Below are 72,089 nucleotides of genomic sequence, written 5' to 3' on the forward strand. Positions count from 1 at the left end.
TCAATTACACCACTAATGAGTTGTAATAAGTAACTGTTAATCTATTCGAATATAGTCACTCCTCTCCCTTAATTTTCCTTATCAATGGGATAATTGAGTTTTATTTTTTTAATTTGAGTTTTTCTTCAATTTTTTTTATTTTTTTTCTATTTATCATAACTTTGAAGAAATAATATTTTCATATTTTATTTTTCAAAAAACAAACATTACTTTGGTGGAGCTATTAAATTTTAGAGTTGTATTTTGGGTTTTAAGAAATTTAGGAACTTAAAATTTGATTTGATGAGATATAGTTGACATCAAGAGAGGTTGCCTCTTTGTGTCGGAGCACAGCACTCCTAGCAAGTCGGATATAAGTGTTAGAATATAAATAATTTGTTATTGGAGATATACAGGGTATTAGTTGAATTTAAATACTCGAACTAAATTCAACTTACAGTTTAGATAATCTGAGCTGATAATCTCAGGCTACCAGCAGAAATTAGTTTCTGCAAAGTGATGAAAGCAGTTTGCACGATGTTGAACGATCGGGCTGATTGGCCGAGCAGCAAGAGCGGGCACAGCAGATCAAAAAGGCCAACCGGGTAGAAAGGCTGACCGAGCGGGTAGACAGGCTTGATGAGAGGCAGGTCGGGCGATCTGGTGTCGAGCGGACAGACAGGTCTGGCGAAAGACTGACCGACCTAGTAGACAGGTCTGGACAGGCAGGCCGGGTGAAGCAGATCGGCCGAGCAGACAGGCAGGTAGGGCGAAGCAGATCGGCAGGTCGGGGAAAGCAGATCGACAGGTCGGGCGAAGCAGACCGGCCAAGCAAACAGGTCAGGACAGGCATGTCGGTTGAAGCAGACCGGCCGAGCAGATAGGTCGGGCGAAGCAGACCGACCGAGCATACAGATCGGGTTGTCCCGTCTCTGACTAGCCGACGGGGCGAGTTGATTGGCCAGGCGAAGATCTCGAGCGGGTAGAGAAGTATGTCGGTCGGACAAAGAGACCGACCAGGCGAGCTGACCGAGGCCTGCGAGTCGCAGTTTCCTTGAAACGGATTCGCCCACCTCCGGTTGTGCTTTGAGGCTTACAAGGGTCGTCTGTTTCCCAGGATACAACGGCCGACCATGAATCCGACCAAGCATTGGTGGTCACGGCGAGCTGAGTGGTACCCGAATGCTACCACGGGCACTCCGCCGAGCAAGAGCTGCACGACAGAGGAGGAGGGAAAAATGGAGAGCCTTTGTTCTATTGTTTTTTCTGCCTATAATCGAAGGCGGGGTCATTATTAGTCGAACAGTAAAATGACTACCGTTTCACTCATTATTACTAGACCGGTAAAATGTTGGTTGTTCCACTTGGGCAAATATTACCTCGATTGGTCTGACATTCGTGTGCGCAGGTTGCGCTCGCACACGAGTCAACTTGGTTCAGTGCAATGCAGACCCTGAATTTGCACCCCTACGCACCCACGCGTGAGAGAGCCCCTCCCCATGTGTTTGTTCACATCTTCAATGTATGTGAATCAATATAAACCAGCAAAAATACCTTAAAACTTCCAATGTGGGACTAAAATCTCATTCATAATGGAGCATCTTTCCTCTTCCATTTCTTCTCCATTCACTTATTCAACAATAAGTCAGTTCTTATAGGTTAGCTATTGTCGGGTCAGTTCTTATCGGATTGGCTTCCGATGGGTAGGGCGACAAGGGAGCTTTAGACACCTAGTAAAAACACATTCATGGCTAGATGTAAGGGGTGGCAAGCCTGGGCTATAGCCCAAGCACTTTTACCCATTCTCTACTAAGTAGAATAGAAAAAAAAAAAATATTATGTCCAATGTACAAATTTAATTTAGCTCAATTCAAAACCCAATTCTCATTTTCCTCATTCCTAAAAGTAATTGAATCATTGATCATTTATTTCATTTCATATGTCCGTTCGGGACGGTGTGATGATTAAGACATGAGATGTTGTCATATTAGATCTTAGGATAGAAACTCAGTATGTTCGAGCATATCTTTTTCTATGTCTTGGTTACCTGTACTAATGATTAATAGTCATCCATAATTTATCTTTTTCGTATTGACATAAGGGCATATTAATGGAGATATTGGGATAAACGAATTATTTTTTTTTAATCACATTTATTACATTTCATATGAGTCCCGAGAGATACATAAGAAATCGAAGGGATTTAAGGAATTAGAGCCTGGAGGCAAGGCAGAGCTTGAGAGAACGTTATTTTTTAGATAATAAAGTACGAGTTATTGGGTTTAATTCAAATAAAACTAGAAATTGATTTATAATTCTTGTTTTTTTTTAAAGCCTGTTAGCCTGGAGCAAGGGTAGAAATGTAGAACATGAGCTTGAGTGAACTTTTTCGTGAGGTAATAAAATATGAGTTTAATTCCAATAGAACTATAAATTAGTTATAATTATCAATTTATTTATTTTTGCTTAAGAGAAATATTTATTCCACTTTTTTTTGTTTTCCAAAGATAGAGATTGTTGATATATATTATATTTAATTATTCATTCTGAATTAGTTGAATATTTGTAGAATTTAGAATTATTGATATATGACTATTTATTATTTACATAATTATCAAAAATTTTAGTTGAAACTTCGTTCTTTTGTAAAATTGTATTAGTTATTTAGAGCTCTGTTTGAGATTATATAATTATTAATAATATAATTGGTTTGTTTAATAGGAGTCATTTTTAGATTAAAAATAGAAAATCATCAATCTGCTATAAAAAAGGAAAAACTTTATTGAAAAAAGAATAATATGAAGCTCCCTCAATTCCTAATGATGTGCTCCTTTCAGTAGCCACATCTTCTAAATTTATAGAGTCTTCACATTTTAATCTTATCACAGAACTATCTATTTCTATTGAACATGATCTGAGAAAGAGAAACCAATATGTGAATATCCAATAATTGACCAATCTTGACATGAATGCATATTAAATGGAACTGGGGCGGCATTACTCTGGAGGGAGAGCGAAAAATTTTGAGAATTTTATGGTGCGTTTGGTTTGTTTGCATTTTGATTTCATTCTTTAGAAAATCGCATTTTTTCATTTTTCAGAAAATGACTTTTCTACGTTTTCTTAGAAAATGCTCACTCTTTTTCTTGAAAATAAACGTAAAAAATACAAACCAAATGTATTTTTCATTTTCTCATAAAATGAAAATAGAAAATAACATGGAAGATACAAACCAAACTCCCCCTTAGAAATGTTAGGATCTCTTCGTACGGCTAGAGAGGGGGGGTGTGAATAGCCGACCTCAAATCGTCGTTTCTTTCTACAAAACGTTAGCGCAGCGGAAAAATAAACTAGAAACGAAAGGAAGAATATCAAACCTTAACACAGCGATGTACGAGGTTCGGAGATGATGCTCCTACTCCTCGGCGTGTCCGTAAGGTGGACGAGCCCTATCAATCCGTCGGTGGATGAGTCCCCGGAGAACCGGCTAATATAAACTCCTTCGGGGTGGAGAAACCTCACCACAATCTTTGCAACAGCAATAAGGAGTACAAGAAGAACAAGAACACAAGAACAACAGGAATGTAAAAACACTTGCTTGCCTCTTGTTGTCGATTGGAACCCAGATGAAACAGCAGCTTCTAGGATCCAAACTCAGCTGGAAAACCAGCAGGAAACTCACACAGAGCTTCAGCACAGCTGAGAGCTCCAAGAACAGGAAGAAGGAAGAAGAAGCAGTTGCACCAAAGCCTTGATCTCCTTTTATAACTGCGAACCCGCACAGTGAAGACGAAGCCGGCGGAGAAGACGGAGCGACCCGCGACTCAACGGTGAATCGTGGACCGATCAGCTCCACCGATCGGTCCAGACCTTCCGACGGTCTCGGGACCAATCAGCTCAGGGTTGATCGGTCCCTAGACCGATCAGAATGCTTCACGAAAGTTGCCCAACTTTCGTCCGTTTCTGATCGGCGTGGACCGATCAGCACTGGATCGGTCCACGCATCGATCCCACCTCTCGGTGCGTCTCGATCGGTCGTGGAGACCGATCAGCCATGCGATCGGTCCCCACCGATCGAAGCTCAACCGATGATCACCTTACGTTTGTCATCCGATCGGTCACCGATCGATCGACACACAACGACATCGGATCGGTCCGCAGATCGATCGAGCTTGGTTTTGCCCAAACCAAGTCCCAAACCTTCAAACCAATATCCGGTCAACCTTGACCTATTGGTACATCATGCTTAGCATCCGGTCACCCCCTTGACCTGCTAAGACTCCCCACCAAGTGTCCGTCAACCTTTGACCCACTTGGACTTTCCTCTTCATGCAGCATCCGGTCACTCCCTTGACCTACTTGGACTTCCCATCACCAGATGTCCGATCACCCTTGATCCATCTGGATTTTCCCTTGCCCGGCTTCACTCACCAGGACTTTCACCTAGCTTCACTCACTAGGGTTTTCACACTGCCTAACATCCCAGTTAGGACTTTCTCACTGCCTGGCTTCACTCACCAGGACTTTCCAACTGCCTAACATCCCAGTTAGGACTTTCCCACTGCCTGGCTTCACTCACCAGGACTTTTCAACTGCCTAACATCCCAGTTAGGACTTTCTCACTGCCTGGCTTCACTCACCAGGACTTTTCACACTGCCTAACATCCCAGTTAGGACTTTTCCGTGCCAAGTCTCCATACTTGGACTTTTCCAGTGCCAAGTCTCCATACTTGGACTTTTCCCGTGCCAAGTCTCCATACTTGGACTTTTCGCGTGCCAAGCTCCCTGCTTGGACTTTTCCAGTGCCAAGTCTCCATACTTGGACTTTTCTAGTGCCAAGCTCCCTGCTTGGACTTTTCGGTTGCCAAGTCTCCATACTTGGACTTTTTCCCGAATCATGTCAACCTTGACCTATGGTTGCCCCAATAATCTCCTAAACATCTATTCTTGTCCCATAATCAAGAATACAACTCTTCCACGAGTGTCAAACATCAACATGCAACTCAACTAGGTCAACCTTGACCTAAGGTTGCACCGACAATCTTCCTAAGTCAAACATCAAAATACAACTCGAGTCAGGTCAACTCGAGCAGGTCAACCAGGTCAACCTTGACCTAAGGTTGCACCAACAAGAAATTCGAAAGACCTAATGGAACATATGAAATATTTTAGAAATTTGAACGGTATTGTGTGAGAGAGAAAAATTGAGGATGTTAGGCATCATGGTTTGGAGCAATGAGAGTATTTTGAGAAGACATTTTGAGAAGACGTATTTTCTACCGTATTCGAAGAATTCAAAAGATTTGTAAAAGAATTATTGAAATTTTCGTCCATCTCAAATATAAATAGAAAATACAAGGATGAAAGAAATAGAGAAGGAAGAGATGAATGAAAAATATAAGAGTTCGTGATGTATTTATAGAATTTTTTTAATTAAAAAAATTGAACGTTGAATAACAGCTATCAAATTAGTTGTTGTTTAACGTTTCATCTTCAACGTTCAATTTCTTTTTTAACCTGGTGTGTGTGTTTTTTTAATAATAAATATTAAAAAACTAATTAAAAAAATAGATGACGGAGCGGCTCCGTAAACATAGAGTCGCCCCGTCCTTTGAGGGCACGTCACCAATGGGAGCTCTGAAGATGCTCTTAGAAGAGTGGAGTAGTCTTTTACTAAGCACTCCATGCACTTCCTGTGTATCCACCCACGTAGGGATGGCAATGGGGTAGAGCGGGGACGGGTTTGTCATCCTCATCCCCGTCCCTATTGTTGGTGCAATATTCTCTAGGTCAAGGTTGACCTGGTTGACTGAGCTTTAATTGGTTCAAGCTCGAGTCTTGATGTATTGGTTTCGATGTTTAACAATACATGTAGACAATACATGGAGATTGCAGGTGCAATTGTTCATGTGGGGAGATTGTGAAGGAGAGTCAAGTAGGTCAAGGTTGACTGGATACTTGACTGGAAAATTCTGATGAGTGAATCCAGGTGAAAGACTTAGTGAGTAAAGCTAGGCAGAAGAAAATCCTGGTGAGTGAAGCCAGGTGAAAGTCCTAGTGAGTGAAGCCAGGCAGAGGAGAAAAGTCCTAGTGAGTGAAGCTAGGTAGAAGGAAAGTCCTGGTGAGTGAAGCCAGGTAGAGGAGAAGTCCTAGTGAGTGAAGCTAGGCAGAAGGGAAGTCCTAGTGAGTGAAGCCAAGCAAGGAAAATCCAGATGGATCAAGTTTGATCAGACATCTGGTGTTGGGAAGCCCAAGTAGGTCAAAGGGATTGACCGGATACGTGGCACGGGAAATCCAGGTGGATCAAGATTGATCGGACACCTGGTGGAGATAAGTCCAAGTGGGTCAAGGATGACCGGACACTTGGCACGAGGAGAAAAGTCCAAGTGCGTCAAAGGGATTGACTGGACACTTGGTAAAAGAGTTCTAGCAGGTCAAGGGTGACCAGATACTAGGCATGATGTACCAACAGGTCATGGTTGACCGGATGTTGATCTAGGGGACTTTGGATTTGTTTTTGGGCAAAAACAAGAGCTGGATCGATCAGCCGATCGATTGGCTCATGCCCAATTGATCGGCTGATCGATTGGGCGAGTCCCTACGATAAGCCTTCTCCCAATCGATCAGTGGATCAATTGGGGAGAATCGTCGATCGCACAGAAAGCCTCCCAATCAATCAGCCGATCGATTGGGAGACTCCAATCGATCGCCTGATCGATTGGGAGCTGCGACTTCGCGCGATAAGCTCTGGATCGATCGACCGATCGATCCAGATTATTCCCGAGAGCACAGAGGCGCTCTGGATCGATCGACCGATCGATCCAAAGCCTCCCTAATCGATTGGGAGCAATCCAATCGATTGGGATTTGACTGTTGGTGTAGGATATAACTGTTGGCGAGCGTTTCTCTCGAAAGAACTTCCACGGCTTTAATTTTTCTCTTCAGCAATCTTCACAGTGACTCCACAAAGTTCTCACCGCCAGTTCTTAAAGGTTCTTGGAGGCTTGTGCTGGTGCACGCCCAAGTCAAGAGGCGAGGAAGAAGTTAGGGTTAGAGTTTCCTTGTGTAAACTTGTAAGATCCTATCGTATACTGTTTCCCTTTCCTTTCTGTTGGAGGATCGGTGGCCGCTAGAGGGGGGGTGAATAGCGTCTCACCCAAATCGATGACTTCCTACGTATTCGTTAGTGCGCAAGCGGAATAATACAATACAAATTACGAATACGAAAGCTAAAGATAAAGAAAAGAACAAGCAAACCAATGCATGTCGATGTAACGTGGTTCGGAGATGATGCTCCTACTCCACGGCTGTCCGTAAGGTGGACGATCCCTCAATCCGTCGGTAGATTAGTCCCCGGAAACTCCGACTAGCTCAAACCGCTCCTTGTGGGTGGAGAAACCTCACCACAACTTCAACCAAGAACACTTGGACACAAGAAATCCTTGAGCACTTTAGTAACTACTAATTAGGCTTTAACCAAGTCTAATTTTGTCACCTTGGCCGACCATACCAAACTCCTTCTTATAGAGCTTGGAACAAATCAGCAACCTGATTTGCCCGTTACCAGTCGACTGGTCCATGCTCCAGTCGACTGGTGCCAGCCCAACGGCTATCTCAACGGCTCTCTGCTACAGTGCATCAGTCGACTGCTACAGTCATCAGTCGACTGCTACAGTGCTGCTACAGTACTACTACAGTGATGCTACAGTACTACTACATTTCTACTACAGTAACGCTGCAGTACTGCTACAATAAACCCTACTTTTAGGATTTTACCTCGAGTACATTCACTCAGCACTCGTTCTCGCCCGACCAACCTAGACCTAGCCTTCTAGCCTCCTCCATCAGCCTTGCGTCCCTCGGATGTCTCTCCATCCTTCACGTCTTGCCTTCTGGAGCTTCCATCGGCCTTGTCATTGTTGTCGTGTCTTCCTTTGCCAAGAGGTCGCGCCTCCGGGACTTCATCCATTGCCAAGTCACACTTGGACTTACGTTGCCAAGACTACATGCTTGGACTTACACCGCCAAGACTCATCCTTGGACTTTCCTCCTTTGCCAAGATCACACTTGGACTTACGTTGCCAAGACTACATGCTTGGACTTACACCGCCAAGACTCACCCTTGGACTTTCCTTGTTGTACCTGTATCCTGCACACTCACAATGCATATCAAATACAACAATAAACATAACTTAAACCTTTGTCCAAACATCAAAACCTAGGACACCTAAATTGCTCCAACACTTTCTTCTTGCACTGAGAGCTTGTAAGGCTTCTCCGCCTTCGGTAGTTACCGAGAATGAGTGTTTTCATAGTGGAGGGTGCGTGAGTGTGTGGATCCTTGGATTAGTCACCTCTTCTTGAGGTGGATACCAAGTAAATCCCTAGTGTTAGCGTTGTGTATTTGTTTCTTTGTATTTTTCGCTGCATTTCATCACAAGAAACAAGCAACGACGAGCACGAGATCGCGCCGAGCTATTCACCCCCCCCCTCTAGTTACATTTCGGTCCTAACAAGTGGTATCAGAGCGAGGCCGATCTTCACCGGAATCATTATCGGAAGGGGCAATAAAGCTAGAGGGTGAAGAAGTTGGAGCAAAATTCTACAAGTCGAAGACTTCATTAAAAGGCTCAACTTCAAGATGGAATTTCAAGATGGACTTGGATTCGATACAAGGGTGCCTCCACCATATGTATCCACGAGTTTCGATTCTTGGAAATCAAGAATTAAAAATTTTATTATGATGGAGATAGAGCAATGGTTTGCTCTTATGGAAGACTTCGAAGCTCCAACAAGTTCAAAGGGAAAAATTCTCAAGAGAAGCAAGTGGAGCCAAAAACAAATTCAAAGGAGCGAGGCAAATGGCAAAGTGACCAAGCTTTTGGTCAATCTATTGCCTAGCCATATTTTTGAGCAAATTGGAGAATTCAAGGATGCCAAGGAGCTTTGGAGAAAATTGACAACGATTCATGAGATCCCCTCCACTGTACCAATCCAAGAAGAATCAAATGAGGGTGGTTCATTGAATCAAGATCAAAAGGAAGAAGAAGAGGACTCCAAGGTTGAGAGGTGCTCAACATCGGAAGAAGAAGAAGTCCTATATGTGAGATCTCGGAAAATTTAATTAATAAGGTTATTTGGAAAATAGTCTTATAGAATTTTTCCGGAATTTTTAGAAATTTTCTGGGAATTTTTCGGAGCTCGTACGATGGGTTTTAAGGGGATTAATTTCGGGCGCGGATAAAGCCTGTTTGGGATATCCGTTTAAGTGAGGAAATTTTTAATATATATATCCATTTCCTTTATTTAAATCTTTTCCCAACCCTAAAACGCCGATTCTCCTTCCCCGATCTTCCCTCTGCTCACGCGCTCTCTCTCCCTGTCGCGGACAGATCTGCGACGATTGTCATCTTCGCCGGAGGAGCTCGTCGCCGGAGCCTCGCCAGAGGTCGAACAAGGAGGCGGATCCTCCTGATATCCTATCATCAGGTCTGCCACGAACCTTCTTTCCGATTCGGTTGGCTCTTCCTTCTCCGATCGACGCGAGATCCATTTGATCGCCGGCGTGAAGAGTTAATTAGGGTTTCAAGGGTATGTATCCGAACCTTATTCTTCTATTTCTCGGAATTGTGCCCTAGCTTTGAGTTTCTTCCTCGATTCTACTCTCTCTCTAATGGTCGACAATCCTAGGTCCGATCTTGGATCCAATCTTCGTTCGTGTTGATTTGAGCATAGAAGAATCCTTGGTACGTTGTTTCACGGATCGGATTGGGCGACATTTTCTGGAGACAACCGATTGAAGGTAAGGTGTCATCGGATTTCGATTGATTGAGTTCTGTTTTGTGTTGAACTGTGATTTCCTCATCTTGATCCGATATAGGGGGGGAGGTTCTGTGAAGGTGATCTTGGATTCCCTCTGTGTCGCTGCTGATTGAGGTCTCGGGTGAATTGGGAAAGAACTCCAGCAGAGGTTGCTGTGGGTTTTCTGATCTAGCAAGGTGAGGATCTGTTTTGGTTCTTGCTGTGGTGTCTTTGGCTTCGGCAGACACCTCATCCAGCCAGCTCAGTTTGGTTCGGCAGTCATCCATACCTCAGTGTACTTTGATACAGCACCTTGTTTAGCTGGGAATTTAGGTATGTGTAGGGATTTTGATACATGATGTGTAGATTTGAATTAGGGTTTTTGATTGTGTGTAGATTTAATTGTGTAGAAGGAATCTAATGAAATGGTTAGGGTTAAGGTAATTAACCCTAATCAACCGTTGGATTTCTAATCTAATTAGTGATTAGGGGTTAGGTAACTAACCCTAATCGACCATTAGATTTAAATTGGTAAGTTGTGATTGTGGTGATTACGGTTTGCCCTAATTTAGTATTAGGGATTTTCTTTAGCTATTCATTTAGATTTAGCTAAATAAAATATATATATTGTTTGATGCAGGACTTTGATTCGAGACGGGCGTCTCGACTTGGATTTGACTTGTACCTTCTATTTGAGGCGGGTACCCTTTGACTTATCTTTTGATAGTGCCTTATGATATGTGCAGTTTATATATACTTACTAGTGTTGGTAGTTAGTATTTTCCTGGGTTTAGTTTAGTTGATACCTGATACATGCTTCTACCGTTATCTACTATACATTAGGCTGGTATACCTTTACTTCTTACCATGTGTATATATGCTCGTGGATATGGATATTTATAGTGCTTCACTATACTGGATTAGTTGTTATACATGTTGGATATGTGATGTTGGGTTTATGCTGTTTATTATCATCGTTATATATGTGTTTGTCTGTTTGGCATCTACACATATGGAGGATATGTTCAGGTATGACATATTGTAGCCGCATGCACCATATCGCATGATTGCATGCTGGGCGATTGACGACTCTATTATTGTTGAGCTCATCGGCCGGCTACATTGACCTGCGCACCACGTGACCACTGCATGGGTAGTGGCACAGCACACAGGGTGTGTAGGTTGCTCTGCTCAGGACACTCATGGGTAGCGTGGTAGCACACCGGGGTCCCTCCCCGTCATTGTGTACCGGGAGATGAGAGCATTGCGCTCCCTCCTATAGTTGAGGTTGGAGGATAGGTGTACTCCGGTGCATCCCGTCCACTCGGTCACTTTTCAGGGGTAGTGACGGCAGAGTGCACGGTGTCACAGCCCTACCCACGTGGTCTCACCATGGTGTGTGAGATGCTGACTGGCGTCAGGGGTGACCATGTCATATTGTATCATATGCACAAATTGCATTTATTGTGATTGTTGCATATTGGATGGTGCACTTGGGTGACTGCATATGATTGACATGCATACAGGATACATGCGTATTTGCTCTGACTATCTTTATCTGTGTATGCCCACAGTCATTCGTCCAAACCTCGCAGGTGAGTACAGTTTATTTCAGTTATGCACTTCTTATATTCTTGCAGTAGATTGTATTTCATGCTTATTGTTGGTTACTGCAGTTTATTTAGTTATGCATACCTGTTATACTTAGCAGACTGTACTATATATGTATACTGTCAGGATATTGTATCGTAGGATTGTTACTGGTAGTTATATGTTGCTGTACATATCTATTGGATTACCTGCTGAGTTCTTTGAACTCACCCCGTTGTTACTATTTTTCAGGTTGAGGCCGTCGGGAGATATTCCAGTCGCTAGCCCCCTTGTTGCGAGGATTTCTAGATATCGTTTTCTGTATTCGCTCTTATACATATACTTGTGATGTGGGTTTGTAGTGTGGACTTTATATCGAACATTTGGGTTTGTTACTTTGTTTTCCGCTGCGAATATTTCATTACTTCGTGGATTTCGTTTCTTCGTTGTGGTGGAGTAGGATGTGTACGTATATCTTCGTTGATTTCTATATCATCTTTTCTTTATATAACTGCGTGGATTGTTCATATTATATCTGTGTAGAAATGTTGAATATAACTGCGTGGATTGTTTTCTATTTGTGTGTATTGTTCCGGCCGAGTGTGGCCGAGGTAGAGATATATGTATACTGAGATTCATATTGTCCGCCGTACAGGGGAGATGCTGCCGAAATTTCTTCTGGCAGAGACTACCTGGGGCGTGACAATTTATTTGGTATCAGAGCAAATTTTTGCGATACCTACTTGTCGGGTTTCAGATTTACGAGGCTTACTTTCGTGAGCATTTCTCGGTATTTTGGATTTGTATGGATTTTCGTCGACTTACTCGTTTCGGAATTCCGAGGTATTTTGACGAGGTTCTATTGGTTCTATTTGGGGCTAAGCAGCGACTGGATATCTCCAGACGGCAAATAGGTAATTTAGGTAATTTTTCAGTTCTTATACCTGTAGTGATATCTGGGTAACATTTCCTTACAGATATGCCACCTACACGTGTACCGGCACCGAGACGGGCGGCCACGTAAGAGGTTAGATTCTCCTAAGACGTAGTCTTGAGAGGTCAGGGAGTCCGCCCGTCGTGCATCTCCTCCATTGTGGGTACGCCCAGACGATCCCGATAGTTCCGACGCCGAGGTACCTACCTGCACCACCGTGGTACCACCGTCAGATATTCAAGACCTCCCATCACTGTACCCGCAGTACCGACACCTCTCTAGCTATGCACTGCCACTGCACAAGAACATATGTGCCGATTACATATTCGGCACGGCAAAGACCTACTGCTTTCACGCCACCACCCACTGCACTTCATGGCCCCTACATATGTCTACTCTGTAGTTCCGCCATCAAGACTACCCATAGGAGCAGCTCCAGTGGTTCTGTCCAGTTCCGACCGATATAGTTACAAGACGTGCACGGATCCCTTAGCAGCCTGAAGAGCCGATTCACATTATTCCGCGGAGAGACCGATCCGCTCGGTCCTGGATTGAGACTATGGAGCGGACATTCTTTACATGGCCTCGCCCAAGTGGGAGAAGGTTACCACCGCGAGATGGGGCGAGATCCGTGGGACACATGCCCATTATAGGCGATATTACCTGGACGAGATTTAGGGAGGCATTCGAGAGTCAGTATTTTCCCCGAGCATATCAGATGACTCTTCGGCAGGATTTTCTTAGTCTGCGGCAGAATAACCGCTCATTGATGGAGTATAATGCTAAATTTAATCGGTTGGTCAGATTCTGTCTTGAGTTAGTTGCCGATGACAGATCTCGTATGCTTCAGTTTGTCCAGGGACTAGACGGGCATCTTTAGCTGAAGATTTCTGGTTTTAGTACTTCATCATACACCGAGACACTGGATAGAGCTCTCATGATTGAGTCTACTCATCGGAGAGTGAATGCAGATAAGAAGAGGAAGCAGACTGATCGGACTTTCGGACAGAGCCAGCAGCCACAGTCTACGGGACAGCAGCAGAGCAGTCGCACTCAGACGGGTCAGGGTACTTCTGGGTCATCTGGCCGACACCAGAAGTCAGGACGATCAGGACGTTCCCGGTCTGCTCAGCAGAACCGGAAACAGTCCACTAGTGACTCTTTTTGCACCAGATGCGGATCCCGAGATCACATCACCTCTGCGTGCTCCTTGGGACAGTCAGTTTGCTATCATTGCAAACTGCCCGGACACATAAGACGAGACTGTACGCTGAAGTCTCAACAGGTAGCATCCGGGATTTCTGTTTCGGGAGGACAGGTTGATCAGTCCGCTACTCAGCGAGGGGGGCCGAAAGGCCAATCTTCGCATCGCCAGCAGAGGACAGCTCCCCCTGCGGCAGCTGCATATGGCATGTACGGTCAGGAGCATTCCGGTGTTCTTATGGAGTCCCAGAGTTCTATTTCGGGACCTCAGCATCTGACCCAGGGGCAGTATCAGTTGCAGCCCCGACTCAGACTCCGACACAGCAACCTTTGGCAGTGCTACCGCCTCTCCCACCGTCAGATACTGGGCGAGTTCACGCAGTCACCAGAGAGGATGCACAGCGGGCCGACGGATCCGTTTTCCGCGGTACGATTTTACTTTATATATTTTCTGCTGATATGCTAATTGATACAGGTAGTTCACATTCTTTTATATCTTGTGCATTTATGAGAGAGATTGGTATACTACCTTCTTGTAGACCGCGACGACTGACCGTCTCCTTACCATCTGGTGATACCTTGGATGTCACTCAGGAGGTCAGAGGTTGCCCGTTAGATTTTGGTAGCATTATACTCACTGTAGATTTGTTAGTATTGGAAATGGTCGAGTTCGATATTATCCTTGGCATGGATTGGTTATCTGCATACCATGCCACAGTTGATTGCCAGAAGAGGGTGGTTACTTTTCGACCTCCGAACCAACCCTCTTGGGATTTCACTGGCATCAGAGACGATGGGATATCGACCATTTCTGCGATACAGGCGCAGAAACTGCTATCACATGGATGTCAGGGATTTCTATTATCTTTGATTAATACTGACGACAGCAGTAGTTCTCAGCTCTCAGACGTTCCGGTGGTCTGAGAGTATCCAGACGAGTTACCAGGTTTGCCTCCCCGAAGGCAAGTGGAGTTTGCTATTGAGCTGATTCCAGGGGCTGCACCAACATCGAAAGCTCCTTACCGTATGGCATCGAAGGAGTTGGACGAACTAAAGGTCCAACTCCAAGAGTTACTGGATAGGGGATTTATTCGCCCTAGTGTATCTCCGTGGGGGTCTCCAGTACTATTCATCAAGAAGAAGGATGGTACTCTGAGGTTGTGCATCGATTATAGGCAGCTGAATGCAGTGACTATCAGAAATAAGTACCCCTTGTCACGGATTGAGGATTTATTTGATCAGCTCAGAAATACATCAGTATATTCTAAGATTGATCTACGGTCTGGATATCATCAGCTGAGAGTTAGAGATTCTGATATTCAGAAGATAGCATTTCGCACCAGATACGGACATTATGAGTTTTTGGTAATGCCATTTGGGCCTAGCAATGCTCCTGCAGTATTTATGGATCTGATAAACCGTATCTTTCTGGAGTATCTAGATCAGTTTGTTATTGTGTTTATCGATGATATATTGATCTATTCACGTTCTGAGGAGGAGCACGCGCAGCATCTTCGTATAGTCTTGGAGACTCTGTCGACATCATCTAAGTTCAGGAAGTGTGCATTTTGGCTTCCCTCGGTTGGTTTTCTAGGACATGTGGTGTCTAGCCGAGGTATTTCAGTAGATCCTCAAGATCGAGGCTATCACTAGTTGGGAGCACCAAGTCACCGTGAGATCCGTAGTTTCTTGGGCTTACGGATATTACCGATTCGTTGAGGGTTTCTCCAACATTGCTATGCCATTGACACGTCGACTAGGAAAGGCGTGAAGTTCACGTGGTCGAGGTTTAGAGACCGCCCGTGAGTCAAGCGGAGATTAGTATCGCACCGCTTTGGTTTTACCTTCCGTGATGACGGATTCGTTTTACATGCACGCATCTCTTCGTGGCTTGGGCGCTATTTTGATGCAGCACGGTAGGGTAGTCTCCTATGCTTCTCGTCAGTTAAAGGAGCATGAGAAGAACTACCCAGTACATGATTTAGAGCTAGCCGTTATTATCTTTGCTTTGAAGATTTGGCGACATCATCTTTATGGTATTACTTTTGAGATTCTTACTGATCATAAGAGTCTCAAATATATTTTCACCCAGAAGGAACTCAATCTCCGACAGAGGAGATGGATGGAGTTCCTGAAGGATTATGATTGTACTATTAGCTACCATCCGGGTAAAGCTAATGTGGTTGCTGATGCACTGAGCAGGAAGTCCAGAGGGACTTTAGTTTGTCATCGAGTTATAGTCACGGACTTGATTCAGGGATTCGCCAAGTTGGGCCTTGAGGAGCAGGGACGGACAGAGCAGGGTATTCTTGTTACCATGGTTGCTCAGTCGTCGATCAGGATGAGGATTCGAGAGGCCCAGGCCGGAGATAGCTTCCGGACAGCAGACTGAGTTTACACGAGACGATGAGGGGATTGTTTATTTCCGAGGCAGATTATGTGTACCTCAGTCTCACCCGGTCATGGAGGAGTTACTTCAGGAGGCTCATCGTTCTAGATTTGCTATCCACCCAGGTGGGACCCGTATGTATCGAGATTTGAGGCGTTCCTATTGGTGGAACGGTATGAAGAAGGACATCGCAGAGCTTGTTGCTAGATGTCTTATCTGTCAGCAGGTGAAGGCTTAGCACCAGAGACCTGCTGGGTTACTTCAGAGGATCCCTATTCCAAAGTGGAAGTGGGAGCATATTACTATGGATTTGTGGTAGGACTGCCTAGGACTCGACGAGGCCATGATGCGATTTGGGTAATCGTTGATCGATTAACCAAATCCACACACTTTTTAGCGATCCGGAAGACTGATTCTCTGGATCGATTAGCAGAGTTATACTGTCGTGAGATTATTAGATTACATGGTGTTCCTTTGAGCATCATATCAGATAGAGACCCACGGTTCATGTCCCGATTCTGGCAGAGTCTGCAGCAGGCCTTGGGCACATAGCTTCATTTCAGTACGGCATTCCATCCGCAGACAGATGGGCAGTTAGAGCGGACTATTCAGACATTGGAGGACTTACTGAGGTCTTGCGTTATAGATTTCGGAGGCAGTTGGGAGGACCACCTGTCATTAGTGGAGTTCGCCTACAACAACAACTATCATTCGGCTATCCAGATGGCACCGTTTGAGGCGTTGTATGGTAGGCCTTGTCGGACACCCATCCTTTAAGAGGTTGGGGAGGCCCAGTTGGTAGGACCTCAGAGAGCTCAGCAGGATGCAGAGTTAGTTCGCACTATCAGACGGAGGATGTCAGAGGCTCAAGACCATCAGAAGAGTTATGCTGATCAGAGACGGAGACCCCTGGAGTTCTCCATTGGTGATCATGTATTTCTTAGAGTTTCACCCACGAAAGGGGTGAAGAGATTTGGTCTCTGAGGTAAGCTAACTCCCCGATATATTGGACCATTCCAGATCTTGGAGAGGATTGGAGCAGTAGCTTACCGTCTGGCGCTACCACCATCTCTAGCTGGCATTCACGATGTATTCCATGTATCTATGCTGAGGAGATACGTATCCGATCCGGCACATGTTCTGTCAGATATATCTGTTCCTATTCAGCCTGATGTTACTTACGAGGAGGTTCCAGTGCGGATTCTGGACCACCGAGAGCGTCAGCTACGAAACAAGATTGTCCGGCTGGTTAAAGTCAGATGGCAGCATCATTCTGACGAGGAGGCTACTTGGGAGCTAGAGGATACGATCCGAGCTCGATACCCTCATCTTTTTACTTGAGGTATGTGGGTTAGAGTTCCTTTCAACATTTATACTGTTTGGTTATATTTTAGTGTTTGCTGTTAGTTATAGCGAAATTTGGGGACCAAATTTTTATTAGTAGGGGAGGATGTGAGATCTCGAAAAATTTAATTAATAGGGTTATTTGGAAAAATAGCCTTATAGAATTTTTCCGGAATTTTTAGAAATTTAATGGGAATTTTTCGGAGCTCGTACGATGAGTTTTGAGGGGATTAATTTCGGGCGCGGATAAAACCTGTTTGAGATATCCGTTTAAGTGAGGAAATGTTTAATATATATATCCATTTCCTTTATTTAAATCTTTTCCCAACCCTAAAACACCGATTCTCCTTCCCCGATATTCCCTCTGCTCACGCGCTCTCTCTCCCTGTCGCGGACAGATCTGCGACGATTGTCATCTTCGCCGGAGGAGCTCGTCGCCGGAGCCTCGCCAGAGGTCGAACAAGGAGGCGGATCCTCCTGATATCCTGTCATCAGGTCTGTCGCGAACCTTCTTTCCGATTCGGTTGGCTCTTCCTTCTTCGATCGACGCGAGATCCATTTGATCGCCGGCGTGAAGAGTTAATTAGGGTTTCAAGGGTATGTATCCGAACCTTATTCTTCTATTTCTAGGAATTGTGCCCTAGCTTTGAGTTTCTTCCTGGATTCGGCTCTCTCTCTAATGGTCGACAATCCTAGGTCCGATCTTGGATCCAATCTTCGTTCGTGTTGATTTGAGGATAGAAGAATCCTTGGTACGTTGTTTCACGGATCGGATTGGGCGACATTTTCTGGAGACAACCGATTGAAGGTAAGGTGTCATCGGATTTCGATTGATTGAGTTCTGTTTTGTGATGAACTGTGATTTCCTCATCTTGATCCGATATAGGGGGGAGGTTCTGTGAAGGTGATCTTGGATTCCCTCTGTGTCGCTGCTGATTGAGGTCTCGGGTGAATTGGGAAAGAACTCCAGCAGAGGTTGCTGTGGGTTTTCTGATCCAGCAAGGTGAGGATCTGTTTTGGTTCTTGCTGTGGTGTCTTTGGCTTCGGCAGACACCTCACCAGCCAACTCAGTTTGGTTCGGCAGTCATCCATACCTCAGTATACTTTGATACAGCACCTTGTTCAGCTGGGAATTTAGGTATGTGTAGGGATTTTGATACATGATGTGTAGATTTGAATTAGGGTTTTTGATTGTGTGTAGATTTAATTGTGTAGAAGGAATCTAATGAAATGGTTAGGGTTAAGGTAATTAACCCTAATCAACCGTTGGATTTCTAATCTAATTGGTGATTAGGGGTTAGGTAACTAACCCTAATCGACCATTAGAATTAAATTGGAAAGTTATGATTGTGGTGATTACGGTTTGGACTAATTTAGTATTAGGGATTTTCTTTAGCTATTCATTTAGATTTAGCTAAATAAAATATATATATATTGTTTGATGCAGGACTTTGATTCGAGACGGGCGTCTCGACTTGGATTTGACTTGTACCTTCTATTTGAGGCGGGTACCCTTTGACTTATCTTTTGATAGTGTCTTATGATATGTGCAGTTTATATATACTTACTAGTGTTGGTAGTTAGTATTTTCCTGGGTTTAGTTTAGTTGATACCTGATACATGCTTCTACCGTTATCTACTATACATTAGGCTGGTATACCTTTACTTCTTACCATGTGTATATATGCTCGTGGATATGGATATTTATAGTGCTTCACTATACTGGATTAGTTTTTATACATGTTGGATATGTGATGTTGGGTTTATGCTGTTTATTATCATCGTTATATATGTGTTTGTCTGTTTGGCATCTACACATATGGAGGATATGTTCAGGTATGACATATTGTAGCCGCATGCACCATATCGCATGATTGCATGCTGGGCGATTGACGACTCCATTATTGTTGAGCTCGTCGGCCGGCTACATTGACCTGCGCACCACGTGACCACTGCATGGGTAGTGGCACAGCACACAGGGTGTGTAGGTTGCCCGGTGGTGCTCCGCTGGAGGCTCCACTCATGGGTAGTGTGATAGGCAGCGTGGTAGCACACCGGGGTCCCTCCCCGTCATTGTGTACCGGGAGATGAGAGCATTGCGCTCCCTCCTATAGTTGAGGTTGGAGGATAGGTGTACTCCGGTGCATCCCGTCCACTCGGTCACTCTTCAAGGGTAGTGACGGTATAGTGCACGGTGTCACAGCCCTACCCACGCGGTCTCACCATGGTGTGTGAGATGCTGACTGGCGTCAGGGGTGATCATGTCATATTGCATCATATGCACAAATTGCATTTATTGTGATTGTTGCATATTGGATGGTGCACTTGGGTGACTGCATATGATTGACATGCATACAGGATACATGCGTATTTGCTCTGACTATCTTTATATCCAGATATTCGCCTCGCAGGTGAGTATTTATTTCGCTTATGCACTTTATATTCTTGCGAGATTGTATTTCATGCTTATTGTTGGTTACTGCAGTTTATTTAGTTATGCATACATTATACTTAGCATCGTACTATATATGTATATTAGGATGTCTGTAAGATTATTCTTGGTAGTTATATGTTACATATCTATTGATTACCCGCTGAGTTCTTTGAACTCACCCGTTGTTACTATTTTTCGTTGAGGCCGTGGGAGATATTCCAGCCCCCCTTGTTGCGAGGATTTCTAGATATCGTTTTCTGTATTCGCTCTTATACGTATACTTGTGATGTGGGTTTGTAGTGTGGACTTTATATCGAACATTTGGGTTTGTTACTTTGTTTTCCGCTGCGAATATTTCATTACTTCGTGGATTTCGTTTCTTCGTTGTAGTGGAGTAGGATGTGTACGTATATCTTCGTTGATTTCTATATCATCTTTTCTTTATATAACTGCGTGGATTGTTCATATTATATCTGTGTAGAAATGTTGAATATAACTGCGTGGATTGTTTACTATTTGTGTGTATTGTTCTGGCCGAGTGTGGCCGAGGTAGAGATATATGTATACTGAGATTCATATTGTCCGCCGTACAAGGGAGATGCTGCCGAAATTTCTTCTGGCAGAGACTACCTGGGGCGTGACACTAGAAGCTTTATCCTCAAAGGAGTGCAACCAAAAGAGCAAGGAAGGAGCATATTCCTTATTTCATGTACAAGAGGATGAAGAAGAAGATGAAGCCTCCACCTCTAGGATTGAGGGGGAGCGATCTTCTTTGACACCGGATTAAGAAGAAGGAGAAGCTTCCACATCCGGGTCAAGAGAAAAAGAGGATGAAGAAGTTTCCACCTCCACAAGTCAAGTCAAATCTATTGGAGGAGCACCATTATCGGAACAAGAGGAAGCTTCTACCTCTGGATCAAAAGGAGAAGATGTCATCCCTACACAGGAAGGTATAAATGTTTCAATTAAAAATAAAAACTATATTATATGTTTTGAGTGTAGGGAACATGGGCACTACAAGAGCAAGTGCCCTAAATTGGCCAAGAAGAAGGGTCAAGTGACACCAATGGGCAAGGAGAAGCTCAAAGAGACCGCTCCCGGAACAAAGAAGTGCAAGGAGCACATTGTGTGCTTCTCTTGCAATCAAAGAGGACACTATCGGAGTCAATGTCCCAAGGGGAAGAAAGCGGTCAAGGCTCAAGGAGGAAGCATGTGTCAAGAGAGAGCCTCCAAGGTAAAACGAAAGGTATCATTTATTGAGCCTACCCCTTTAAATAATGGTAAAAAGCATGCTAGTTCTAATCTTTATCATTTTAATGCTATTTACCATAAAAATAGGGAGCATGATAGCATTAAAGAAAAACATATGGCTCTCTATGCTAAGACTACCGCACCTAGGGTTAGGAAGGTAGGCAAAAGTTTAGGCAATAACACTAAGGACCATAGTTATAAGGCTAGAAATAAAAATGGTCAAGGACTTAAGGAAAAATCAAAATCTAAGGATTTAATGAGAGAAAATCAAGTCTTGAGGTCAAGACTTGATAAAATAGAAAAGACGCTAAAAAGGATGGAAAGTATCCTAAAAGGGCAAAATGAGCAAAACCTAGGTTTAGCACAACAAGGATTATCCAAAGGTCATAGGGGTTTGGGATACAAACCTAAAACCAAAAAGGATGTGCCTTCTTACCATATGGTTCCATATAATTATGGAACCAACCCTAGGTCAAATGGTCAAGTCCAAAATACTAGGAAGGTTATCCCCAAGAGTATTTTTGCAACAAACGTGACTAAGACTTCTAAGAAGTCCAAGAAAGTCACAAAGAAGATCACAAGGAAAAAAATCCCTAGAGTTGACCTAGGAAATGTGACCAAGGCTTCTAAGAAGCCTAACAAGGTCACTAGGAAGGTATCTAGGGAGGATATTCCAAGTGAGTACCTAGAGCATCCAAGGAGCACCAATAGGTGTTGGATTCCTAGGAGCATTTTCTCTACCCCTTAGATGGGTTAGAGAGTGTCAACTCAAATTGGGAGGGTAGTTAACCCAACTTTGATGAAGTTGACACTTGGAGAGCATTTTCAAGGTTATTATCAACCTTTGAAAATGAAGTGGAGTTTCATTTACTCTTTAGAAGAGTAAAAATGTGTCATAATTTGAAAGTTCAATTTTAAATTAAATCTGCACAATTGGGAAGATCATAAAGAACTACCAAGTTGGGATTTTGGTATGTTCTTAAGGAGTAAGGGCAAAAATTTAGAACTTGATCTCGTTGGTTACTCTTTAAAAGAGTAATTTGTGCCAAAAATTTGAGGAATATACTTAATTTAAATTGGCACAATGTAGGAAAAGCAAAGGAAATGTCAAAATTGGGTTTTGGCATTCTCTTGGGAAATATTGGGCAATCTAAGTTTAAAATTTTAAGATTAGCTAAGGTTTAAAGATACTTAGATAGTTAACCTAGGTATTTTATTTATGCTAATTGACCATGCTTTGTTTGCCCATCATATGTCATGACATCACATTTATTCTTGCACTCATGCTTTATTATGAAAAACACAAAAATATCATGTCATGTCATACATATATCATGTAGTTATAAGAAATTTTCTTTTGAAAATTATTTATCTTTGATGTATGTCATATCGCATCATGCATAATTTTTAAATTCCTTGAAATTAAGGACAAATGACATTTGTTAACAAGTAACATCCTTGGTGGATGTTCATAACTTCAAAATACCTAGATAGATATGCATGATCCCTAGATTAAGGTAAAACCAAAAGTTTACATCTCACTAAGAACTATAAGATGACTTGTATGTGAGTTCGTACACATTAAATACAAGTGAGATGTTAAGATGATGAACAAAACTCAAGATGTTGATTTTGTGCATTCTTGTGAGTTTTAAGTTTATCAAAACACATAGTTATGTGTTTTCCAATCATTGGGAAAGCTAATGTACAAGTCATGTGCTTTGAGCCCAAAGAATATGATTGAATATTGGTTTTGAAAATGATTTTAAAATACTTTTGGAAAACCTTGGTGAAGACTATCTTTTGATAGTAATCATCATTGACTAGTTGAGCACAAACTTGGAAGAAAACACTAAAGTTTTTACGAGTTTTCAAGTTTGTGTCAATCTTGGAAAACAGAAAGTATTTTCATAGAAAACTATTTTTCCTTGATAGTATATGCCCTAAGAAATGTCTAGATGATTTTTTATGATTTTTCGAATTTTGTAGAATTTTTGGGGAGTTTCTGAAATTGACTGAAAGTGAATTTCAGCATTTTCAGAGCTTCAATCGATCACCCGATCGATTGGAGTGCCTCAATTGATCGGGCGATCGATTGAGAGGAGTTCTCCCGCGAGCAGAAGCTCACTGGATCGATCAGCCGATCGATCCACGCAGTCTGAATCGATCAGTGGATCGATTCAGTAGGGTTCAATCGATTGGGATCCAACTCCAATCGATTGGGGATGCTGATTTTGGCTGGAAAAGCTTATGTTCAGCATTCTAAACCATTTTTAGTCTATAAAACCTTTCCTAACTCCTCAAAACACATTTATATCCATTTAGGGGAAGTTTTCATGATGAAAACAAGGACGGATTGGTTAAGGGAGACTAAGTAGAGGTTTAGGTTGAGGGTTGGTTTCAATATTGAATTTTTGAACCTTAAAACTTCAAAATTTGGGTTTCCTAAATGTTTAGGGATTCCAAGTCATTGTTGGTGCAATGACAAAAGTTACGTGCATGTCTTTAGGGTGAATTACTCTTTAAGGACATAAAAACTATTTTTGATACACCTTGGAAGGTGGTTAACCTTCTTTAGCGAAAATACTCAAGGTTGGGCATTTGAATAATGATGGAGAGTGGATATCTTCATTATTCAAGTGGTGTATGCTCATGAATGAGCATTTGAAGAATAATGAAGGGTATGGGACCTTCGTTATTGTGTTGTGAACAACGAGTGAAGTTGTAAACAATGTTGGGTAACTCTTCAGGGGGAGAGTTTTTGATGTATGCCAATAGGGGGAGAATGTGTGGTTAAGTTATACCTTCATTACCTAAGAGGGAGTTTGCCCTCTAGAAAATGAGGAGAATGAAGGAAACTATCATTCTTACATTGGCATGAAGGAGAGTTGAGGCTATAAGATTAGCCTAACTTAAAGGTATTGTCAAACATCAAAAAGGGGGAGATTGTTGGTGCAATATTCCCTAGGTCAAGGTTGACCTGGTTGACTGAGCTTGAATTGGTTCAAGCTCAAGTCTTGATGTATGAGTTTCGATATTTGACAATACATGGAGATTGCAGGTGCAATTGTTCATGTGGGGAGATTGTGAAGGAGAGTCAAGTATGTCAAGGTTGACTGGATACTTGACTGGAAAATCTTGGTGAGTGAAGCCAGGTGAAAGACCTAGTGAGTGAAGCTAGGCAGAAGAAAATCCTGATGAGTGAAACCAGGTGAAAGTCCTGGTGAGTGAAGTCAGGCAGAGGAGAAAAGTCCTAGTGAGTGAAGCTAGGCAGAAGGGAAGTCCTGGTGAGTGAAGCCAGGCATAGGAGAAGTCCTAGTAAGTGAAGCTAGGTAGAAGGAAAGTCCTAGTGAGTGAAGCCAGGCAAGGAAAATCCAGATAGATCAAGTTTGATCAGACATCTGGTGTTGGGAAGTCCAAGTAGGTCAAAGGGATTGACCAGATACTTAGCACGGGAAATTCAGGTGGATCAAGGTTGATCGGACACCTGGTGGAGATAAGGCCAAGTGGGTCAAGGATGACCAGACACTTGGCACCAGGAGAAAAGTCCAAGTGGGTCAAAGGGATTGATTAGACACTTGGTAAAGGAGTTCTAGCAGGTCAAAGGTGACCAGATGCTAGGCATGATGTACCAACAGGTCATGGTTGACCGGATGTTGGTTTAGGGGACTTTGGACTTATTTTTAGGCAAAAACAAGAGCTGGATCGATCAGCCGATCGATTGGCTCATGCCCAATCGATCGGCTGATCGATTGGGCGAGTCCCTACGACAAGCCTTCTCCCAATCGATCAGTGGATCGATTGGGGAGAATCGCCGATCGCACAGAAAGCCTACCAATCGATTGGCTGATCGATTGGGAGCCTCTAATCGATCGCCTGATCGATTGGGAGCTGCGACTTCTCGCGATAAGCTCTGGATCGATCGGCCGATCGATCCAAGCTATTCCCGAGAGCACAGAGGCGCTCTGGATCGATTGGCCGATCGATCCAAAGCCTCCCCAATCGATTGGGATTTGACCGTTGGCGCAGAATATAGCTGTTGGCGAGCGTTTCTCTCGAAAGAACTTCCACGGCTTCAATTCTTCTCTTCAGCGATCTTCACAGCGACTCCACAAAGTTCTCACCGCCAGTTCTTGAAGGTTCTTGGAGGCTTGTGCTGGTGCACACCCAAGTCAAGAGGCGAGGAAGAAGTTAGGGTTAGGGTTTCCTTGTGTAAACTTGTAAGATCCTATTGTATTTTGTTTCCCTTTCCTTTCTTCTTGCACTGAGAGCTTGTAAGGCTTCTCCGCCTTCAGTAGTTACAGAGAATGAGTGTTTTCATACTGGAGGGTGCGTGAGTGTGTGGATCCTTGGATTAGTCACCTCTTCTTGAGGTGGATACCAAGTAAATCCCTAGTGTTAGCGTTGTGTATTTGTTTCTTTGTATTTTCCGTTGCATTTCATCACAAGAAATAAGCAACGACTAGCACGAGATCGCGTCGAGCTATTCACCCCCCTCTAGCTACATTTCAGTCCTAACACCTATCTCTGTCCCTATTCCCATCCCCATCCCCAATTTTTCGAGTTCGGGGAATGTCCAAACCCGAACCATCGGGGATTAAATTGTTGGACCCTTTGGAGGTCGGCAAGAGGAGAGAGGTTGAATAGCCCTGCAAAATTAAGAAGCAAACCCTTCTCGAACTTTCAAAAGAACACTTGCATTAATTTAAAAGCAATAAACTAAAAGAGTAGAGGCAAGGGAGTTTACTTAGTTACAACCGAGGAGGTTGTTAATCCAAAGAGAATGAAGCGCAATAGATATCTCTTTTCGGGCGGAGAAGCCTCTTATAGCATTCAAGCACAAAAAAATAAGAAGCTAAACTAACAATGAAAGCATACAAGTGTAGTAATCAGAATTGTTTGTCTTCTTGAGCTTCTTGGACCAAGGCTATATTTATAGCCTTGGTCGGGGCGCCTGGAAGGGTTTCCGACGTCTGGGAGAGGATAAAACTTTATCCCTTCTCGTATAGATCACGTTTGACCGCGATCTAGATAACATCCAGGCTCGGGCGCCCAGAAGGGTTCCGGGCACCCCAGACTGGTCCGAGCACCCAGAATGGTTTCGGGCGCCCAGACCAAGAAAGTCAACAGAGTTGACTTTTTCGGTCCGGGCACTCTACTCCGATTCAGCTCGCCTCAATCCGAGTCTCCCGCTCTGGTTCCGCTTGCTTGGGTGATCTCGGCCATCCGGAATAGGGCTCACCCGAACCTAACATCTGGCCTTCTCGAGCAGGCTTCCGCTCCGGCTTCTCGTCCCTTGGAATCATCGCGTGTTTCCTTCTCGTCCGCTAGCGTACTCATCCGCAGCTCTTCATCCCTCGGACGCACCGAGCTCGTCGGCTCTCTCTTGTGCCGACCTTCTCATTAGCTGCGTCTCTTGCTCCCCGAGCAATCTTCCGCTCCGACTTCTCGTCCCTCAGAAACACCGCACGCTTCTTTCTCGTCCGCCGATGTACTCTTCTGCAGCACTTCATCTCTCAGACACACTCTCTCGTGCCGTTCTTCTCGCTAGCTGCGTCTTCTACTCAACTCAATGTGCTCCTAAGCTCTTGCACACTTAGGCACAAGGTTAAAACCACCATAGGACCTAACTTAACTTCTTAATTACATCAAAACAACCTTTGGGGTTTCAACAATCTTTCCCTTTTTTATGTGAGCAACTCAAGTTAAGTTAGGGTAAATAGACATAAGAGTAACATAACTAATATTGCAATAAAGTGCAAAAAAGATAGAAAAATTGTAGTATACCTTCCCCTAGACTTATACTTTTCTTTCTCCTCTGATCATATAAAAAATAGGGTTATAAAAAAATCTAAGGATAATAATTTTGGAAAAACTTTGAAAAATTATTTTGATATTACTAAAAATTTGCAATAATTTTCAAAGAAATTCCTAAGTAAAAATGTTTAACAAATATTTTTTCAGAAATTTTTCCTAAGTTTTGCAAGCAAAATTATTTTTGAGAATAAGTAGATGTTCGTCGCTTCCAAAAAGCAAACTCCCCCTCGAACGTTGATGGGTAGATGTTCGTTCCGGCCATCTCATTGCTTCAGTCGGCAGTTAGTGCTCCTGAGGAGTACTTGCTCTGATAACACTTGTTGGACCCTTTGGAGGCCGGCAAGACGGGAGGGGTTGAATAGTCCTGCAAAATTAAGAAGCAAACCCTTCTCGGACTTTCAAAAGAACACTTGCATTAATTTAAAAGCAATAAACTAAAAAAATAGAGGCAAGGGAGTTTACTTGGTTACAACCGGGGAGGTTGTTAATCCAAGAAGAATGAAGCGCAATAGATATTTCCTTTCGGGCGGAGAAGCCTCTTACAACATTCAAGCATAGAAAAATAAGAAGCTAAACTAACAATGAAAGCATACAAGTGTATTAATCAGAATTGCTTGTCTTCTTGAGCTTCTTAGACCAAGGCTATATTTATAGCCTTGGTCGGGGCGCCTGGAAGGGTTCCAAGCGTCTGGGAGGGAATAAAATTTTATCCCTTCTCGCATAGATCGCGTTTGACCGCGATCTAGATAACATCCAGGTTCGGGCGCCCAGAAGGGTTCTGGGCGCCTCAGAATTGTCCGGGCGCCTCGGACTGGTCCGAGCGCCCGGAAGGGTTCCGGGTGCCTCGGACTGGTTCGGGCACTCGAATGGTTCCAGGCGCCCGAACCAAGAAAGTCAACAGAGTTGACTTTTTTGATCCGATCCCTCTACTCCGATTCAGCTCGCCTCGGTTTGGGTTTTCCGCTCCGGCTCCGCTTGCTTGGGTGATCTCGGTCATCCGGAATAGGGCTCACCCGAACCCAACTTCCGGCCTTCTCGAGTAGGCTTCTGCTCCGGCTTCTCGTCCCTCGGAATCGTCACGTGCTTCCTTTTCGTTCGCCAACATACTTATCCCCAGATCTTCGTCCCTCGGACGCACCGAGCCCGTCGGCTTTTTCCCGTGCCAACCTTCTCACTAACTGCGTCTTTTGCTTCCCGAACAATCTTCCACTCCGGCTTCTCGTCCCTCGGAAATACCGCACGCTTTCTTCTCGTCCGCCGATGTACTCTTCTGCAACGCCTCTTCCCTCAGACGCACTCTCCTGTGTCGTTCTTCTCGCTAGCTGCGTTTTCTGCTCGACTCCCTGTGCTCCTAAGCTCCTGCACACTTAGACACAATGTTAAAACACCACATGACCTAACTTAACTTGTTAATCACATCAAAACAACCTTTGGAGTTCCAACACAAATCCCCATCCTCGGCCCCATTCCCGTTTTCATCCCCAAATTAATTTAATAATATTATTATTTTACTATTAATATTAATATCAATATTAATAATAATTTTATTATTAATATTATAAATTTTTTAATATTAATATTATTATCAATATTATTATTAATATTTTAAAAAATAATATTATTATATGAATAATAATAATAATAATAATAATATTATTATTATTATTTTCGGGGCGGGTTCGGGGATGGGGACAATATCTCCATACCCGCCTCGAACCCATTCCATCCCCGAAAAAAATCTCCGAACTCGTCCCTATCCCTAAATAAATCGGGGATCCCCGTCCCCATTTCGGGGTTTCCCTGCGGAACTCCGAACCCACAAAGAAAATTGTCATCCCTACACTCTCGTTTTTGTATCTAGCTAGGGGTGCAAACGAATTGAGCCGGCTCGAAAAATATTTGATTCGTATTCAAATTTATCGAATTCGAGGCGAACTCGAACATGTTCAAATTTTTTTTCGAACTGAACTCGAGTCCAAATTATATTGTTCGAATATTCGTAAACTGCTCATGAGCCTTAACATTTTATCACTATAAGTTAAATATATATTAAATAAATAAATTTTGAACCTTCAAGTAGGTATTGTCGAACAATAATTTAAATAGTTTGTGAACATATTCAAATCTTTTGAGTCAAACTCGAACTCAAGCCCTAATTCAAATCAAACTCGAATAAAAAATTTTAAATTTTTTGAATTTCGAATCAAGTTGGAACTCAAATATACTTATTTTAAGCTGAATTCGAAATTTAGATTTCTATATATTCAATTCGATTTTATTTATTTACACTCCTCCTCGTATCCATGACACGTCCCGTATCCATGACACGTCCTATGGATCCGTCCATGTCCTCAGAACAATCCATGTCATGGCTTGTACGTCCGCACTCCTCCTCCGAACATGTCGGCACCGTTTCCCCCATTCTCTCGGCTCGTCGAGCCTAGTTCAGATCGGACTATGGTTGTGTAGCTCCACCTTTTGGTCCGTTTGTTTGACCCGAACTAGATCTTAAGTCGATCTGACCTGACTTGAACTCGACTATGAGTTAGATTGATTAAGTGTACGTTGGTCTCACCACGTGGCCCTACCGTCTAACATTCGATTAGGTTGGCGAAGTGTTGCTCCGGTGAGGTTTCGTCAAACCACCGACGGCGCTGGGGCCACCAAATTAAACGCGGAAGCGGAGGAATCCAATTTCGTGCTTCCTGACCTTGCGATGCTCATCATCGGCCGTCCCCGCAGTTTCCTTTACCCGATTATGGTGGGACCCAAGCATTCATCGATGGGTTACAAGAGCGTTGCTTGGTCAATTCTGCCCCTCTCAGCAATTCATAGCCTTCACCTATCGCCTCTTCCTTTCTCCTTCCGTGCAGATTCTAGCCTTCCTGCTTCGGGAACCCTAGATCGGTACCGCGACCGTCGGTTTCGATCTCGCGCTTCTTCGGATGGTTGCCGACGGGGTATGCAGAGGAGGCTTCTCTGCCCGACCGTCCCTGTTCGCTTCGTCCTCTCCGGCGCAGCCCCCGGCCCCTCCCACCGAGACGGCTTCGACGTCCGTCACCGACACCGTGGACGGATCGCACCACCTCAAGGTCTCCGGATACTCGCTGCTTAAGGGGATGGGCATCGGCAAATACACGACGTCGGACACTTTCTCGGTGGGGGGTTACGACTGGGCCATCTACTTCTACCCCGACGGGAAGAGCACGGAGGACGCTGCGACGTACGTGTCGCTGTTTATCGCGCTGGCCAGCGAGGGGGCGGATGTCAGGGCGCTGTTCGAGCTGACGCTGCTGGATCAGAGTGGGAGGGAGCGGCATAAGGTACATAGCCACTTCGGGAGGAGGCTTGAGAGCGGCCCTTACACGCTCAAGTATCGAGGCAGCATGTGGTGAGTTTCGTCGATTACAAGGCTTGCAATTTTTATTTCCTTTTTTGTTTTATCGTTTAATTGCACCTTTGTTCGTATAATTTGACTTTATATTTTGCCCAAATTGCTTCTTTCCGCTGTTTTAATATCATGAAAGTCATCAAATTTTAAACATCCAATGAAATTATGTATCAATCTAAAGTACGACCATAATTAGAGAACTAGTTAGTGAAATGGGGTCATCTGGTAGGTAATATACCTTCCTTTTCTTCTTTATGATGATTTTATTTGCATTTCAATTGTTCATACATGCTTGTTATTGATAAAAAAAAAAAAAAAAAAATTGTAACAGTGCATACTTCGGATGACTTACAAGGCTATACAATTTTTTGTCATGGTGCAGGGGCTATAAACGTTTTTTCAAAAGAACTGCCTTAGAGACATCAGATTACCTCAAAGATGATTGTCTCTTAGTTAATTGTACCGTTGGTGTTGTTAGATCACACACTGAGGCACCCAGAACCTACAACATACCAGTGCCACCTTCTGATATAGCCCACCATTTTGGTCGGCTTCTTGAAACTGGAGAGGGAGCTGATGTGAGTTTTGAGGTCGATGGCGAGATTTTCAGTGCTCACAAATTGGTACTTGCAGCTCGATCACCTGTGTTCATGGCCCAACTTTTTGGTCCAATGAAAGACAGAAACATGCATTGCATAAAAGTTGAAGACATGGAAGCTCCAGTTTTTAAGGTCTTAGTCTCTTTCACTTTCTAACTGTAATTCTTTGTTGCCATTACACTCTTAACTTGCTCAAGATCAAGTATGATATTTTGCTCTAGCACCTTGCTTTTACCCTTTGTTTAAGTCGATGCACTTTCTAGAAAATGAAAGTGATAAGAGTATCTCTATCTCTTTCTTAATATCTTTAATTTTCATGGACAGTGTTGTCTTCATAGAATGTTGTTTATTTGTGCTAATTCCATCCATTATGATAAATAATTTTATATTTGATTCATCTTTACTGCACCAAGGCAACTGTCTCACAGTTATTCTGAGTGTGTCACGAATGAAGATAGATATCATGAGAATGCATAGATAAACGACTTTACATAAGTAAGGAACAGTGTAAAGCAATAAGAATTTGTAACCCCTTACTATGATGAAATATCTTCTCAGTTGTTTGTCAAGTATTGCATTATTTCCTTTTATCACTTAGCTGGGTGATTATAAATTGCTTGTGTGTATTTTCTTATAGCACTAAACCTTTATGAAGATTGACATGCTGTGAGGTTGTAGTTGTACTATTTGTGTATGTATGCCTCTGCTTATATCTGTAGACCTCAAATACTTTGTCCTTAAATGGCATGATGATGAGCCATGTCATCTTTACTTCTTGATTCTCTTTGCGTTAGCATTGGAAATTTGGGTAAATAATTTATGGATGAAGTGAAATTTACATCCCTAGATGTTTACTCTCTTAAGATGAAGTTTGTGGTCTGTTTTGAGCTGGATGGATTTATTCAAATAATCAAGGGCAAATTTGCAATTTCCTACCTAACCATGGTCCATTGCTCAAGTTTCTTAGATTTTTTTTTTAAATCACATTGCCCATTGGAGAATAATTTTTTTATCAAAACAATTACTGATGTTAGCGTGTATGATTTTTTTTTTTTTTTAAAAATAACCAAAATAACTCCATTGTTAACCTAATCATTGGGACTGATACATTTTCTCCCCATTCTTGCTCCCCAAATCCTTTGGCCCCCTTTTATAGTCTCATGGCCATGCCCTCTGCTGGCACAGCACTGTATGCCATCAGTTTCCTGAGAATTGATATCCTGGGGAAGTGGATGCAATCATTGCCCTTTGTTCCTGGTGTTGGTCTGCAAATTTCTGCTCTTAATCTTCCAGAACCACGCAACAGGTACAACCTGAGGGGGAAAATGATATTGCCTTTTCACAGTACCGTAATTGTTGATCCTTGATCCCAATTCCAACACTAAACTAATTCCAAATTTCCTAAAATAAGTCAATGAAGGAAAAAAATGGAGAAAGCATATATTAATTTTCACTCCCAAGTCAGAATTTCTTAACGATTATCCTTGTGAATGGTAGTCATTCAAATAGTCCACAATCAATTGGCGTATGTTAGCATTTAATATGTTTCTGTATTCTATGACATTGAGGCCTCAATTTTACCTTTTATGCATGCTTAATTTATTAGTGAAGGGGGATACATAAATTCAGTGTAACTTTTTATCTCCTTGCTCATTTTTGCACCAGTGTTTTGTATCTGTGCATGTTCATTGTATTGTCCTCATTCGAATTTACACCAATATGGAAAATTCTGCTTCATTTTCAGGCTCTACTATATTACATCTACTGGGATACAGTACCTGACATGGAAGAGCTTGCTGGTCTGAACACAAAGTATGCTTCCACTCTAGTGGCTCAACATTTGCTTGCTGCTGCTGATCGCTATGCATTAGATAGGCTCAAACTACAATGCGAAGTCAAGCTGTGTGAGGATGTTGCCATAAATACTGTGGCCACGACTCTAGCACTTGCTGAGCAGCACCACTGTTTTCAGCTTAAATCAGTTTGCCTCAAATTTGTTGCCTTACCAGCGAACTTGCGAGGTGCAATTTGTATCCTATCTTCCACTTATTTCATTTTCATAGTACATCTTGACTGCACAACTATTTTTGGAGTTTGATTTCTAGGGAGTATGACATGCTACTCCACTGCAAAAGTCTTATCTCGTCTGATGAATTCTGCAGCTGTGATGCAAACAGAGGGATTCGATTACTTGAAGCTCAGCTGCCCATCTGTTCTATCTGAGCTTCTGGAGTACGTTGCCAGAATTCAAGAAAACTCTGTGATATCCAGTGTGTATGCGGATGATGCTCTCGATGGCAGTGACACAAATGGAAGGCGTGTGAAACCACGGATATGATGTTTGTACTGCAGCAGGATGAGTATAGTTAACATCCCACAATTTGTAGGGTTGCAATTCTTTGGTGTCAACTTATAGGTATTCTAGTTGCACTACAAAATCGCTGGTCCTACTTTATCACAGAAGAGCCGAGCTTTACTCTTCAAGAGCCCAGTTTGGATCCTGCACTGTGACCAAAGGGCATTCTGTAGAAGAGAGGAAATGTTTTCCAATGTGTAGAATCCAAGTTCGGATCCTTCACCATTTGCCTACGTTTCTGTCTGCATTGTCTCACTCAAGGACTGAAAATTATTCGTCAGTTAAGTTTGATGTGCTTTCTTTCGATATTAAGGGATAAGCGTGATGTGCTCTAATAATTTTTTTATATTGGAATTGATGTAAAAGTAGAATGATTAGGATACTTAAATTGTGCTGATCTTGTCTGATACTGTGTTTAAGATGGCCTATTGGGAGGGATCAATGTCTAGGAGGATGGTCAACATTATTTGGAACAAGAGAAGGTCCGATTGGATTTCTAGGTCGGTCGGACCGTGAGTTTCAATCATGGAATGTTAATGTAGGGGTTTGCTCGATCGGACTCTCCGATCGGTTTGGCCTCAAAGTCTAATTACACAATTAACAATGAAGTATGATAAAGTATGAAGTCAAATATTAATTATTCTAATCGAGTGTTTTAGCTGATCGGACGTATGGTTCGTTCGGACATATTAGACATTTGGTTACTTATAACTCAAATAAAGAAGCTGAGTGAAAGTTGAGTCGTTGTCTGCACTCATAAACAGTGATCGGGTACTCCTTGGGAGTCATAGTCAGTTGGATTATATCAGTAATTCAATTAGTTCGTCAAAATAGTCTATTATGGGCTCCGTAGTCCAACAAACTATTACATTTTTTTTTACTTTTTTGCCAAGGGGAAAGAGGATATTTTGTAGGTAAATCGTACTTTCAAAGCTTCCAGTATATTAAATCATAGAAATTTGTGGGCTCATTTTAGGAAAGGTGTTAGAGTCACTTTATGGTATATCCTTTTGGAAGTGTTTCGTAATTCATGCATAGACACAACAGTTGCAAAGGTGGAACCGTCACCTTAGCGGCCCCCTGAGTCCGGCCCCACAGATATCAAGAGGGGGTAAATCACGATTAAGCTGGGCAGGAGGGGTGACTAGGGGTTGAGTGGAATTTAAAGCGCAGTAGACCGAAGTTTTACGTCCGTGTGCAACTGGCGACCCTTGACCCCTGAACCTCCGTTGTAAGCGTCAGGCACCCTTCCAGCTGATCCAACCGTTCCATAGACACAACAGTGATATTATAAAAAGATATTTTCATCCACGGACTAAAGGACGAGATAACTTGAAGTCTTCATTTAATTAATAATAGAACCAAGTTTCTAACCGGCCATCTTTTCAGCTTTCGGAGATAACTTAAGTTTTCATTTAGTTAATAATAGAACCGAGTTTCTAACCGGCCATCTTTCAGCTTTTGGAGAAGATCATTGCCCTTCACAAAGAAACTAGCTCAAGAGAGTCGACCCTTAGATCGCATGCTCTATCTATCCAAAAGACATGATAATTGCATTCACATCGCCACTTATGAGTATAGACTATAGAGTGGAAGTTAAAGAAATAGCTAAAGATGAAGCATCCAAAGAGTGCAAGCAATGCATTAGCTCATGCAGTCATGCACCGGCCGCCCTCGTTGCTGAATACTTGCAAGCAAACTCTCTCCGCCACCTCTCTATAAATACCTTCTTGCAATATTCTTGACGAAAACTCACAGCCTATAGCTACCTCCCATCGCCATGGCCAAAGAGCTCGAAGCTGGGATACTGCGACCCTCTTCCAGAAGTGGAGCGACGATGGGTGACCGCGCATTCAAGGGCGTTGGGGACCTCATCAAGCTCCTCCCCACCGGCACCGTCTTCCTTTTCCAGTTCCTCAGCCCGCTCCTCACCAACGCCGGCCACTGCTTCCCCGTAAACAGGTGGCTCTCCGGCGCGCTCCTCCTCGTCTGTGCCTTCGCCTGCTCCTTCGCCTGCTTCACCGACAGCTTCGTCGACCCTTCGGACGGCAAGCTCTATTACGGCGTCGTCACCGCTCGCGGGATCTGGCTCTTCTCTGACCCTGGCGCCGCAGCGAGGAACGACCTCTCCGGGTACAAGCTCCGTCCGGGCGACTTCGCGCACGCCGCCCTCTCGCTGCTCGTGTTCGCGGCGGTCGCGCTGCTGGATAACAACACGGCTTCGTGCTTTTATCCGGCGTTGCTCGTGGAGGAGAAGACGCTGGTGACGGTGCTGCCGCCGGTGATCGGCGCAGTCGCCGGTGTCGTCTTCATGCTCTTTCCCAACAATAGGCATGGAATTGGATATCCACCGAATGGCACTGCTGCTGCGGAAAAGAGCGCTAAATGAAGGAATTGAAACAGAGCTAGGGGAAAAAAGTGTCAGATTGTGGGGAAGTTTGTTTGATCAGATTTATTTTATGTGTCACTCAAAAAATGATTTGATTGTGTGATCAAAATAAAAACTTTTTACAATTCAATTTATTGTGATTATTGATAGATTCTCTACTATGCATGACAGAGAGTTCGAGTCGAGACTAACAAATTTCCACACACCTCAATTTTCCTCATTTATTTCATTCGCGTTTCCTCTCTGTTTTTTTAAGCGCATATCATCCAGATTTATGTAACCCTATCCGGGCTAATAAAACTCGCACGGGGTAAAAGAAAAAAAAAAAGAGAAGTATTTTGATCGAGGAAGAGAAGAAAAGGGGTCATAAAAAATTGATTTTTAGGGTTATTCCTCCTCCTTTCTCTCCCATGAATCGCGATCAGGGTCATGTCATTCGAGCCGAAGCAACCGCCTCAAGTCCCTGGTGGCGAAGGGATCCACCGATGTAGCCCCCGCCGGCGACTCCTCTTTCCTCCTCGAGAATCTCGGCAGCGGCAATGCTCGCGGCGAAGGTGAGAGCGCGCACGCCGACCCCGCGTACACGTCCCGAGGCGTCGTCGAAAACGTCTTCGCCCGAACCTCTCTCAAGGCCGCCCCATCCCGAGCCATCCGCCCCGAGACGCACTCCGACCTAAAGCCGGCGAGCGTGGCCTCGCGCTTCCTCGGCTTCGCTTCCTTCATAGAATCGTTTCTTCTACCAACCACGCGCCTGGAGGAGGGGTTTCTGGTCCGGCGGAGGAGGCAGTCATGGGGCCGCACCACCTCGGTTCCCATGGCGGAGATCGCTGCAATGCCCCTAAAACTCCGGCCCGGGGGGGACGAATTCGATATGGAAGAAGGGGAAACGAGAAGAACGAGCACTTCGATTCTTCTTCTTTTGGTCATCGAAAGAGAGGAGGAGAAGTGGAGGAGGGAGTCGCGACGGGAGGAGCAATGCGTCGAGGTCGAGGTCGAGGTCGAGGTGACGAGCTTTAATGGAGGTGGGTGGGTTTCGTGGGTGCCAATTGGCGGGACGCGTGGATGGCTGAAAGAGGAGGTCGCTGCGGACCCCACGCATCGGCGTTTTCAGAATCGCCTTCGCAGGCCGGCGACCTGCGTCCAATTTATTACGGGCAAAAATAAAAGAACACAAATTCTGTAAATCATCAAAAATATATATTATTTTAAAAAAAAACAAATAAAGAGCATGAAATTCATGGGATATTTTATATAGAAACTACTCCATAATTATTATAATATACAAAGTTAAAGTTATGATTAAAATATTTTCTTTAATTTTTTATTATTAAATTGTTGTTATAATTTTTTTAAGTAATTTTAATTAATTTAAAATAATTTTGATAAAATTTAAATTGATCCGGCGGTAAGAACAGGGGACCCCCGTTCTGGGGAGTCAACGTCACGTGGAAGTCAAAAGGCCAGGTGACCGACCGGAGATGGGTGGCCCGACCGGAAGTCCAAGAAAAGGGTGGATCGATAGACCGACCGAATAAGGGTGGACCGACCGGAGATGGGCGCCCCGGCAGGAGTCGGGGTTCCGACGCTCATTGAACAGGATCGCATGGCCGAGCGGATGTCACACTCGGCCAAAGACGTAAGGTAGCATACTGCTAACGGTCTCCACAGAACACGTTATCAAGAATCTCCCAAGTAGACCACTATATATGACCGGCCGGACGTAAGGCAAATGCTGGCCGGTCGGACGCCCGGCAGGGAGTAAGGAGAAAAGGACAAGGGACATCTTCTGACAGCGGGCATGCTCTATAATTCAGCTATACTCCGAATCTTACGACCAGGGGTTCCGCTGTCCCATCGAAGACGTGCTTGGACTGTAGCAGTATGGGGTCAGGTAAGCTCACTGACAGGCCTTTACTTAGGTATGAGCTGAGGACACGTGTACACCTCGGTATGTGTGCACCCGCTTCTCCACAGCCCTATATAAAGACTCTCATCCTTCGACGGAGGTACGCATTTTACGATTCTTGGAGCCACTTTCTTGTTGAGCTTTGCCTGACTTGAGCATCGGAGGGTCGTCGCCGGGAACCCCTTCCCGGCCCGACTTCTGTGCAGGTTCGCCGGAGGACCGTACGATCGGTCGGAGATCCACGTCAGTGACTCGGGGAGTGCCACGTGCCCAGCGTCCGTTGATTCAGCTTTCGGACAGGATCAATTTGGCGCCGTCTGTGGGAACGCTCCTGCATCCGATCGGAAGCAATGGACGAAGCTGGACGACAGCACACGGTGACGCTTTCCACGGAGGAACTCGATGCGTTGATCGAGTTAAGGGCCGCCAAAAACAGAAGGCACCAGCCGAGCGGCCTGAGCAGCAAGCCACATCAGCATCAGGTGGCCGAGCGGAAGCACCACAGGCCACGGTTCTATTCCATCGAGCTCTCTTCCGCACTCCTCCTGAAGCCGCAGCAGCTAATCGCGATAGAGGCTCTTCGTCAGATGAAGTACCAATGCGGGATAATAGAAAAGGCAAAGCCCCCCGAGCGGACGCCTCGCCCGAGCGGATCAATCGCCAATTTTCAGAGGCTATTCTACGAGACCCCCTGCCCAAGCATTATGTGCCTCCAACGATCGGCGAATACAATGGAACCACTGATCCGGATGATCATTTGGGTAAGTTTGATAACACGGCAACCCTGCATCAATACACAGATGGGGTGAAGTGTCGGGTTTTCCTCACCACCCTCTCTGGATCGGCCCAACGGTGGTTTCGGAGACTGCCGGACGGATCTATCTCAAGTTTCAAAGACTTCCGAACGGCTTTCCTCCACCACTTTGCAAGCAGTCGGCGCTATCAAAAACCAGTGTTAGTATGTTTGCCATCAAACAGGAAGCCCGCGAATCGCTTCGAGCCTACATCCAGCGGTTCAACAGAGTGGCCATGGATATTCCAACGACCACCTCGGAGACCATGATGAATGCCTTCACACAAGGCCTAGTGGATGGAGATTTCTTCCGATCACTCATTCGGAAGCCGCCCCGAGACTACGACCACATGCTACACCGGGCTAACGAATACATCAACGTGGAGGAAGCCCAATCGGCCCGGAAAAAAGAGACTCCCACCGAGCGGGCTCCTCCTGCCGAGCGGAAGCCGCACGTTGCTCAACCACCCAGAGGACCGAGGGCCGGAGCAATCTGCTCCCCCCAGGCTAGGTCCCACGTGCAAGAGGTAGCTGTCGCTCGGCCCAAGCCAAAGAAGATATGGACCCCAATGTTCTGCTCCTTCCACCGGACGGATACACACAACACAAGGGATTGTCGAAGTCTTCCCTTGATTACTCATCCCGTTCCCCGGAGTGGTGGTCGACGATCGCCCTCATCCGATAGGCGACAGAGAACTCATGAAGCCGATCGGACGCAAGCTGACAGGCGAAAACAACAGACTCCCGATCGGCATCGCTCTCCGAGGCGGGAGAATCACCGAATGTCTAGAGAACGGTCCCGACCGTCTGCTCGGGAAGAAGAAAATAGAAGTAATACTTCCCGAGGCGAGATCAACATTATTGCTGGTGGGCCGACCGGAGGCGACTCTAACCGAGCAAGGAAGGCGAGCGTCCGACAACTCCAGATCCATGCGGTCGGCTGCAGCTAGGAACGGGCAAGTGGACCCGAAATCAGTTTCGGGCCCCGGGACTTGGAAGGAGTTGAAGTCCCCCACGACGACGCTCTTCTCATCAAAGCGGTAATAGCCAATTACACTATTCACCGCCTTTTTATTGACACAGGAAGCTCGGTCAATATCATATTCAAGAAGGCATTCGATCAACTGCAAATTGATCGAGCCGAGCTGCTGCCCATGATAACCCCCCTTTACGGGTTTACGGGCAATGAAGTTCACCACCACCTTCATTATGGTGGGTGCCCCGTCAGCCTATAATGTCATTCTGGGCCGACCGACCCTTAATGAGTTTAGGGCAGTAGTCTCAATCTACTGTCAGAAAATAAAGTTTCCGGTAGGAGACCGGGTGGGAGAGGTGCGAGGTGACTAGTCCGTCGCTCGGCGCTGTTACGTTGAGATGGTAAAGACGGAGGCAAGAGCCGCGCGAAAGACGCCAAGGCTGGAGGTGAATGCCATCGGTAGGGAGAGGCCTCCAACTCTTGAGTACGATGAAAAGGAGGAGGTTCAGATACACCCCAGCTGAGCGGATGCCACAACCTTCATTGCGACCGATTTGGAAGTGGGTCAAAAGGAGGAGCTGATTGCCTGCCTCTAAAACAACCACGATGTCTTCGCCTGGTCGACGCACGAGCTACCAGGCATCTCCCCAAAAGTAGCTCAGCATGAGCTACATGTCCGACCGGACGCCTGGTCGGTCAAGCAAAGAAAGCGAGACTTCAGTGCGGAGCAGAACATCATCATCCAAGCGGAGGTTGAGAAGCTTCTGGAAGCAGGCCACATCAAGGAGGTACAATTCCCGAGCTGGCTCGCGAACGTAGTATTAGTATTCAAGCCGGGCAACAAGTGGAGTGTGCATAGATTTCGGATCTCAACAAAGCTGCCCGAAAGACTTTTATCCGCTCTCGAATCGATCAATTGGTGGACTCCACGGCCGGTCATGAGCTGATATGTATGCTCGACGCTACCAAGGCTATCATCAAGTGTCGCCGCCCGTGAAGACCAAGAAAGTTAGCTTCACCACCGTCGACGGCACATATTGCTATAATGTGATGTCGTTCGAATCAAGAACGCTGGAGCCACATATCAGAGAATGACGAAAACTAAATTCACGTAAGTGTCTGCTCGAGCAAAAGGAGGCGTTTTCGGTTACATAGTGACCGAGTATCAAGTAAATCGACAAGGTGAAAGCCTTACAAGATATGCCGCCTCCAAGAAATCTGAGGGAAGTGCAGCGCTTGACCGATCGGATAACAGCATTGTCCAGATTTATCTCGAAGACCGCCGATCGGAGTCTCCCATTTTTCAAAATCTTGCGCAAAGCCACCAAGTTTCACTGGGACGAAGAATGCGATCGGGCGTTCGAAGATTTGAAGACATATTTGAGCTCTCTCCCGGTACTAGCCAAGCCCGCTGCGGGTGAGCCGCTTTGCATCTACTTGTCTTCAACCGAGCAAGCAGTCGGCTCGGCACTAGTGATGGCGAGTGGAGAAGAACCTGTATATTTTCTGAGCCATATTTTAAAAGATACTGAATCCCGTTACACTGGGCTCGAGAGGTTGGCTTTCGCTCTGGTCCTCGCCGCTCGGTGCCTTCGCCCATATTTCTTGGCTCATACCATCATCGTCCGGACGAATAGTCCACTGGGAAGAGTCCTGTTGAATCCAGAAGCGTCTGGACGGCTCATCAAATGGACTACAGAGTTGAGCGAATTCGACATTCAATACCAGCCCCGTTCGGCAATAAAAGCGCAGTCCTTGGCGGATTTTGTCACCGAAGTACAATGGCCAGAGCCCGAAGCCATGTGGAAGATATTTGTGGACGGATCCTCCACTCGGCTCGGGAGCGGTATTGGTGTATTATTGCTGTCTCCCCAAGAAGAGAAGATGCATCTATCCGTCCGGCTTGACTATAGAGCTACGAATAATGAAGCAGAGTATGAAGCCCTTATAGCCGGCTTACAGGCTGCCCGGTATGTAGGGGCCGGACGGGTGACGCTACATTCAGACTCCCAATTGGCCGCTCAACAACTCTCAGGCTCCTTTGAAATCAACAACGCTCGGCTCAAGCTTTACGCTCAAGCGTTCGAGAAACTCAAGGCTGACTTCAGAGAGGTTATTATCCAGAAGATACCCCGACCAGAGAACCAAGCGGCCAATGAGTTAGCCAAACTCGCGAGCTCAATAACGTCGGTCGCAATCCAGCAGCCAATTGAACAAGTATCTTTGGTGGCGCACGTCGACCGGATGGAGGGCCTCTCATTCCCGAGCGACTGGCGGACACCCATCATGGAATTCCTCCGCTCGGGAGCTACACCGTCCGATCGGGACGAAACCCAACTGCTAAGAAGGAGAGCCGGACGGTTCACGCTCATTGGAGACCAACTATACAGGAAGGCTTTCTCTCGCCCGCTGTTGAAATGCGTAAGCTCGAAAGACGCGGCATACATCCTCCAAGAAGTGCATCAAGGATCGTGTGGTGGGCATCCGAGCGGGCGATCGCTGGCTAAGAAGATCTTGCTGGCAGGATACTTCTGGCCAACTTTACAAGCAGACGCCGCTCGGACCGTTGCGACATGCCTTTCTTGCCAGAGGTATCATAATTTCTCTCATCGACCGGCAGAGGAAATGAAGGTATCCACAGTGTCCTGCCCGTTCGATCAGTGGGGAATGGATATCGTTGGTCCATTTCCTATAGCGACCGGGCAGCGGAAATTTCTACTGGTGGCAGTCGATTATTTTTCCAAGTGGGTGGAGGCCGAACCATTAGCCAAGATTACCGAGCAGATGGTCAAGAAATTTATCTGGCAACATATCATCTGCCGGTTCGGCATCCCTCGCCGACTTGTTTCCGACAACGGGCGGCAATTCTCAGGAAAGTTGCTCGAAGATTGGTGCAAAAGCTATGGCATCGAACAGCACTTCACGTCCGTGGCGTACCCCCAAAGCAATGGTCAAGCCGAAGTAGCCAATCGGGAAATTCTTCGCATTTTACGTGCTCGGCTCGACCATCTGGGGGGCAGTTGGATGGATGAAGTGCCGGGCGTTCTGTGGGCCATCCGAACGACCCCAAAGGAAGGAACGGGCGTCACGCCTTTCCATCTGGTGTACGGCGGCGAAGCGATGATTCCTGTTGAAGTCGGCGTCGAGTCCGCCCGGATCCAGAATTATGATGATGACAATGCCGAGCGGAGGAACATGGAGCTAGATTTGGTTGACGAGGAGCGAGCCAAGGCGTCCGTCCGGCTGATGGCGTACCGGCAGCGGATGAAGCAAAACTACAACCAGCGTGTCATCCCTAGGTCTTTCCAGGTCGGCGACCTTGTCTGGAAGAAAGTGAAGCCGGTCGGCGACGTCGGCAAGCTTGAAGCTCCTTGGGCAGGCCCCTTCAAAATCATCGAAAAGCTCCGCTCGGGTGCGTATTATTTGGAGGATGAAGACGGGTGCAGCTGGATCGGCTGTGGAGCGCCAATCATCTCCAGCCGTATCGAGCTGGGTAAGAGGTGCACTGATGTAATTTTGTATACGTTTTGGTCGCCTATGTACTTGTAATGTAGGAAGCCAAAATGATGGAAGGATGACAAATAGCTTCGCCGAACGGCTGTGTTAAAATTAGCCTTAAAAGGCCGTCGAGCTCCGACGTTAAATATCGAGAGATGAGCCGGCGTCTATAAATTATCCGAGCGGAAGACCGTCGAGCTTCGACGTTAAATATCGAGAGACGAGCCGACGTCTATAAACCCGCCGAGCGGAAGACCGTCGAGCTCCGAAGTTAAATATCAAGAGATGAGCCGGCGTCTATAAATCATCCGAGCGGAAGACCATCGAGCTCCGATGTTAAATATCGAGAGACGAGCCGGCGTCTATAAACCCGCCGAGCGGAAGACCGTCAAGCTCCGACGTTAAATATCGAGAGACGAGCCGGCGTCTATAAACCCGCCGAGCGGAAGACCGCCGAGCTCCGGCGTTAAATATCGAGAGAGCGGCGTCTATAAACCCGCCGGCAAGACCCGCGAGCTCCGACGTTAAATATCGAGACGAGCCGGCGTCTCATCAACCGAAGCGGAAGACCGTCGAGCTCCGACGTTAAATATCGAGAGCGGCGTCTATAAACCCTCCGGCGGAAGACCGTCGAGCTCGACGTTAAATATCGAGAGCGAGCGTCTATAAACCCGCCGAGCGGAAGACCGCCGAGCTCGACGTTAAATATCAAGAGACGAGCCGACTATAAACCCGCCGAGAGGAAGACCGCCGAGCTCGACGTTAAATATCGAGAGACGAGCCGATGTCTATAAATCATCCGAGCGAAGACCGTCGAGCTCCGACGCGTTAAATATCGAGCCGGCGTCTATAAACCCGCCGAGTGGAAGACCGCCGAGCTCGGCGTTAAAAGACGAGCCGGCGTCTATAAATCATCCAAGCGGAAGACCGTCGAGCTCCGACGTTAAATATCGAGAGACGAGCCGGCGTCTATAAATCATCCGAGCGGAAGACCGTCGAGCTCCGACGTTAAAAATCGAGAGACGAGCCGGCGTCTATAAATCATCCGAGCGGAAGACCGTCGAGCTCAGACGTTAAAAATCGAGAGACGAGCCGGCGTCTATAAACCCTCCGAGCGGAAGATCGTCGAGCTCCGACGTTAAATATCGAGAGACGAGCCGGCGTCTATAAACCCTCCGAGCGGAAGACCGTCGAGCTCCGACGTTAAATATCGAGAGACGAGCCGGCGTCTATAAACCCACCGAGCGGAGGAGGGCAATAAAAAGGATGCGAGTGTCCAAGGAACTCGCCGTCAGTATTGTTCGACCGTCTCTGCGTTTCGCTCGGCTCAGTATCCAAAGGTACTTCATCAGCATCTAACGAATGATCTATGCTATCAAAGCGGAATGTTACGTATCTGGAGTATTACATATTTAGCCGAGCGGAATGGTCACGCCATTTTATTCGTAAAAATCCCTTTCGGATACTAGAGGTGTGATAAGAGACGAGCGGACAACACACATTGACTAGCAAAAGGACAAAGTACGCGAAAGGAAAGCATTGCATTAAAAATAAAACTTTAGGCCGAGCAGCCTAAGTACAAAAAAGGATCATTTTTGGCCGAGCGGTCGAGTTACATACAAAAATATCTACTCTATATAATCGTAAAGATCCTTGGGAATGTTGTCCAGGAGCGCCACTTGATCGCCGGCCGGAATAGTAGTGGACTCCGGAAGAAGACCCTTAGACTTCAGATACGTAGTGGTGGCGGTCATAGCCAAGTCGAAGGCTGTGTACATCCGCTCGCAGATTTTCTCTGAGAATTAAGGCGACCGGATATAGCTCTGTCTTAAGGCAGCGACCCGACTCGGCTCGGCCTCTTGATATTCTTCGAGGGCCGCCTGGGACGCAGTAAGGGAATCCTTCAGATTTTGAAGCTTGTCCGCGTCGGCCGAACGACCTGCCCTCTCCCTATCAAGCTGCTCCGTCAGCTCCTTTACCTTCAGCTCCAGGCCCCGAGCCTCCACGTTCTTCTCCAAGTCGGAAATGGCCGTGTTTTTTCGAGTGGTGGCCAAGGTTATTTTTGTGTCGAGCGACTTGACTTGTCGCTCGGACTCGGTCAAGGCATGGGCCTGATCGGCCGTCTTTTTCTGCTCGGCCGCCAATAAATCTTGAGCTCTTTTCAGCTCCTTTTGCAGCTCAGAATAGGAGGGGCCTTTAGAGCCGGACATACCGACGGCCGCCTTCAATTGCCTTAGTTCTTCATCTACCAAGGCCAGGCGGTTGGAGACAGCAATCTCCTCCACCCATCTCTGACAAAAGAAATAAGAAGTTGTTATTAGCCGATCGGAAGGAATGTATACAAAACACAAAAAGAGAAAATAAACTTACCCCCGTGGCCTGCTGCATATGGCTATTGGCCAAATTTCGGAGAGGGATTAGCGCGACGCGTGCCCGAGCATCGGCCCACATCTCAGCTAGTGGACCCTTCAAAGTGATGGTATGCTCGGGCGCTGTTGGTTGGTCAGCCTATGGCAGCAGTTCTTCCGTGGGAAGATGAAGACTGACTCGTATCGTACGGCCATGACATTGGGTCGTCCGACCGGCTTCCGGAAGAGGATCAGAGGCCGACGTCGAAAATTGAGAGTGGATGGTTGAACGCCTGACTGGTTGAGGGGGCGGAAGGGTGCTGACCGGAATAGCCTGAATAGGGGCCTCCGGCTCGTCCCATTCCGAAGGAGTCCGATCGGACGAAATGGCTTCGATCTCTGGAGCCTTTCCGCGAGCACTTGCAGTGGCTCGGGTGGAGGGTTGAACAGCAGATGTGGCTGAGCGGACTGGAGTCTCCACTCGGCGCCTTTTCGGATGAGGCTGCTCTTCTTCTGGAGCTAAGCCGTCACCCCGAGCGGAGGGCTCCTGGCTGAGGGTTGCCCCAACAGCTAGCTCTGGGAGAGAAGCCTGAGCGGCCGACTCCCCAGCATGTGTCCCACTCTCTTCTTCGTGCGAGCCGACCGGCTGGATGCCTAGCGTCTCCATTTCCTTGGCTGCCGCGGCTTCGAGCGCCGCCGCTTTTCTCTTCAAAATGCCGGCCATTACTGACTCCATGACGATGTCCGCTGCATAGGAAAGAAGAGAAATCAGTTAGCAATCAAAGTATATGCCCAAGTTAAATTCTTACCGAAGCTGCTCGGAAGGGGAGTCCGCATGGGACTCAGACCAAAGATGTACATCACTCCTTCGTGAAGAAGCTTATTGATGTCGAGCCGTAGACCGGCTAGCATGGAGGTAGTCCGGTCGGGTCTTGAATTTCTTCAGCTCAGGAGTGGGGGGTAGGTCGACTTGCCACTTGGTCCGGAAATTGGCCTGCTCGGGCATTCGGATATAGAAAAAATACTCCTTCCAATGTTTATTGGAAGAAGGCAGTTTGTTAAAGAAGACTAGGCCGGGCCGAGCTTGGAACATGAAGGTGCTTGGGGTAATAGAAATAAAAAAAGACGTCCGGTCGGAGGGGGATGTTGTGGATTTTGAACAAAACAACAACACCACAGAGAAGGCGAAAGGTGTTGGGTACTAGACTGCCGAGCGGAACACCAAAAAAGTTGCAGACATCTATGATGAAGGGATGTACAGGGAAACACAGGGCGGCGGTAAACTGATCGCGGAAGACACAGAAAGCTCCGCGCGGCGGCCTGTGTGGCCGAGCGGAGGGACCGGCTAAAAGAAGTTCAAAATCACCAGGGATGTCAAAATTGTCTGTCAGAACATCAAAATCACGCTGGTCGAATCGGGACTGCATGATGGTGTACCATGGGCCAAGGGACTGGTCTTCAGGATGAGAAGAACTAGCCATGATCCGAGCGGGAGAAATCAAAAAGGCAGAAAGGTAGAAGAAAGACGGCAGCGAGCGAAAAGAGGCCCCAAGGATTGAAACTGGGGAAAGAAATGCGGAGCAAACACCGAAAACAAGGAAGAAAAGATATAGAAACTTACTGCGAGGAAAAGGATCAAGGAAGAGGCGCCGGAGAGCGTCGGAGAGCAGGAATGGAATCGCCGGAGCACCGAAACACCGGGGACGAAGGTAGAAGTCGTGAAAGCAAATGAGGGGAATAGGGGAGAACGAAGATTTTATATGGCAGAGGCCGAGCGGCCTCCACCGTTGGATCCAGGTCACTGGAATCAAAGCGCACATCGCGCCGTCCATTTCGAACCGCCTCGATCCCATCAAAGCACCACGCCGCCGCCGTACGATGATGACAGTACGCCACGTGGCATTCAGCCATTCGAGGCATTTAATGAGCGCATGCTCAGCCTTAATGTCGAAGATTAGCGCAGATTACGAGGAGATTCGAGGAGGGTTGCTGTTGACTAACCTTACGACCATCCCTGCGGAAAGCCGAGCGGAGGAGGAGTGCCTGAAGGAGCCGCCCGGCTAGGCTAGCAGTCCAGTCAGTCGGACTAATCGCCTCCTTCGACTAGACTTGCAGGGGAGGCAAGTGATCCGGGGGACCCGCCCTGGGGAGTCAACGCCACGTGGGGGGCTAACCACCCGGCCGGTCGACCGGTGTCTGACTGATGACAAAAGGCGCCCCGGCAGGAGTCGGGGTTCCGACGCTCATTGAACAGGATCGCATGGCCGAGCGGATGTCACCTCGGCCAAAGACGTAAGGTAGCATACTGCTAACAGTCTCCACAGAACACGTTATCAAGAATCTCCCAAGTAGACCACTATATATGACCGGCCGGACGTAAGGCGAATGCTGGCCGGTCGGACGCCCGGCAGAGAGTAAGGAGAAAAGGACAAGGGACATCTTCTGACAGCGGGCATGCTCTATAATTCGGCCATACTCCAAATCTTACGACCAGGGGTTCCGCTGTTCCATCGAAGACGTGGTCGGACTGTAGCAATATGAGGTCAGGTAAGCTCACTGACAGGCCTTTACTTAGGTATGGGCTGAGGACACGTGTACACCTCGGTATGTGTGCGTCCGCTTCTCCACAGCCCTATATAAAGGCTCTCATCCTTCGACGGAGGTACGCATTTTACGATTCTTGGAGCCACTTTCTTGTTGAGCTTTGCCTGACTTGAGCGTCGGAGGGTCGCCGCCGGGAACCCCTTCCCGGCCCGACTTCTGTGCAGGTTCGCCAGAGGACCATACGACCGGTCGGAGATCCACGTCAGTGACTCGGGGAGCGCCACGTGCCCAGCGTCCGTTGATTCAGCTTTCGGACAGGATCATAAATAATTTTAATTGAATTTGTAAGAATATTTTGATATAATAGTATTTCTAGTTTATGGTTAGATTTTAAGATTTTATGATTTAAGATTTTAGGGTTTAGAATTTTAAATACAACTATTTAAAGTGATTTTAATTGAATTTTAAAATAATTTTGATAAAGTTTATAAAAAATATTTTGATATAATAACATTTGTATGTAATAATTTTGATTAAAATAAAATAGTTGATTTTTTATATTATCGAATAGCTTCTGCATATTGTATAGTTAATCATAGTTGTTACATAATTATACCTCAACTCTCAATATTATTATATTAAAATATTATTTATAAATTTAGTCAAAATTATTTAAAATTAAATCGGAATTATTTTAAATTAATCAAATAACTTTAAGACAATTGCAACAATTATATAATAGTTTATAAATATTACAGTAGTTTATTGTAGCTGCTACCATAGTATTAAAAGTGAGGAATAATATTATTGTAATTATTCAATAGCTACTATAAAAATGTTGGATAAAATATTATCGGGAATATAGGGTGCATTCATTTTTTTTTTAAATGAGTAATTATTTATATAACTTGGTTTGCCCTTTTTTATTTTTATCTATTTATTATTATTATTATTATCATTATTATTATTTTTTAAAAGAACCTCTAAATTTATTTTTTATTTTTAATAATTTATATGGGGAAAGTCACTAATTGGTTCCACTTTTTATAATTTCCAATCAATTTTACATTTAGGAAGTCAAAAATGTCTCAGTTATTTTGAAAATTGTACCAACAATCTCCCCAAATGAACGATTGCATATACAATCTCCATGTATTATCAGTCTCCATGTATTGTCAAACATCGAAACCCAAACATCAAAACTCAAGCTTGAGCCTTCTCACGCTTAGTCAACTAGGACAACCTTGACTTAGGAAATATTGCACCAATATTTGGAGCTTGGTTAGAGTTGACAAAATTAGTAGTAGTTAACCTAATTAGTAGTCACTGAGTTCTCAAGCGCTCTTTGTAATCCAAGAAGTCTTTGTTGATGTTGTGGTGAGGTTTCTCCACCCACAAGGAGACTTGAGGTAGCCAAAGTTTGCTGGGGGTTAATCCACCGATAGATAGGGATCGTCCATCTTATGGACAGTCATGGAGTAAGAGTAAGTTATCTCTAAACCGCGTAAATCAACGTGTATTGGTTTGCATTTCTTCTCTTATCTTTAGCTTTAGTATTCATATTTGCATTATTTATATTCCGTTGTGCTAACGAATACGTAGGAAAATGTTTTGGGATAACGAGCTATTCAACTCCCCTTTTATCTGATCCAACAATCCTTAACAAAAAGTTGTGGTCTTTGAAGATCAATAGTAAAATCAATAACACAATGCTAACAAATTAGCAACACAATACATTGTGTTGTTGATTTTATATTGAAAAATCAACAACATAGTGATTTTAAAAAATTAGCAACATAATTCAGCAATACAACATTGTTGACTTTTTGAAATCAGCAATACAATATTGTGATAAATCAACAACAACATTGTGCTGCTGAAAATTCAGCAACAACATTGTGTTGCTGATTTTGAAAAATCAACAACACAAGTATTGTGTTGCTGATTTGTTAGGAACAACATTGTGTTCCTGATTTTTAAAAATCAACAACACAGTAAAAAAAATGGTACATAATTTTTTTTGGATAAATAGTACAAACGAAGAGAGATCAGTAAAAAAGGAAGAGAGAAATAGGTAATAAGAAAAAGAGAGAATACGTTGTTTAGACATTTTCAAAACCATATACATGATTGAGAAAAACTCATAATAACCTATGATGTTTTGGTCAAAATATACTGATGGACTTAGACAAGTTAGATTGGATCGTTTTTAGGTCATGTAGATTTTTGAGGCGGCAAGGAGTCTTATAGTGCCTTCCATTGTTTTTTTTTTGCTTCTTTGAAGTTGTTACAATGTTATTGGAAGAATCAACATTAAATCCCTAGTGTCTCTGATATGAATCATATCAGACTCACGTTTGAATTGTTTAGCTAATTATTCCAATAACATTTTTACACCTCCGGAGAAGCCAAAATAAGTAATGGATGACATCGTTGGACTCCTTGGAACCTTAAAAATTTATAGGACCTAAAATAGGTCCAATCAAACTTATCTAGATCCATTTAGGTTCTGTAGATTTCTGAGACTACAAGGAGTTCTACAGTGCTCTTCATTATTTATTTTGATTTCTTTGGAAATGTTAAAATGTTATTAGAAGAATTAACATTAAATCCCAACGTAGGTAATGTTGCGCATTAAATCCCAATAGTTTTGTAGCTGCTACAACTTGTATGCTGGATAAACTTTGAGAGGTGATAATTTTTTATTTAGATTGAACCATGTGACATCACAATATATCCAATTAATGATATCTAAATGAACTTCAATTTGACATATTCTATGTTTCGTTGTTCAATTTCAGTCAAAAGTTATAAAAATCAACACAATAAATTAATAACACAGAAAATCAATCATGTGTTGTTAATTTTCAAAGATCAACAACTCCACTTTTCATCGTGTTGTTGATATTAAACAATATTGTGTTGCTAATTTTCAACAACACTGTATTATTAATTTTTAGAAATCAATAACATTATAGAATATAAATTTTAAATTATTTTTTACGTTGTTGTTAATTTTTAAAAATCAATCATATAAAGAATGGTTCCAAATTTTTTTTTTGATGAATAATAAAAATGAGAGAGAGATTGGTAATTTTTTTTTTTGAATGAAATTTGTTTTTATGCACGTAAAAGAGGGAAGAGAAAGATTACATTCAATTTTTTGTCAGATGAAAGGAATAGAGAAATTATTTTGTTTGGACATTTTTAAAATTACATATGTGATTAGAGAAAATGCATCTTCACTTACGTTATCTGGTAAATGACCCACAAATATATATACATATATGAAAAAAAAATTATTGAATATTTCATTTGCCATTTAACTTCCATGTGATCTTCTCTTTCTCTGAACTCAACACTCATCGTTATTCGTTTTTCACCTTTTTCTTGGCGTTTTCCTTCTTCCCTGGATAACCGAGGGGAAAAGGAAGCCGTACCAAATGTCTCTTTCACTATACAAGTCAGGGAAAGTCTGATTAGAAACACTCGCACAAAGTCATGTTTCCATGTGCGTTTTGTCAAAAATCAACTTTGCCTACTGATTGAGACGTTTTTTTCAATTGGTATTAGCACTCCGCCAAAATTTTTCACCCGCCAAAATGACTCAGACATTTTTGACTTCCTAAATGTAAAATTGATTGGAAATTATAAAAAGTGGAACCAATTAGTGACTTTCCCCATATAAATTATTAAAAATAAAAAATAAATTTAGAGGTTCTTTTAAATAATAATAATAATAATGATAATAATAATAATAATAAATAGATAAAAATAAAAAAGGGCAAACCAAGTTATATAAATAATTACTCATTTTAAAAAAAAATGAATGCACCCTATATTCCCGATAATATTTTATCCAACATTTTTATAGTAGCTATTGAATAATTACAATAATATTATTCATCACTTTTAATACTATGGTAGCAGCTACAATAAACTACTGTAATATTTATAAACTATTATATAATTGTTGCAATTGTCTTAAAGTTATTTGATTAATTTAAAATGATTCCGATTTAATTTTAAATAATTTTGACTAAATTTATAAATAATGTTTTAATATAATAATATTGAGAGTTGAGGTATAATTATGTACCAACTATGATTAACTATACAATATGCAGAAGCTATTCGATAATATAAAAAATCAAGTATTTCATTTTAATCAAAATTATTACATACAAATGTTATTATATCAAAATATTTTTTATAAACTTTATCAAAATTATTTTAAAATTCAATTAAAATCACTTTAAATAGTTGTATTTAAAATTCTAAACCCTAAAATCTTAAATCATAAAATCTTAAAATCTAACCATAAACTAGAAATACTATTATATCAAAATATTCTTACAAATTCAATCAAAATTATTTAAATTTTATCAAAATTATTTAAATTTTATCAAAATTATTTTAAATTAATTAAAATTACTTAAAAAAATTATAACAACAATTTAATAATAAAAAATTAAAGAAAAATTTTTAATCATAACTTTAACTTTGTATATTATAATAATTATGGAGTAGTTTCTATATAAAATATCCCATGAATTTCATGCTCTTTATTTGTTTTTTTTTTTAAATAATATATATTTTTGATGATTTACAGAATTTGTGTTCTTTTATTTTTGCCCGTAATAAATTGAACGCAGGTCGCCGGCCTGCGAAGGCGATTCTGAAAACGCCGATGCGTGGGGTCCGCAGCGACCTCCTCTTTCAGCCATCCACGCGTCCCGCCAATTGGCACCCACGAAACCCACCCACCTCCATTAAAGCTCGTCACCTCGACCTCGACGCACAGAGGTGCTCTGGATCGATCGACATATCGATCCAAAACCTCCCCAATCGATTGGGAGCAATCCAATAGATTGGGATCCGAACGTTGGCGCTGGATAAAGCCGTTGCGAGCGTTTTCTTCAGAAACTTTCGCCCGATTCATCTCAGGCACACAACGATTTCTCCACAGAGCTCACCGCCAGATCTTGAAGCTTCTTGAAGCAAGGTGTTCTTGCACTTCTAAGTTCAAGAGGCATTCCAAACAAGAAAGGGAAGCTAGCTAGGGTTTACTGTGTAAAATCTTGTAAGGTTTACTTGTATTTTGATTCTTCTTTTCTTCTTGTTGTTGTGTGAGTTTGTACGAGGTTTCTCCACCTCCGACTATGACAGAGAAGGAGTGTTTTCATAGTGGAGAGTGTATATCGCGTGTGGATCTTTGGATTAGTCACATTTTCTTGAGGTGAATACCAAGTAAATCCTTTGTGTTAGCGTTGTATTTTTGTTTCTTGTATTTTTCGCTGTCTATCATCACCAAGAAGCAAGACGACGAGCGCACCAAGAAGCAAGACGACGAACGCATGACGAGCTATTAACCCCCGTCCCCCTCTAGCATATTTCGATCCTAACAAGTGGTATCAGAGTGAGGTTGCTCTTCACCGGAATCATCGTCGGAAGGGGCAACAAGGCTAGAGGGTGAAGAAGTTGAAGCAAATTCAAAAGTCGAAGACTTCATCAAAAGGCTCAACTTCAAGATGGAATTCCGAGATGGACTCGGATTCGACACAAGGGTGCCTCCACCATTCACTATGACGAGCTTCGATTCTTAGAAATCAAGAATCGAAAATTTTTTGATGATGGAGATAGAGCAATGGTTTGCTCTAATGAAAGGCTTCAGAGCTCCAAGAAATTCAAAAGGCAAGATTCTAAAGAGGAGCAAGTGGAGCCAAGAGTAAATTCAAAGGAGTAAGGCAAATGACAAAGTGACCAAACTCTTGGTCAATTTATTGCCAAGCAATATTTTGGCACAAATTGGAGAATTCGAGGATGCCAAGGAGCTTTGGAGCAAATTAGCAAAGATTCATGAGATCCCCTCCACTGTACCAAATCAAGAAGAATCCAAAGAGGGTGACTCAGTGGATCAAGGTCAAGAGCAAGAGGACTCCGAAATTGAGAGATGCTCAACTTCCGAAGAGGAAGTCCAAGAAGCCTCATCTTCAAAGGAATGCAATGAAAAAAGCAAGGAAGGAGCATATTCCTTGTTCCATGTACAAGATGAAGATGAAGAAGCCTCCACCTCTAGGATTGAGGGGGAGAGACCTTCATTGACACTGGATCAAGAAGAAGGAGAAGCTTCTACATCCGGGTCAAATAGAGAAGAAGATGATGCATCCTCCAAAAATCAAGAGACATCAAATGGAGGATCAAGTGTCATCCCTACACGCGAAGGTATAACTAGTTCAATTAAAAATAAAAATCATATTATATGTTTTGAGTGTAGGGAACATGGGCACTACAAAAGCAATTGTCCCAAATTGGCCAAGAAGAAGAGCCAAGTGACACCGAAGGGCAAGGAGAAGCCCAAAGAGATCGCCCCCACAACAAAGAAGAGCAAGGAGCACATTGTATGTTTCTTGTGTCAACAAAAAGGACATTATCAGAGCCAATATCCAAAGGGGAAGAAGGCGGTCAAAGTTAAGGGAGGAAGCACAAGTCAAGGGGGAGCTTCCAAGGTAAAACTGAAGGTATCATTTATTAAACCTACCCTTTTGAATTATGGTAAAAAGCATGCTAATTCTAGTTTATATCATTTTAATGCTATTTACCATAAAAATAGGAAGCATGATAGAATTAAGGAGAATTATATAGCCTATCATGCTAAAACCACTCAACCTAAGGTTAGAACGGTAGAAAATAATTTAGGCAATAACTCTAAGGATTCTAGGTATTTGCCTAAGAAAAAGAAAAATCAAGGTGTTAGTGAAAAATCTAAGGTTGAGGTATTATGGAGAGAAAATCAAATCTTGAGATCAAGACTTGATAAATTGGAGAGGACCCTTAGAAAAATTACAAATGAAACACAAGGGTCCAAGAATCATAAACTAGGTCTAGGAAAACAACAAGTGTCATCCAATGGTCATAGGGGTTTGGGATACAAACATAAAATCAAGAAGGATGTAACTTCTTACCGTAAGATTCCATATAGCTATGGAACCAAGTCTAGGTCTAGTGGTCAAGTCAAAAATACTAGGGAAGTTATCCCTAAGAGTATTTTTGTGACAAATGTGACTAAAACTTCAAAGAAGTCTAAGAAAGTTACTAAGAAGGTCACAAGGAAAGAAATCCCTAGAGTTGACTTAGAAAAGGTGACTAAGGCTTCTAAGAAGCCTAACAAGGTCATTAGGAAGGTATCTAAGAAAGTTATCCCTAGTGAGTACCTAGAGCATCCAAGGAGCACAAATAGATTTTGGGTTCCTAGTAGCATTTTCTCTACCCCTTAGATGGGTTAGAGAGTGTCAACTCTAATTGGAAGGATAGTTAATCCAACCTTGATGAAGTTGACACTCGAAGAGTATTTTCAAGGTTATTATTAACCTTTGAAAATGAAGTGGATTTTCATTTACTCTTTAAAAAGAGTAAAATGTGCCATAATTTTAAAATTTTGATTTTATTTTAAATTGGCACAAATTGGGAAAATATAAGAAATATCAAGTTGGGGTTTTGGTATTTTCTTAGGGATTTAAAGGCAAATCTAAGCCTTAATTTAAAGCGTTTACTCTTTGGAAGAGTAAAACGTGCCAAAATTTAAGGAATTATGGGTAATTTCAATTGGCATAACAAATTAAGAGTAAAAGAAATGCCAAGTTGGGCTTGGGCATTTTTTTAAGAAAATAGGGGCAATATAGGTTAATTTTAGGTTTAACTAAGGATTTAATGACACTTAGATAGATAATCTAGGTACTTTATTTAAGCTAAACTACCATGCTTTGTTTGCCCATCATATGCCATGACATCATTTTTGCATTCATGCTTTATTATGAAAAACATAAAAATACCATGTCATGTCATACATACATCATGTAGTTATAATAAATTTTCTTTTGAAAATTATTTATTTTGATATATGCCATAGCACATCATGCATTATTTTTAATTCCTTGAAATTAAGGACAATGACATTTATTAACAAGTAACATCCTTGGTGGATGTTCAAAATTCTTAAAATGCCTAGATAGAAATGCATGATCCCTAGTTTAGGGCAAAATCAAACTTTACATCTCACAAAGACTTATAAGGTGACTTGTATATATTTTAGTGCACATTAAATACAAGTGTGATGTTAGGATGATGAACAAAACTTAAGATGTTGATTTAGTGCATCTAGTTGAGTTTAAGGTTCATCAAAACACATAGTTATGTGTTTTCCAATCATTGGGAAATCTAATATACAAGTCATGTGCATTGAGCCCAAAAAATATGGTTGGATATTGGTTTTGAAAATGATTTTAAATATAGTTTGGAAAACCTTGGTGAAGACTATCTTTTGATAGTAATCATCATTGAAAAGTTAGACACAAATTTGAAGAAAACACTAAAGTTTTTACAAGTTTTCAAGTTTGTGTCAATCTTTAAAAATAGAAAGTATTTTCATAGAAAACCAATTTTACTTGATAGTGTATACCCTAAGTAATGTCTACACGAATTTTCATGATTTTTAGAATTTTGTAGAATTTTTGGGGAGTTTCTGAAATTCACTGAAATGAAATTTCAGAATTTCAGTGCTTCAATCGATCACCCGATCGATTGAAGTGCCTCAATCGATCCGGTGATCGATTGAGAGTGGTTTTCTCGCAAGCAGAAACTTACTGGATCGATCCACCGATTGATCCATACTGCTTCAATCGATCCATTGATCGATTGAAGTGCTGAATTTGGTTGAGAAAGCTTGATTTCAGCATTTTAGACCATGTTGAGTTTAGGTAACCATTCCTAACCCCTTGAAACATATTTGTATATATTTAGGGGGAGTTTTCATGATGAAAACAAGATTGGATTGGTTAAAGAAAACTAAGTAGAAGTTTAAGTTGAGGTTTGGTTTCATTATTGAATTTTTGAACCTTAAAACTTCTAAATTTTGGGTTTTCTAAAGATTTAGGGATTCCAAGTTATTGTTGGTGCAATGACAGAAGTTACGTGCATGTCGTTAGGATGAGTTACTCTTTAAGGACATGAAATTTATTTTTCGACACCATTGAAGGTGGTTAAACCTTTGTTTACAAAAATAATGCTCAAGGTTGAGTGTTGAAAAGTAATGGAGAGTGGATATCTTCATTCAGAAATTATGGATGCTCTAGGATGAGCATCATAACGTGGAATAATACTCTAGGGTGAGCATTTAATACAGTGAAGGGTATAAGACCTTCATTGTTGGATTGGTTAACGCTCAAGGGTGAGCGATGAAGATAATGAAGGATATAGAACTTTCATTATGGTGTTGTGAACAACGAGTGAAGTTGTGAACAACGATGAGTAACTCTTCAGGGGGAGAGTTCTTTTTGATGTGTGCCAATAGGGGGAAAATGCAGGGTTTAAGTTAGGCCTTCATTATCTAAAGAGGGAGTTTGTCCTCTAGGAAAGGGGAGGAATAAAGGAAACCCTCATTCATGCCTTGACATGAAACGAAGTTTGAGGCTATGGGATTAGCCTAATTTAAAGGTATTGTCAAACATCAAAAAGGGGGAGATTGTTGGTGTAATATTCCCTAGGTCAAGGTTGACCTGGTTGACTAAGCTTGAGAAGGCTCAAGCTTGAGTCTTGATATTTGAGTTTCGATGTTTGACAATACATGGAGACTGATAATACATGGAGATTGCAGGTGCAATCGTTCATTTGGAGAGATTGTTGGTACAATTCTCCTCTGGTCAAGGTTGACTAGTTAGATGCGAAGAAGAGTCAAGTAGGTCAAGACTGACTGGATACTTGACTGAGAAGGTAGGTGAAAGTCCTGGTGAGTGAAGGCAGGCAGAAGAGAAGTCCTGGTAAGTGAAGCCAGGCACGTGGAAATCTAGGTGGGGCAAGGTTGACCAGACACATGGTATTGAGAAGTACAAGTAGGTCAAATGTTTGACCGGATACTTGGCATGAGGAGAAAAGTCCAAGTGGATCAAAGGGATTGACCGGACACTTCGTGAGGAAGTCCTAGCAGGTCTAGGGTGACCGAATGCTAGGCATGATGTTTCAACAGGTCATGGTTGACCAGATGTTGGGTTTTAGGGGCTTGAGATTTGATTAGGGAAAATCAAGTTGATTCAATCGATCAGGCGATCGAATGAATCATGCTCAATCGATTGGTTGATCGATTGGATTGGTGCCGCGATAAAAGCCTCTCCAAATCGATCACCTGATCGATTGGGAGCCTCCAATCGATTGGGCGATCGATTGGAAAGTTGTCGCCGATTGCACAGAAGCCCTCCCAATCAATCACCCGATTGATTGGGAGCCTCCAATCGATCGAGTGATCGATTGAGAGGCAGGAAATCGCGTGAGAACCTTGAATCGATCTGGCAATCGATTCAGGCGATTTCTAGAGAGCACAGAGGTGCTCTGGATCGATCGATCGACCGATCGATCCAAAGCCTCCCCAACCGATTGGGAGCAATCTAATCGATTGAGATCCAACCGTTGGCGCTAGATAAAGTCGTTGCGAGCGTTTTCTTTAGAGACTTTCGTCCGATTCATCTCAGGCACACAGCGATTTCTCTACAGAGCTCACCGCCAGATCTTGAAGCTTCTTGAAGCAAGGTGTTCTTGCACTTCCAAGGTCAAGAGGCGTTCCAAACAAGAAGGGGAAGCTAGCTAGGGTTTACTGTGTAAAATCCTGTAAGGTTTACTTGTATTTTGATTCTTCTTTTTCGGCTATGACCAAGAAGGAGTGTTTTCATAGTGGAGAGTGTGTGTCATGTGTGGATCCTTGGATTAGTCAACTCTTCTTGAGGTGGATACCAAGTAAATCCTTTGTGTCAGCATTGTATTTTTGTTTCTTATATTTCACCCCCCCCCCCCTCTAGCATATTTCGACCCTAACACCAAAGACTCGGTTATATAGGCCACAGGTTTGAAAACCCTTCTACCAGTTGATTGGTAAATATATCAATAGACTATCATTTGTGGAAATTCGATCGTTACACCCCAATAACTCGATACTAATCGGCTGATAACTTTATCAATCGACTGCTCCACATTGGCTGAGTAAATAGAAGCATTATGTTTTCTCCCAATCGACTTCATAGTCGACTGAACTAGTTGATTGGCAAAGTCACCAGTTGACTCATAAATCTTAAACCTAGGGTTTTACCCCGAGTATAATCTCTCAGTACTTGGACCCTTACGATTCACTTGACTCTTCCTCGTAGGCTTGACCTCTTTCCTTCAAGTCTACTTCTTTTAGTTCTCGTCCCTCGAATGCATCCAAGACTGCTACTTGTCCTAATGTCATCCTTCACGTATGTCTCAAAGTGCGTTTTCCTCGATTTATCCTTGCTGCCTTGTCCACGGTTCCTCGGATGCTCTATCCTTCACCAGACCCGAAGGCATCAAACAAAGTCATATGTGTATCCTGCAAACCTGCACAACTCAAATACACATATCAAATATAAGGATAAACCTAACTTAAACTCTTTACCCAAACATCAAAATTCATAGTTAACTGGACTCTCAAGATTGCTTCCAACACCATGACCTCTTAAAATTTACTCAACATACACGTTGTAGCAGCTATAAAACCGTAGCTGCTACAACTACAAGTTCAACTTTAAGAGATGATAACTTTTGATTCAAATTGAATCATGAGACACACAATGTATCAAATCGAAGATAATTGAACGAGTTTCAATTTGATATATTGTGCATCTTATAATTAATCCGAATCAAAAGTTATAGTATCTCAAAGTTATAACTTGTAGTCGTAGCTGCTACAACATGTTTCTAATCTTCGAAAGACTAGCAACAACGTTGTTATTAATCTAAAATTTGAGAGACCATAACTTTTTATTGAGATTGAATTATGAGACACACAATATGTCAAATCAGATATCTCTGAACAAGATTCGATTTGATATATTACGTGTCTCATGATTTAATTCAGTTAAAAGTTATGGTCTTTTTAAAATTAGTAGTAAAATCTAAAACACAATGCTGAAAAAATCAGTAACACAATACATTGTGTTGCCCATTTTATATTGTGTTGTTGATTTTGAAAAAAAAACATAACTTTTGACTGACATTAAACCACGAGACACAAATATATCAAATCAAAACTCATTTAGAGATCTTTGATTTAATATCTTGTATATATTAGGAAATAATTATTATTAGTAAATACTTATTTGTTTTATAGTATTTTATATATTTTTCTATTTTATGTATTTTCCTATTTTTCACTTTGTAATGACATTTATATACCACATATTATCATTAATAAAGTGTATGAATTATATCATCAACATGATATTAGAGCGCTAAGCCTTCTACAATGGTTGCCACCAACGACATCACTCATTGGCTATCTCTCACAAATACTCCTGATTCACCTTCCACTCTTGTGGTTCTCAACGTCAATGCTTAAGCACCGTTGAAACTCACCACCTCCAATTACTCTGCCTGGCGCTTGAAGTTCACGTCTCTTTTATTCGGATATGACTTACTTGGTTTTGTTGATGGCTTACGTCCCTGCCCCCCTACGCAGATCATGCCTACAGACGCCACGCTCCCTCAGGCGAATCCTGATCATATTCTCTAGCTCCGTCAACATCAACTTCTTCTCAACGCTATTATAGGTTCGATGTCTCTTACTCTTGTGCAGTTTATTTTTTCATCAACTTCACCTAGAGACGCATGGCAGACACTGGAGAGAACCTATGCTACTCCCTCACGTGGCAGGATTATAACTCATTGTTAAAATCTTGCCAACCCTCAACAGGGTAACAAATCTATCACTGATTATATGCAAGACATCAAAAGAAATATTGACGCTCTTGCGTTTATGAATGTCAAAGTTGATTTTAATGAGCTCTCCATTCGTGTCCTGAATGATCTTAGCCAAGATTATTGCAATACCTCACATGCTCTTCTCCGTAATCAGACTTGAACTCTTATCCCGCCTTTACCAGACTAAAATCTTGTGGGTAATAGGTAGATGTTTCGCATTAAGCGTAATTCTAATGGCTCAATTGATCGGTATAAGACTCGCCTTGTTGCTAAGGGTTTTTATCAGCGTCATGGTGTTGATTTTCATGATACATTCAACCTTGTTATTAATCCAGTAACAGTGCACATTGTTCTTAGTCTGACTGTGAATCGGGGATGGTGTCTTCGCCAACTTGATGTTAACAATGTGTTTCTTAATGGTCGCTTTGAATAGGAGGTTTATATGGTGCAACCTTCGAGTATACGCAGTGTTGAGTTTCCGGATCATGTGTGTCGTTTGCATAAGACGCTTTATGGCCTGAAGCAGGCTCTGCGCGCTTGGTATTTAGAGCTTTACGCTTTCTTGGTCTCTCTTGGTTTTGTCGCATCTCGGGCTGACACCTCCTTATTTATTTATTTTTGGAATGGTACTCTTATCTATTTCCTTATATATGTTGATGATCTAATCATTACAGGAAGTGATGCTTCTTCTATTGACATCATAGTATGTAAACTTCATGCAAAATTTACGATTAAGGATCTTGGGGCTCTTTCCCTCTTCTACGGTGCACCTCAAATGGTTTTCTCTTGTCTCAGTAAAAGTATGTCATTGATCTTCTCTCCAAACACCACATGCCTGACTCCAAGCCAGTCTTCATTCCTATTGCTGTTGGCTCTCATCTTACTTTACATGATGGGTCTTCATTTTTTAATGCGACTAAGTTCTGACAGTGGTTGGGAGCTTACAACATCTCCGTATGACTCATCCGGATATTTCCTTTGCAGTCAATAAGCTCTCACAGTTTATGCATGCTCCTTCAGAGACACATTAGGGTTCTGTGAAGTGTCTACTTCGATATCTTAATGGTACTAGGGATCTTGACATTCGTCTTCTTGTAGATACACCTCTTACTCTTCATGGTTTCTTCGATGCAGACTAGGCAGAAGATCTAGATAATCAGTATTTTATGAGTGTATTTATTATTTTTCTGGGTGCTAATCTAGTTTCTTGGAAATCTACTAAACAGTGCACGGTTGCGCGTTCTTCGACTGAGGCTGAATACGCCATTGCCTCTGAGACATCTAAGATCCAATGGATTAAGTCACTTTTGACAGACATGTTTCTTCCGGTTACCACGCCTGCTGTGCTCTTCACTGATAATTTGGGTGCCACCTATCTTTCAGCTAATTATATTTTTCACTCTCAGATGAAGCATCTGACTATTGACTATCACTTTGTTCGTGATATGGTGTATGCCTCCGAACTACGAGTTACTCATATTCCTGCTGAGGATCAGTTGGCTGATGCACTTACTAAGTCACTTTCTTGACCTCGGCTGTTTGCTATTTGCAGCAAGATTGGTGTCATTTCTGGGACACCATCTTGAGGGGGCGTATTAGAAAATAATTATTATTAGTAAATACTTATTTGTTCTATAGTATTTTATATGTTTTCCTATTTTATGGGTTTTCCTATTTTTCACTTTGTAATGGTATTTATATACCACATATTATCATTAATAAAGTATATAAATTCTATCGTCAACAGTTTATCTTATGATTCAATCTCAATCAAAAGTTACGATATTTCAAAGTTTAAGTCAACAACAACGTTGTTGCTAGTCTTTATAAGATCAACAACAACGTTGTTGTTGGTCTTTCGAAGATTAATAACAACGTTGTTGCTGGTCTTTCGAAGATTAGCAATACGTTGTAGTAATTACGAAATCATAAATGCAACAACTATAAGTTATAATTTTGAGATATCATAACTTTGATTTGGGTTAAACTACATAACACATAATATATCAAATCGAAGTTTGTTTAGAGATCTTCGATTTAATATATTCTACATCCCATTGTTAAATCTGAGTCAAAAGTTATGAAATCTTAAAATTTACTCAGCATGTATGTTGTAGTAGATATGAAACCGTAGCTGGTACAACTACAAATTCAACTTTAAGAGGTGATAACTTTTGATTCATATTAAACCATGAGATACACAATATATCAAATTGAAAATCTTTAAATGAACTTCGATTTGATATATTAAGTGTCCTGTAGTTTATTTATCTGAATTACAAGTTATAATATCTTAAAGTTATAACTTGTAGTTGTAGCAGCTACAATTTCGTAGCTGTTACAGCGTATTGTTGATCTTCAAAAGACCAACAACAACGTTGTTACTGATTTAAACATTGAGAGACGATAACTTTTGCTTGAGATTGAATCATGAAACACACAAAATATCAAATCAAGATCTCTAAACAAGTTTTGATTTGATATATTGTGTTTCCCGTGAAAAATCAGCAATACAATGTATTGTGTTACTAATTTTTCAACAACATTGCTGATTCGAAAATCAGCAATATAGTAAAAAAATGGTTTAGAATTTTTTTTAGATGAATAGTAAAAAGAAAGTGACATAAATAAAAAGGAAGAGAGAGATTACATTGTTTGAACGTTTTCAAAACCACATACGTGATCAGGGAATCACTTAAGTTGTTTTGGTCAAAACTCACTAATTGACCTAGACAAGTCTGATTTGACCCATTTTAGGTCTTGTAAATTTTGGAAGTTGCAAAAAGTCCAACAACGTTTTCCATTGTTTATTTTAGCTTCTCCAGAGGTGCTAAAATGTTATTAGAAGAATCGACATTAAATCCCAACGTGGGCCTGATATGAACATATGATTCTGGAATGAGTCCAATGGTGCTCTCTATTTCTTATTTCAGCTTCTCTGGAAGTGTTAAAAATGTTATTAGAAGAATCAACATTAAATCCCAACATGAGTATTGCTGGGTATTAAATCCCAATGATTTCGTAGCTACTATAACTTGTATGTTGGATAAACTTTGATAGGTGATAACTTTTGATTCAAATTGAATCATGGGACACATAATATATCAAATAAAAGATTTCTAAATGAGCTTCGATTTGATATATTTACGTCTTGTGGTTCAATACTAGTAAAAAATTATGATTTCTCAAAATTTAAATCAGCAACAACTTTATTACTGATTTCTTGAAAATCAACACTATTGGGTTGTGTTGCTAAATTTCAAAAATCAACATCAATGTATAGTTAATTTTTAAAATTAAGTAGCACAATAGTGTTGATTTTTTAAATCAACACTACTATATTACTGATTTTTGAAATATAAGAACACATGGTTGATTTTTTATATTGTTGTGCGTTAAATCCATAACATAATAAATCAGTAATACAATAACACAAAAAATTAATCATATATTATTGATTTATAAAAATTAGTAGCATCATTTTTCGCTGTGTCCTTGATTTCCAACAACATCAATATTAAGAAGTAATACGATAAATAACTTGAACTTCAAATCAAGATATTTATTTTTAAAAATCAGTAATGGGATAAAATATAATTCAGAATTTTTTTTTATGAATAATAAAAATGAGAGAGATTTCAAATTTTCTTGATGAACACTGAAAAACAAAATAAAGAGATTCATAGTTTATGTTGGATATATTTTCTTTTTATTGCAGGTACGCATGTCAGTGAGGGAAGAGAAAAAAATAGGAAAGAGATTTGATGCAATTTTATCCGATGAACATTATTGGTTAAATTGCCCTATATTTGTTTTTCCCTTTTAAAAGGTAAATTCCTTTCAAAATGATAAAAAATGAAAAACAATTCTCATCTATCCACCTCACTACCCTCCTTCGCTGACTCTGTCACGCATGAACCTTTCCACAAGTTTCGTCTGGGACCCGTTTGCAATCCTGGTGCCACCTTATCACCGAAGCATATGACTCGTAAAGCCGTTTCCCAGCCTGAACCCCAAAGAAATTATAAAAGGTAATGCGGCCCATAAACAGATCACTCAGCGACCACCCCTCCGCTCCCTCATGGGTGAATATCGAAAAAATAATTAATCTGGGACAACTGATCACGTCATAAAAGACGAACATCGAATGTCAATGGCAACAAGAGGAGGAGAAGTGCTCGAGAAGGCGAGAGCTAAGCTTCTTCCTTAGATCTTCTTCCTCTCTCTTTCTCAGTGATCTCATTATTTCTCCCTTTACGCCATCAAAGCGCTCACTCACTTCCCCACGAGAATGAGAGTGAGCAAGGCTAGCTGTGTTCGCCTCCCCACCTTTCACAATAATCAACACTCACTCCATGGTCGCCACCCTTTTTCTAAACCTTGAGAGCAACGACAAGCAGGACGACAATCAAAAGCAGAGAAGCGGCGATGATGGAGGGGATTGGGTGCCCTCGTTTGTGGGATTCTCGACGGCGGGGCGGCTCCACTACGAGGCAAGGGGGCAGCTGTCCCTGGGCCTTAGGCTATCGACCTAGGGTCATTTGTGAGTAAGATAAAATAAATCGGAAAGGTATAGTTGATTAATGAAAAGATAAATTGAAAAAAATTATAGTTGATTAATATATTTTTTTATTTTGTTGGATTTAAGATTTTATCTTATAATAATAATTCTGTTCCAACCAACTCAATCTTATTCCAAGGCTAGTGATTTTATATAAAATTATAATAATAGTTCCTTATGTTTTAAATAAATTTTACTAATATATTATTTGATCCTGTCCGAAATATGAGTCAAATGGATCGCCGAGTGAGGTGACAAGAATATTGACTGAATCGCGACGTTCCGGAGAGGGGGGTGTGCTGAGATGACTCCTGTGTTGACCAAATTTTCAAAAATCCTCTGGTCAACGCTACCTGCAGCCAACGACCGGGTCGCCCCAGTCTCTGGTATCTCGCGGCTCGAGGCAGATCCGATGAATATATAAGTAACAGGCTAATAATATAATAGTGAAATAAATGAGGGATGAGTACGAAAAATGTACCCTAGCTCAGGGGAGCGCCCTCGGGTAGGACGCTGCTCGAGTTGTCGTGACCCGGAAGAGTAGATGACTTTGAGCTGGATGAAGAGCCGGATCTGACGACGCGGAGCCGGACGCGGTACGGAATTGGAAGACGAGTTGCAGGTCGGGATATGACTTCGGCACGCAGGCCGAGATATGATTTTGGCATGCAGGTCAGGATAAAACACTGGCACGCTGGTCGAGAAATAATAACAACAAGAAGACTAGATCTAAGACACACAGTCTGACATACGACCGCGGATCACAGGCTGGAACACAATGACGACCCAAAAGTCGGAACACGACACACAAATTGGATCGACACAGGGGTCGGCTTACAACGACACAAAATCGGAACCGGGACGGAGTCGGCGCATGGACTGCCGGCACCGTGTAGAGGCTGCTGCGAAGGGCTTGCGATGCGTGGAGGCTGTCGGCTGAGCGATTGCAGCGTGTGGATGCTGTTGCGAAGGGCTGGCAGCACGTGAAGATTGCCGACGACGGCTGTGGACAAAGGCACAGAGAGATGTATGCTGTGCCATCGCGTTTAAGGATAGGGAGGCGACGTCGGCATCTCTGGCAAAGGCGACAGCGGGAGAAGTCGGAGACGAGAGGAGAAGGGCAGAGGAGATGAGGAATAGGAGGGGAAGCCAACGTTAGCGAGGAGAAGGAAGGAGATGGTGACCGGCGGCGAGAAGCGCTCGGAGACAGCGGGGACGGTCCAGTGGCGACGACGCGAGGAGAACAGAGGGTTGGCGGCTGTGCTGGCCGTGGGGAGAGAGAAGGAGGAGAGGCGGTCATCACTAGTGTCGCGAGGAGGAGGAAGAGGAGAGCTCGTGTGAGGAACCGACGACCGACGCCGGCAAGGAGCTGCGCGTGGGGGAGAGAAGTTGACTCTCTCCTTCCCTGGCGGCGGAAGCCCAAAACCGAGGAAAAACCTCCCCCTTGCTTGTGGTGTGAACAATGCCCTAATAAGGCTGCTACAGTGGAATGACCAACATGCCCCTCTCCTTTCTATTATTTGCTCCCCTACCCTTACAGCATATCCACATCACAAGCCTCCCTCTCAAATCTAGTTGAAAGAGGCGCAAGTCCGACTGACTAGACCAAGCCCAAAACAGAATCGTTGCTGAGCGTAAAATCAGATCGCTGGGCTCGTCTTATCCCGCCGAATGAGTAGTTGCGACGATGCCACGCAAGTGACTCAAATAGTATCAAGTGAGCGATGAGAAATAGTGCGGAGGGCATGCCGAGCAAGCGATCGATCAGATGCTGAGGGAGACTAAGTGATATCATGAAGATGCTCGAGCGACACTGAGCAGAGTGATTGGGCGATTATGCAAATGACAAGTAAAAAACAAGCGCCGATCGGGAGATGAATGCGGGGCAAAGCGATAATCGAAACACGGGCAACGGGTGCGAGACGCGGACGACGAGTGCAAGGTGGAACGGCGAGTGAGTCGCGAGCTATGAATGTCGACTAGGTCATGAGTGTCAAATAGAACGACAAACAACCTAGAATTTGATCGATCATCTGAATGATACTCGGGTGATAGGGCGACTGTCGAGCGGGTCGGAAGATGATGGGTGCGCGATGTCAAGCGTGCGACCGGAAAAATAAATCGCAACCAGGGAATAGAGAGTCTGATGGATGAGCAAGGCTGTGAGTGCGACCAAGAAAGTACCGACCCAGTGACAGTGAAATCGTGACCAGGTAATAGAGAGACTTATGGACGAGTAAAGCCGTGCGCGTGGCCGAGAAAGTGTTAACCGAGCGAGTGTCGACCGAGCGACAGTAAATCGTGACTTGGCAATAAAGAGAATGATGGACGAGCAATGCCATGATCGTGATCGAGCGAGTGTCGACTGAGTGACAGTAAATCGTGACCTGGCAATAGAGAGAATGATGGACGAGCAATGCCATGATCGTGACCGAGCGAGTGTCGACCGAGCGACAGTAAATCGCGACCTAGCAATAGAGAGAATGATGGACGAGCAATGCCATGATCGTGACCGAGCGAGTGCCGACCGAGCGACAGTAAATTGTGACCTAGCAATAGAGAGATGGATTGACGTGTAAAGCCGTGAGCGCGACCGGGAAAAAGTGACGACCGAGCGACAACAAATTGCAACTAGGCAATAGAGAGACGGATCGACGCGTAAAACCGCGAGCACGATCGGGAAAATATCGACCCAGTGACAGTAAAATCGCAATCGAGCAATCGAACAATGTCGATCTAGTAATCGAAAAATACTGAGCGGGTCGAAAGACGATGAGCGGTATGAAACGCGTGACCGAGAAAATACTGACCAGGAAACAAAGATAATGCCAATCGAGCAGAATGAAAACGGGTGAGCGATGTCGAGCACGCGACTAGGAAAATACCGACCAAGCGACAATATCCACGACCGGGCGACTAAAAAATGTCGACCAGGTAAAGAGACAATCGTCGAGTTGAACTAAGAGGTCGATGACGAATGGTCGCAAAACTCATGCGCAGAGCGAAAGCGGACCTCGTGAACGACGCGAGCATGGAGCCAATGAGATCGAAGGCAAACGGGAACAAAACCCTTGAGCTGAGCAGGTGGAGGGCTTGTGAATCGAGCAGCGAGTGAGACTCGAGTCTCCAGCAATACAGCGAGTGAGATGAGTGCCGACCGAGCAACAGCGGTGAGCGAAAACGCGAACTGAGAGTGCCGGGCAGAGCAGCAAGTGAAGCAAGTGTGATGAGTGCTGGGTAGAGCGGCGAGTGAAGTGAGTGGGATGAGTGCCAGGTAGAGCTGTGGGTGAGCGATGAGCACCGACCTGGAAGGTCGTTGGGCGTGAGAGCATGCTCACTTATAACTCGCACTGGGGCAAGAGTCTGGGACACCGACCAGGAGGTCGTTGGGCGTGAGAGCATGCTCACTTATAACTCGCACTGAGACGAGAGTCTGGGACACTGACCTGGAAGGTTGTTGGGCGTGAGAGCATGCTCATTTATAACTCGCCCAAGGGCGAGAGTCTGGAGGAGTGAGAGCATGCTCACTTATAACTCGCACTGGGGCGAGAGTCTGAAGGTGTGAGAGCATGCTCACTTATAACTCGCCCAGGGGAGAGAGTCTGGGACCCAACCGGGAGGTCGTTGGGCGTGAGAGCAAGCTCACTTATAACTCGCACTGGGGCAAGAGTCTGGAATCCCGATCGAGAGGTGTTCTGAAGGCCTGACCAAGAAATGATCTGGAAGCCTGACCAAGAAATGTTCTGGAGGCCTGACCAGGAAATGTTCTGGAGGTCTGACCAGTACTTGATTTGGAGACCTGACTAGGAATTGATCTGAAGATCTAACCAGAGATCTGACCGAGACTTGATCTGGAAACTCGACCAAGCATTGCTCTGGAAGCCCGACCGAGAGTTGGTCTGGAAGCCCGACCGAGAATTGGTCTGGAAACTCGACAGAAAGATCGTTAGCTATGTTGGTGCGAGTAGCACTAACGGTCTAACCCAGGTTTTGATGAATGACAAATAGGTTAAGTTAGTTGTGTTGTTGTCTGACACTTTGATCGAGTGTGCAGGAGAAGTCCAGACAGGTCGACGGGCTGACCAGATGTCTGGCACGAAGTCCAGCTAGGTCGACGGGCTGACCGGATAGCTGGCGAGAAGTCCAAGCGGGTCGACGGGCTGACCGGACGCTTGGCGAGAAGTCCAGCTAGGTCGACGGGCTGACCGGATAGCTGGCGAGAAGTCCAAGCGGGTCGACGGGCTGACCAGAAGTCTGGCGGGTTGACCGGACATCTGGCAGGTAAGTGAGGTAAGTCACGGAGGGAGTGACTGTGAGGACGCGTTCCCGGGAAGGGGACATTAGGCGTCGATCCGGCTTAGATCCATTTCGGATGTCTAAGTCGAGATCGTGACTAGATTCCTGGAAATCTAAGTCATACTTTGCTTATCTATAAAACTGTGCTAACAATCTTTGCTGCAGGTACATTTGCCTCGGACTAACCTTTTCTTGCGGAGAAGGACTTTACGGAGAAGAGGTCCGGCGCGGAGGCAAGTTTTATCAGGACGACGCGTTGACACGGGAGCATCTTGGTTGGGAGTGTTCGTCACATTCGAGCGCCGGAAGGGATCCAGGCACCGAACGAGATATAAAAGAAGCCCAGGCGGAGCTTCAATATATCGGTCTTGAGAACTCTGAGTCCAATCACTCTGCTGCTCTGCGCTCCAACAACGTTCACAAAGCTCCGACGACTCACTCCGGCTCTCTTTTTAATTCATTGTTTGTCGGTTAGCTTTGTTTTCTTTCTTTTTCATTAGCAATATTTGTACGTAAATTGTAATTATCCGAATTGCTAGTGAATTGCCCAACGAAAGTACTCAAGGAGTACGGGCCTTCGAGTAGGAGTCGTCACAGGCTCCGAACGAAGTAAAAATCAACAGTGTTCATCTCTTTACTTCTTTACTTTTCCGCTGCGTTTTAACTCGAGATTTTCGAATCGATATTCACCCCCCCCCCCTCTATCGAATTCAACGGTCTTACAAGTGGTATCAGAGCAGGTACCGCTCTGATTTGGTGCAACCACCAATCAGACAAAGAGGGGGTCTTTTTAAAGAAAAATTATATATCGTTCGTTTTTAAAATAAAACCTTACGCCTTTCGTTTTTTCCCTCCAAAACTGTTTTTGAAAAATACATCATCATCTTTTCACTATTATTTAGTATCGACAAAATATTACATTTTCAAAAATTTGAGATAATATTTTTTATTAATATTTTAATAATATTTTATTATTTAAAAAAAAAAAATTAGTGAAATATTATTTTTTCCAGCACTGCTAATCCAAGACCAAGTCTTGGGATTTTGTCTTTGTTTCATTGTGTGCAAGAACAATGTCTTTTCAAGAAGGATGGAACCCCAATGAACCACCACCGTACGATGAAGATTTCAACTACTGGAGGCGAAGAATGGAATGCTTCTTAGGAAGCGTAGATATCGATTATATGCTAATATTGAAAAAACCTTCTCAGAACTCGGAACTGAATAAAAACGTAAGTAAAATTATTTGTAATATTTTACCTAACAATATCATATGCAGACTAGAAAAATACAAGAATGCATATGAGCTGTGGACCTAGTTGATCAAGCTTCACGAGACGCCAATGGAGCTAGAAGATCAAGTTAAAGTCGAATCCGGACTCGAGTCAGATCCAACGGAGAAGCCTGCTGAATTAGGGGTTGCGCTCAAGGTTAGTAATATTTACCAAAACACCCTTCCTAGTAGTAGTTTAAAATATGTGCATGTTAATTTGGATATATCTGAAAGTATATGTGAAAATAGTGTACATGACAATACTTGCGAAAATACCCCTAGGACATTTTCTGATAAAACAAATATAATTAATTCAGAAAATACAGAAAATACCCCTAGGATATTTTCTGATAAAACAAATATAATTAATTTAGAAAATACAGAAAATCTAAAAATAATCAATAAATCTAAAAATTCGAATTTAAACCTAAACAAATTTGAAAATTCAAACAAAAAGGATGACAAGGTCAATATTAATCTAAACATAATTAATAAATTATTTAATAATCTAGACAATATCAATCTGGAAAATTCTATCCAAACCCAAGATAATTTAATTAACAAAAAATTAAATTTTAATGATAAGACTTATTTAATAAATTCCACTAATTATATCAACTTAAAAGGTAAAGAAAATATAAGGATAAAATCAAACACTTTGATAAAATCAAAACAAAAGTTAACAAACTTAAATGTTAAAGATAACATATTAAACAAAAATAATCTAGAAAATTTAAAATTAACAATTACTAAAAAGTTAAAAGATAAACCTTTAAAGAAATATAATTCAAACAATTTAATTAACTCAAAAATAAATAAAAACCTAAACTTTAAAAATAAGCTATTAAAGAAAGATAATTCAATTAACCCAATAAAATTGAAATTGAAATTGAAATTGAAAGAAAATTTAAATGTTAAATATACTCTTTTAAAGAAAGATAATTTGACCAATTTAATTAATTCAAAATTAAAAACTTAAATTTAAATTACAAATTAAACATTAAAACTTAACTAAAATCAACTCTAATTATACTAGAAATCTTAAAAAGAAAATTCAACAATTTAGGGGGAGGCTCCAGAATAGCTGGCACCTCCAAAAATAACTTACCCGACAGGGTAACCCAAATAAACTAACCCGGCAGGGTAATTAGGATTAGTTAAAAGGGACCCAATTTAACTTGAATCACGGTACGGATAAAGTTTTTGGATGATAGTACGTTAGGGAAGCTTGGGCATCGCATGTCTAGAAAGATATGGTTTCGATCTGGTGCATTTGGCCAAGTGGAACTGACCGAAGCTACCCTTAAACAGAACCTAACTAGTTAGACCAAGGTTTAGTACTAAGCTCCATGGATAGGACTATTCGGAAAACCTCGAAAGGTTGGTTACTTCTAATGACGTCCAAGTGACTCGCCAAGCTTAGAAGTTTATCCGAAGAATGCCTATTTGTTGAGACCAAAGCTAAACCTGAATCTAACACAAGTTAAATCAAACTCTATAATTAAATCTAATTCATCTCACAAAATTGTAGGATTCCTTGATTGAAAATATAGATCAGGTGAGATGACTAAGGACCTAAAAGAAATTAATTTAATTAAATTAAATTAAAATTAAATCAATTAAATTAAAATAACATTTTCTTTAATTTAAAATTT

The 72,089-nt window shown here is 43.0% G+C and overlaps 3 protein-coding genes across 3 annotated transcripts; 2 read left to right on the forward strand and 1 right to left on the reverse strand.

The window, feature by feature from the left end:
• The first annotated feature begins 29,546 nt into the window (after window positions 1-29,546).
• On the forward strand, window positions 29,547-33,472 carry LOC122034337 (BTB/POZ and MATH domain-containing protein 2-like). Its single transcript, XM_042593545.1, has 4 exons — window positions 29,547-30,133; window positions 30,516-30,864; window positions 32,477-32,753; window positions 32,895-33,472. The coding sequence occupies exons 1-4, from the start codon at window positions 29,688-29,690 to the stop codon at window positions 33,068-33,070; spliced, it is 1,248 nt and encodes a 415-aa protein (XP_042449479.1). The 5' UTR covers window positions 29,547-29,687; the 3' UTR covers window positions 33,071-33,472.
• A 1,379-nt stretch (window positions 33,473-34,851) lies between these two features.
• On the forward strand, window positions 34,852-35,536 carry LOC122034635 (protein DMP2-like). Its single transcript, XM_042593955.1, has one exon. The coding sequence runs from the start codon at window positions 34,869-34,871 to the stop codon at window positions 35,475-35,477; it is 609 nt and encodes a 202-aa protein (XP_042449889.1). The 5' UTR covers window positions 34,852-34,868; the 3' UTR covers window positions 35,478-35,536.
• Window positions 35,537-35,909: 373 nt separating this feature from the next.
• Window positions 35,910-36,293, reverse strand: LOC122034027. Its single transcript, XM_042593166.1, has one exon. The coding sequence runs from the start codon at window positions 36,291-36,293 to the stop codon at window positions 35,910-35,912; it is 384 nt and encodes a 127-aa protein (XP_042449100.1).
• Window positions 36,294-72,089: the final 35,796 nt, after the last annotated feature.

The sequence above is a fragment of the Zingiber officinale genome, chromosome 11B (genome assembly GCF_018446385.1).
Source record: "Zingiber officinale cultivar Zhangliang chromosome 11B, Zo_v1.1, whole genome shotgun sequence".
Lineage (NCBI taxonomy): Eukaryota > Viridiplantae > Streptophyta > Magnoliopsida > Zingiberales > Zingiberaceae > Zingiber > Zingiber officinale.

Bases quoted from the DNA above. Each gene is read 5' to 3' on its own strand.
- LOC122034337 (XM_042593545.1), top strand. From the start codon at position 29,688: ATGGTTGCCGACGGGGTATGCAGAGGAGGCTTCTCTGCCCGACCGTCC. The intron at 30,134-30,515 runs GTGAGTTTCGTC...GTCATGGTGCAG, and splicing joins AAGTATCGAGGCAGCATGTG to GGGCTATAAACGTTTTTTCA. The intron at 32,754-32,894 runs GTGCAATTTGTA...TGAATTCTGCAG, and splicing joins CTTACCAGCGAACTTGCGAG to CTGTGATGCAAACAGAGGGA.
- LOC122034635 (XM_042593955.1), top strand. From the start codon at position 34,869: ATGGCCAAAGAGCTCGAAGCTGGGATACTGCGACCCTCTTCCAGAAGT.
- LOC122034027 (XM_042593166.1), bottom strand. From the start codon at position 36,293: ATGGGAACCGAGGTGGTGCGGCCCCATGACTGCCTCCTCCGCCGGACC.